Source organism: Sus scrofa, chromosome 7, assembly GCF_000003025.6.
Source record: "Sus scrofa isolate TJ Tabasco breed Duroc chromosome 7, Sscrofa11.1, whole genome shotgun sequence".
NCBI lineage: Eukaryota > Metazoa > Chordata > Mammalia > Artiodactyla > Suidae > Sus > Sus scrofa.
In genome coordinates this window covers 7,206,275-7,276,475 of record NC_010449.5, presented here as the reverse complement: position 1 = coordinate 7,276,475, position 70,201 = coordinate 7,206,275, and the positions used below count along the sequence as shown (strand labels likewise).

At 49.3% G+C, this 70,201-nt stretch overlaps 2 protein-coding genes across 5 annotated transcripts; one reads left to right on the top strand and one right to left on the bottom strand.

The window, feature by feature from the left end:
* Window positions 31,850–54,822, top strand: TFAP2A (transcription factor AP-2 alpha). 4 transcript variants are annotated; one of them, XM_013977415.2, is made up of 8 exons: window positions 31,851–32,095; window positions 41,270–41,327; window positions 41,467–41,704; window positions 44,859–44,910; window positions 46,945–47,176; window positions 49,078–49,196; window positions 51,151–51,292; window positions 53,018–54,822. In XM_013977415.2, exons 1-8 carry the CDS (start codon window positions 32,023–32,025, stop codon window positions 53,304–53,306), a joined length of 1,203 nt encoding a protein of 400 aa, XP_013832869.2. In that variant the 5' UTR covers window positions 31,851–32,022; the 3' UTR covers window positions 53,307–54,822. The 4 variants fall into 4 exon arrangements, with proteins under 4 accessions (XP_003482173.2, XP_013832869.2, XP_003482172.2 ...); XM_003482125.3 differs by having other exon boundaries at window positions 31,850–32,095; window positions 41,270–41,704; XM_003482124.3 differs by lacking the exon at window positions 31,851–32,095 and adding an exon at window positions 36,379–36,539 and having other exon boundaries at window positions 41,270–41,704.
* LOC106504315 lies at window positions 35,040–38,493 on the bottom strand. The gene is made up of 3 exons (XM_021100167.1): window positions 37,622–38,493; window positions 36,428–36,800; window positions 35,040–36,203 (listed from the first exon to the last, which is right to left on the bottom strand). Exons 2-3 carry the CDS (start codon window positions 36,518–36,520, stop codon window positions 35,598–35,600), a joined length of 699 nt encoding a protein of 232 aa, XP_020955826.1. The 5' UTR covers window positions 36,521–36,800; window positions 37,622–38,493; the 3' UTR covers window positions 35,040–35,597.

The window sequence follows — 70,201 nt, the reverse complement described above, 5'->3', positions numbered from 1 at the left end:
CCAAAGAATGAGGTCGGCCACCAGCCAGTGGGGGTGGCGAGGAATGGATGCTCCCCGGAGCCTCTGGAGGGACCATGCTGACACCTGGTTTTCGGCCCGGCGGTGTGATTTCAGACTTCTGGTCCCCACAACTTCAAAGAATGCATTGCTGTGTGAAGCCACCAAGTTTGGGTGGTACTTTGTTGAAGCAGCCTTAGCAGCTAATACAGTAAGTGAATACTGGGAAATGGAAATTCGGACTTGAATTGAATCTTTTTTTTTTTTTTTTGCCTTTCTAGGGCTGCACCCACGGCATATGGAGGTTCCCAGGCTAGGGGTTGAATCAGAACTGCAGCTGCCAGCCTATACCACAGCCACAACAACACCAGATCTGAGCTGAGTCTCCGACCTACACCACAGCTCACGGCTGGATCCTTAACCCACTGAGCGAGGCTAGGGATCGAACCTGCATCCTCATGGATCCTAGTTGGGTTCATTAACCACTGAGCCACAAAGGGAACTCCGGTATCCACTATTTAATTGAACAAATATATATTAAGTGTCTACTGCGTGTAATACACTACTTTCAAGGAGCCTGCCTTCTAGTGGGGAAGAGAGACAATGAACTAATAAACAATAAATAGGTAACACACTGGATATGGTAAACGCTGCAGGGAACAAACGCAAGGCAAGAAGAATTGACTGGTTCTAGTTTAGGCTTGGAATACATTTGCAAACACCTCGTAGCCTGCTTGTTATAAAACATTATATGATATTAATAACAGCTACTATCTGCTGAGCACTTTATTTCATGGCTTTCTCATGACAATGCTTAAAGTAGGTTAATTGTGCTACATTAATGAGAAATGAGAGGCAAAGAGTTTGATTAAGTTCATCTCAAACAACTGCTGGGGAGTTCCCATCGTGGCGCAGTGGTTAATGAATCCGACTAGGAACCATGAGGTTTCGGGTTCGGTCCCTGCCCTTGCTCAGTGGGTTAACGATCCGGCGTTGCCGTGAGCTGTGGTGTAGGTTGCAGACGCGGCTCGGATCCTGCGTTGCTGTGGCTCTGGCGTAGGCCGGTGGCTACAGCTCCAATTGGACCCCTAGCCTGGGAACCTCCATATGCCTCGGGAGCGGCCCAAAGAAATAGCAAAAAGACAAAAAAAACAAAATCAAACAACTGCCGGGCCAGGAATCAGACTCCAAGATTCATGTGTTTTTAGCTATTCTTCTGTTAAAGTAGAAATTTGCCCCCTTACCTAGTATGTGGAGTGGCTATAAGATCCCCCATGATGGAGTTCCCGTCGTGGCTCAGTGGTTAACGAATCCGACTAGGAACCATGAGCTTGTGGGTTCGATCCCTGGCCTTGCTCAGTGGGTTAAGGATCCGGCGTTGCCGTGAGCTGTGGTGTAGGTCGCAGACGTGGCTTGGAGCTGGCATTGCTGTGGCTCTGGCGTAGGCCAGTAGCTACAGCTCCGATTCATCCCCTAGCCTGGGAACCTCCATATGCCATGGGAGCGGCCCTAGAAAATGCAAAAAGACAAAAAAAAAAAAAAAACAAACAAACGATCCCCCATAATTTCCTTACATGATTCGTCTACATCACAAGCATAGGCTATGTCCAAGCTCACCCCAAACCTTTAACTGTGGAGCATTTTAATCATGGAGCTGCCCTTCTCTCTAAGACGGCTGCTTCTCTGAGTTTGCAATCTTTGAGTCAGCCTTTCCTGGTGCATTAAGGAGAATTTTGTGAATAAAAGACTTCCACGCTCAAGTAAATTCTAGAGATACTAGGTTATACAACCTAAGCCAGGTTATTTAGTGACTTGCTTCAGTGAAGACTTCTCTTTTAATACCTCATTACCAAAAAAAAAAAAAAAAAAAGTGTGTTCCCGTCATGGCGCAGTGGTTAACGAATCCGACTAGGAACCATGAGGTTGCGGGTTCGGTCCCTGCCCTTGCTCAGTGGGTTAACGATCCGGCGTTGCCGTGAGCTGTGGTGTAGGTTGCAGACGCGGCTCAGATCCCGCGTTGCTGTGGCTCTGGCATAGGCCGGTGGCTACAGCTCCGATTCAACCCCTAGCCTGGGAACCTCCATATGCCACGGGAGCGGCCCAAGAAATAGCAAAAAGACCAAAAAATAAATAAATAAATAAATAAAAAATAATACCTCATTAATTTACAAAAGGAGTTAATAAGAGGCAGAATTTCCAAAGTTTACCTGACAAGATAACTTTTCCCTGGTCCATCTCTCAGAGCTAGTGATCAGAAAACCACACTTTGAGAAACATTATTTTGGGGAAAGTCCATAGCTATAGACAGCTTATAACTTTCTAGACCACGTTTTAAGAAAAGAAGAATTTTTTTTTTTTTTTTTGGTCTTTTGTCTTTTTAGGGCTGCCCCTGCGGCATATGGAGGTTCCCAGGCTAGGGGTCCAATAGGAGCCGTAGCTGCCAGCCTACACCAGAGCCACAGCAATGCCAGATCCGAGCCGCGTCTGCAACCTACACCACAGCTCATGACAACACCAGATCCTGAACACACTGAGTGAGGCCAGGGATCGAACTTGCAACCTCATGATTCCTAGTTGGATTCGTTTCTGCTGTGCCACGATGGGAACTCCAGGAGAATGTTTTTGTAAAGAATTGTCTGTGAATGGGGCCTTGTCATTCACTTAAATATTTAAGGTTTAATCATGACTCTTTTTTTATCTCAAGAGATCTATATTTTTATTCTGTGAGGATTTGTAGTTGCAGATAATAGAACTCTAACTCAATCTTGCTTAAACAATAGTGGGAATTTAGTGACACTGGTAATTTAGAAATCTATAGGTAATCTACCTTCAAGTAAGATTTGATCCAGCAGTTCAAACAATGTAATCAGTGCTACAATTTCTCCACATTCCTTGCTCTGCCTTTTTATGACATTGGCTTCATCATCAGGCTAGCTCCATGTACACACCATCCCCTGCACTTCAGCCTCTCCCACTGTGGTAGCAAAACAGCTGCAGTAGCTCCGGACTTCTCATGTTCACTCTACTTCATCTCAAGCAGAAAAACAAACTATCCTCTATGTCTCTTACCATTTCTGGGAGACGGTCTTTCTCTCATTGGTCTAAATTGGGTCTCTTGCTCATTCCTAAGCCAATCACTGTGATGACAGGGATGGGATTTGCTGAGAGACCTCAGCCAATCAGAGCCCATCCCTGGAGCTGGGGGCAGGGCTTGATTCTACCCAAACTGCATGTCTGAGAAAGGGGAAGGATAAATTCCCCATCTCCATATATGGAACTCTTACTATCCCCTGCTAATCTTTGTCCCATATACTCTTTTAAACATGAATTTTATTTAGGAAACAGTATTTTACAATGAATAAATGCAAGTGCTTTCCTAAGTCCTTTGCGAATATTAATCCTTATAAAATCTTTTTCTATAAATGAGAAAATGAGCACAGAGTGGTTAGGTATCTTGCCCAAAGTCACACAGCTTGTAAGCAGCTGTCAGAAACAAGATTTGGATGCAGGTGTTCTAGCCCCAGAGTTTTTGCTCTTGACTTATTTTTATGATGGGTCCTCACTAATACATCCTTATTAGAGCTGGATGGTTATAAGCCAAATTTCCCATTAAATTATGAGCCTCTGGACGGCAGAGGGCACCTTGGTCAAATCTAAAATAGAGATGTGGCACAAAATTTGGCTTATTAATCACTTTCGAAGAAACTTAGCTCACATATATGGTTTTATTTATACATACAATGTGTACATATTATAAAACTATGCCCAAGAGTGCTCACGAAATGCCTGTTTGTGGAACCAGAGGAATTCTTATACCAAAGGGTTTTTCTTAAGCTGAGTGCCTGCTGTGCTCATAGCTTTAGGCAGTTCTGTGTCCCATCAGGTGGCTTCTCTATCACAGCCTCATCTCCTGGACAGATGCTTCCGGTCTACACAGACTCCTAAGAGAGGGTCCGACCTGAAAGCTTACCCAGTAAGGGGGCTCTGTGGCTCTCGAATCTTTGTACGACAGTTTGCTTGACTGGCCCAAATCCTTCTCAGCTCATCCAGCCTGACCACCCCAGCTTTTGATGGAAGAGTAGTCTGGATGACAAAGATTCATAGCAGAACACAGTGAACCTATAAAGCTGGTTTACAGTATGGTTTAAACAATGCCCAATAAACTGTTAAAATAAATTTATTGCACTCACTTGACATCATGTTGAAAATTAATAACATGTGTGTATAAATAGCATTCATCCATGAAGTATCTCCGTATTATCACAATTTGGAAAATTAATATATTCCTGTTTTAACCACAGGGCATGGATTATTCCTAAACAACAATGCACACAACTTGTCTTGGAGTTCCCGTTGTGGCTCAGCAGGTCAGGAACCCAGCTAGTAGCCAGGAGGATGCGGGTACGATCTCTGGCCTTGCTCAGTGGGTTAAAGGATCTGGCGTTGCCGCAAGCCACGGCCAAGGTCACAGATGCGGCTCAGATCTGGTGCTGCCATGGCTGTGGGGAAGGCTGGCGGCCATGGCTCCAATTCAACCCCTAGCCTGGGAACTTCTGTATGCCGCAGGTGCGGCTCTGAAAAAGTAAAAATTAAAAAAAAAAAGACAACTTGTCTTCTAACCTCGTTATTAGAAAGGATAAATTAGAAAAAAATGCACAGAGGTCTTGCTACACCTTGTAGGGTTAACCAAACAACACGCTATAAACTCAATTCATGAAGATAAAGGAAGTGGAACTCATGGCATAAGGAAAGATCAGTAGCCACTTAGACCAACCTCGCCCTCGGCAATGGGCATGGATGTGAATATGCCTGAGCAGGTTAGGCACACAGGTGACCAAATAAATGTCGCATTTTATGAAAGCTAGTTCCACGTCAGCAGTGTCTTTGCTGGGAGGGCAAAACGAAGGTGGTAGAACGGGGCGAGATAGTTTTCCTGGACCTGACTCTGGCCCGGGCATCTGGTCATGTGCCAAGAAAACAACTGTATAAGGCTTCAAGACTCTCTGAGAGAAAGAGGGAGAGAGGAAAACAGGAGCTTCTCGGGGATCACGTCCCCTGGGGACACCCAAGACCCAGCCGGAGTTCTGAAGTTAGTTCATTCCACAAAGAGAATTCAGAACGGATAGGTGGGTGCCTACAACTTCAGCAAAATGACCAGAAGTCCTTTTTAAAAAATGCATTAAGGAGTTCCCATCGTGGCTCAGTGGTTAGTGAATCTGACTGGGAACCACGAGGTTACGGGTTCGATCCCTGGCCTTGCTCAGTGAGCCGGGGATCCAGCGTTGCCGTGAGCTGTGGTGTAGGTTGCAGAAGCGGCTGGGATCCCCCGCATTGCTGTGGCTGTGGTGGAGGCCGGCGGCTGCAGCTCCGATTGGACCCCTGGCCTGGGAACCTCCATATGCTGTGGGAGCGGCCCTAGAAAAGGCAAAAAAAAGACCCCCCCAAAATGCATTAAAATATACACCAATTCCAAGTTCATGGTGGTGGAAATCAATGTTCCTAGAGGTCTTTCTCACAGTCAGGTGCACTTACAATTATAGGGAGCTTTACATCCCTAGAGAATAAAAACACGTCATGGGAAATTGGCTGAGTTGTATCCAAAGGTATTGGTTGGGCCTCTGACACGTTTGCCTGTGTCCGTAGCTGCATCTCGGTTGCAATAACCGCATGCACGCAGCTCTCAGGTCAACATATTGGTTTAAATAAAAATTCACTGGATGGGAAACAAAAATAGGATTGCCGTGAAAACCCATTGTATTAAGCATTTTACATAATTCTCATAAACAGATGCGGGGAAATAGATGTTTTTGTTTCAGTGGCAGTTCATTGAGTTCATGGCCATTTGTTTGGCTGAGTAAGTCTGAGTTTTGATGAAAATGCATTGCTTGGAAGAAATCAGCCAGGCTCTCCTCACAGAGCCCAGTTAGAATGTCCTTCTTCATATTATATTGCCATGCTATCTTTGCTCTTTTTTATGAATACATATTATTTTTCATGTTCTGTATTGCTTATAGTGGCAGCAAATTAAGAATTTTATTCGCTCCTTGAGTTTTTCTATTTGCTCCTTGAGTTTCTAATGTCGTGGATATATGCATTGAACAGTAAGGAATATAAATGTGACTAAAATTTGTATTAGAGTAGCTAGAAGTTATTTTTTAATCTCAAAATATTATTTTTTATGAACCACTTTTTATACAGAAAAATGCATGCTAGGAGTTCCTGCTGTGGTGCAGTGGGTTAAGAATCTGACTGCAGCAGCTTGGGTTGCTGCAGGGGCTCGGGTTCAATCCCTGGTGCGGTGGGTTAAAAGATCTGGCATTGTCACAGCTGTGGCATACACATCTGTGGCTCAGATTTTTTTTTTTTTTTTGTCTTTTTAGGGCCACACCCAAGGCATATGTAAGTTCCCAAGCTTAGAGCCGCAGCTGCTAGCCTACACCACAGCCATAGCAACTCCAGATCCGAGCTGTGTCTGCGACCTACCCCACAGCTCACAGCAACGCTGGATCCTCACCCCACTGAGTGAGGCCAGGGATTGAACCTGTGTCCTCATGGATGCTAGTCAGATTTGTCTCTGCTGAGCCGCATTGGGAACTCCCAGGGGCTCAGATTTAATTCCTAGCCTGGGAACTTCCATATGCCACAGGTTAAAAAAAAAAAAATCATTCTAAAAAATGTTGGACTAAATCTAGAACCAATTTTGACGTCATTAACACTGTGCCCTGAACAGAAATATTGGCAATATTTCCTCAAGGAGATATTATACTTGCAGTCCAACTGCACTGGAAAGCAGTGTATTGAATGAGAACAGAATTACCATTTGTATCGAATCAGTGCCCTGACATGATGGGACATCAGAGTGCACTTAAGTATATTGCTAATCCCTCTTGCCAACCAAAGATGTAAAGGCGAGGAGAGGAAACGAAGCCAGGGAGGGTTTTTTTATATCACACTGTGACAGTGTCCCAATACAGTGTGTCAGCGACTCCAGTGGGTGAAGAATGCTCAGCCAGGTGTCTGGTGTGAAACATTAGTCTCCCCTGCCCCCCCCCTTCCCCACTGTACAGCAAGAGGATCAAGTTATCCTTACATGTATACATTTTTCCCCCCACCCTTTGTTCTATTGCAATATGAGTATCTAGACATAGTTCTCAATGCTACTCAGCAGGATCTCCTTGTAAATCTATTCTAAGTTGTGTCTGATAACCCCAAGCTCCCGATCCCTCCCACTCCCTCCCTTTCCCCTCAGGCAGCCACAAGCCTATTTTCCAAGTCCATGATTTTCTTTTCTGAGGAGATGTTCATTTGTGCTGGATATTAGATTCCAGTTATAAGTGATATCATATGGTATTTGTCTTTGTCTTTCTGGCTCATTTCACTCAGTATGAGAGTCTCTAGTTCCATCCATGTTGCTGCAAATGGCATGATGTCATTCTTTTTTATGGCTGAGTAGTATTCCATTGTGTATATATACCACTTCTTCCTAATCCAATCATCTGTTGACGGACATTTGGGTTGTTTCCATGTCCTGGCTATTGTGAATAGTGCTGTAATGAACATGCGGGTGCATGCGTTTCTTTTGAGTTTTGTCCGGATATATGCCCTAGAGTGAGATTGCGGGGTCATATGGAAGTTCTCTGTATAGATTTCTAAGGTATCTCCAAACTGTTCTCCATAGTGGCTGTACCAGTTTACATTCCCACCAACAGTGCAGGAGGGTTCCCTTTTCTCCACAGCCCCTCCAGCACTTGTTATTTGTGGACTTATTAATGATGGCCATTCTGACTGGTGTGAGGTGGTATCTTGTGGTAGTTTTGATTTGCATTTCTCTTATAATCAGTGATGTTGAGCATTTTGAAACATTATTCTTGATTCATTGTGAGAATTTAAAGGGGGTGGGCACAGGCAGAGAATACAACCCACAGAAATACAGCTGTTAAATGTATTTGCTTAGTTCCTCAAACCTGGCTTGACAAGTGACTCCTTTTTTTTTTTTTTTTTTTTTTTTGTCTTTTTAGTGCTGCACCCACGGTATATGGAAGTTCCCAGGCTAGGGGTCAAATCGGAGCTGCAGCTGCTGGCCACAGCCACAGCCACAGCCACAGCAACACCAGATCTGAGCCATGTCAGCGACCTATACCACATCTCCTGGCAGCGCCGGATCCTTTATCCACTGCGTGAAGCCAGGGCTCGAACCTGGGTCTTCAAGGATACGAGTCAATTTCCTTACCAATGAGCCGCCACAGGAACTCCAAGACTTTTTTTTTGGCATGGCTTGTGGCATGTGGAAGTTCCCGGGCCAGGGATCAAAATCATCAAACTGAGCTGATGCAGTGACAACACCGGATCTTTAACCTGCTGTGCCGCAAGGGAACTCCTGACAAAAGACTCTGAACATTCCTCACCCAGAAATGAGCTAATTATGACTCTGGGGCTTTAGGAATATGGGTGTCATTTCCTTGGGCCAATGATAAAATCCAAGTCCAGATCAAAATTGGAGGCTCCATGGCCCCCCTGAACTCAAACCTGTGTTTCTACAGTTCTAGGCCCAGACACAGTGTCCCTCAGTGACCCAAGCTAGCTAAAGAAATAAGTCACTTCTTCTCTTCTCAAAATTTAACCCTGACCCATTTTGAGGAGATGCATTCTGAAGTTTATGGGGTGATGTATCATGGTTTCTACAATTTACTGAGGAAAACTGTGTACCTGTCCTCTCTCTCCCTCTCCCCCCCCATCATCTATCACCTACGCAGCTACCTTATCTCTCTGTCGATCCAGAGATAAGCCAAAGGGGTAAGATAATAACACTGGTAAATCCCGATGAGGGGTGTTTGGATGTTTGTGCATACTTTTCCCAGCTTTCTAATTATTTAAGTTTGCTTTTTGTAAGACGTTGGGGGCAAAATACAAGGCCTTGATTGGCTGTGGGGACAGAAAAGAAACAACTGAGTCTGTCCTGTTTCCTATTGTATCACAAGTGCCTGACATAAGGTCAGTGCAAATAAGTATTTTTTTGGGGGGGGGGGCGGGGGGCGCACCTGTGGCATATGGAGGTTCCCAGACTAGGGGTTGAGTCAGAGCTACAGCTGCCAGCCTATACCACAGCCACAGCAAGGCTAGATCCAGATCCAAGCCGCATCTTTGACTTACACCACAGTTCATGGCAACGCAGGATCTTTAACCCACTGAGCGAGGCCAGGGATCAAACCTGAGTCCTCACGGATACTAGCTGGGTTCGTTACCACTGAGCCACAATGGGAACTCCCTAATAAGTCATTTTTAAACTTGAAAAGTTCCTTTATTTGTCAAGAAGGAAGGGAGAGAGAGAGAGAGGAAAAAAAAGGAAAGAAGGAAAGAAAGAAAGGAAAGAAAGAAAGAAAGAAAGAAAGAAAGAAAGAAAGAAAGAAAAAAGGAAAGAAGGAAAGAAAGAAAGAAAGAAGGAAAGAAGGAAAGAAAGAGAAAGAAAGAAAGGAAGGAGAGAGGAGCTTATAATGGTGTAATTTGACTCCTGAATGTAAAATTTGACCCAGAAAATGGTTAAAATAAAGAAAATCTGGAGTTCCCGTCGTGGCGCAGTGGTTGGCGACTCCGACTAGAAACCATGAGGTTGCGGGTTCGGTCCCTGCCCTTGCTCAGTGGGTTAAGGATCCGGCGTTGCCGTGAGCTGTGGAGTAGGTTGCAGACGCGGCTCGGATCCCGCGTTGCTGTGGCTCTGGCGTAGGCCGGTGGCTACAGCTCCGATTGGACCCCTGGCCTGGGAGCCTCCATATGCCGAGGGAGCGGCCCAAAGAAATAGCAAAAAGGCAAAAAAAAAAAAAAAAAAAGAAAAGAAAATCTGAGACTTCTGGAAGGGGATCTCGTCTTGATTTTCGGAGTCACCCCAACCCATCGTCCATGGGGTCACCTCTCACTCTGGTAAAGAGGGTCCCCCCTGCCCCCCAAGACCCCCTATACAGTAGAATTGTACTCAGTCACTAAAGAAGCAAGGCCTAAGCTGTTGCAAAACCAAGAAAGACCACAGCCTTAAGCGTTCAAGATGCTGGGCAATTAAAGATCTTTAACCGCGTGACCGTCGTCACGTTGCTTACCTAGGAACCCGCACAAAATCATAAGCAGTCATGCATTTGGGGGAAGGTACTGCTTGCTCACTTGTTCTGGGGTAACAGACAGTTGTTCTTCCAGTTGATCCCCAGCAGTAAAGACTCTGGTGGTGAGACCACCGTGACACAGTGACCAAATGGTCGGGGCATACTTTTTAAACTTGCGCTCCCATGGCAATGGAGACCCCTTGGGAATGGAATGCAGTTCTGCTTCTCCCGGGCATGGCCACCTTTCCTCTTCTACGCCCCTTGACCCTTGGCCATAGGAGTTTCTCCTTGAAAGAGACTATCTTTCCATCTCAGGGCCTTAGGCAGCTGTCTCCCCGGTGCAGAGACGGGCCGGCTCTGTGATAACATGCTGGTTGCACTGTCCACAGCCCCGGCTCCCTTCCCCTCTCCGTGGCGACAGCTGCATGTGGCCTGTCTGCGCTCAGCCTCTCTGGTATTCCACAGCCTGCCATTTCAGCCCCGTGTGCACGGCCTTACCCTCAGATTTTAAGGTTTATCTCTAAACTGCGGAATGAGCGGTTTATCTCATGTTAAGGAATTTCAGGCATCCCCAAGCAGGTGGGGGGTCAGGGGCAGTGCAGGCAGGGCCCATAGATTGTCACTCACTCCTGTGATCTGGTCACCCACAGGGTCCCCTTGGTTGAAGACCTTCTTCTTATTGGGTGGATACAAGGGACAAACCCCTCAGGTTTCTCAAATTGTCCTCGTGGAGGAAAGAACATTTCGGCATTCTGATGTGCTCGGCGGATTCGAGCATTTTGTCCAAGATGCATGATGCCCATATTTAAATGTCTGTTTTTCATTTGTAAACATGTTGGTACAGGTGTCCGAGGGTAAGCACATAATAAAGGAAACGTTGCCGATGTTGAAGAATACGTATTTTGGTTTCTCCCCCTCAATTTTTCTTTTCTCTCTGTTCTCGCAAATGCGTCTCAAATCTTCTCTCTGCTGAGAAGCAGGTGCTGAAGCCACGCCGTCTTGTGAAGGGCGGGAGTCCGCTTGAAACCAGAACGCCGACACTCAGCGTCCCAGTGGGGTCATAATGAAAACACCACTCGTAGATCTGCAGGTCTTTTCTTCCACTAAAGGGATTTTCTCTTCTCCCTGCTTTATTCCCTCTAGGAACGTGTTGCTAAAAAAGCAACATCAGGTGTGGAATCTCAAAGTCAAATATTTGGTTTTGTTTTTTTGAAATACAATTGACGTGTACGTTTGTGTCCGTTTCAGGTGTCCAATGTGTTGGGTTGATATTTTATATATATATATATATAATTTTTGCTTTTTTAAAAGGGCTACAGGTGCAGCATATGGAAGTCCCCAGGCTAGGGGCCAAATCGGAGCTACAGCTGCTGGCCTACACCACAGCCACAGCAACTCAGGATCTGAGCCAAGTCTGTGATCTACACCACAGCTCAAAGCAATGCTGAATCATGAACCCACTGAGGGAGGCCAGGGATCAAATCCACATCCTCACAGATACTAGTTGGGTTTGTTTCCGCTCACCCACAACGGGAGCGCCTGATATTTAATACATAGAATATGATTACTAGAGTAGCGCAAGCTAATACCTTGTGCATTGATTTTTTTCTATAGAAAATACATGGACAGGAGTTCCCGTCGTGGCGCAGTGATTAACGAATTTGACTAGGAACCATGAGGTTACAGGTTCGATCCCTGGCCTTGCTCAGTGGGTTAAGGATCCGGCGTTGCCATGAGCTGTGGTGTAGGTCGCAGACATGACTCGGATCCTGAGTTGCTGTGGCTGCAGTGTAGGCCGGCAGCTGCAGCTCTGATTAGACCCCTAGCCTGGGAACCTCCATAAGCCGCCGGAGCGGCCCTAGAAAAGGCAAAAAGACAAAAAAAAAAGAAAGAAAAAAAGAAAAGAAAAAGACCAATTTCTTATTGGCCACACCCATGGCATATGGAAATTTCTGAGCCAGAGATTGAACCTGTGCCACAGCTATAACCACAGCCACAGCAGTGACAAAGTGGGATCCTTAAGCCGCTAAGCCACGAGGGAACTCCAAAAAGAACAAATGTATCATGTTAAAATCTTCACGTATTTCTTAGAATACTTTTAGTGAGACTAAATTGAGAAAAAGAAATCATCCAGTTTTACACTTACTAAAAAGAGAAAAACAAGCTTGGCAACATGTAAGAATTGACAGAGGGCGAAACAAAGGAACTTTGAACAAAATTCCAGTAGATGGCAGTATTGGCCAACTTTTTTCTTAAAAAGTTCTTTTTCAAGATTTAATTAAAATTTGTTAAGCAAGTTAAATATAGCTTAAAATTTTCTAAATACAAGTTGAACGTGTATACTCAGCCATAAAAAAGAATGAAATTCTATTTGCAACAACGTGGATGGACCCAGAGTGTATTACGCTTAGTGAAGTAAGTCACGGGAAGACAAATATTCCATGTGGAAAAAAACAAATAAATGCCTATAACGAAACAGAAACAGACTCACAGCTATAGAAAACAACCTTTTTCTACTAGGGGTCGCCAGTGGGGAGGAGGAAGGAGAGAGGGGTAAGGCAGGGGTGGAAAGTAAGAGATACAAATTGCTATGTAGAAAATAAGCAACAAGGATGTATATTGCACAGCACAGGGCAATACAGCCATTATTTTGTAATAACTATTTATTTATTTATTCAGGGCTGCACCTGCGGCATACGGGAGTTCCCAGGCTAGAGGTCGAACTGGAGCTATAGCTGCCGGCCTACACCACAGCTACAGCAACTCGGGATCTGAGCCACATCTATGATCTACACGGTAGCTCATGGTGATACCAGATCCTTAACCCACCGATCTAGGCCAGAGAATGAACCTGCATCCTCCTGGATACCAATCGGATTCTAAACCTACTGAACCACAAAAGGAACTCCTGTAATAACTTTTAAATGCAGTACAGCCTATTAAAATATTGACTCACTATGTAGTACACCTGAAACAAATATAATATTGTAAGTCGACTATACTTTAATTAAAAACAAAGTGGAACGTGGTTAAGCAGCAGCTCGGATTCAGTCCTGGCCCAGGGAAGTTCCATGTGCTCTGCATGCAGCCATTAAAAAAAAAAAAGAAAAAAGAAAAAAAAAGAATGTGTATTTTGTATATTATGCTCTAAATTGTAAAAATAAGAAAAATCAAGAGGTGAGTTCACAAACAATAATATAGTAATTATGGAATTAATTAACATTTCTGAGCTCTAGCAAGGGCTAAGGGATTTGTTGTGGACTGAACTGTGCCCCTGCCCCATTCATATGTTGAAGTGTTTACTCCCCAGTGCAGCCGCCTTTGGAGACAGGGGCTTTAGGGAGACAATTGAGGCTAAATGAGGCCATGACGAAGGGGGGGCTCACCTACTAGGGTTAGTGGTCCTGTAAGAGGAAGAGACGCCAGAGATATATCTTTTCTCCCCCCCCTCCACCCCTGCCACCGCCACCGCTGGGGAGAGGATGCTGCAAGAAGACAGGAATCTAAGCCAGGAAGAGGTCTCACCAGAAACCAACCCTGCTGGCACCTTGATCTTGGACTTCTAGCCTCCAGAACTGAGAGAAAGTTCATCTGTGTTATTTAAGCTGCCCAGTCTGGTGTCTGGTATGGCAGCCCGAGCTGACTCATAACAGGCTCTCCTAGCATTATCTCCAAGTTCTCACCACCCTGAGGTAGGAATTATTACACCTGTTTTACCCAGGAGAGCACTGAGGGTCAAAGGGAACCACCCCTTGCTCAACAGATCCAGGCTTTTCATGGGGTGGCTGCAACTGTAGGGCTCCCCAGTGGCAATGTCTTGGCACGTTCCGCTCGAGACAGTGACCTCTGTGAGGCTGCAGCCAAGGGTCAACTTTCTGTCTTCACTGAGCTCTGCCTCTCGGTGGTGTTGGCTCACTCTTCCGGAAATGCGGAAATCTGGCTTCTAGAGGCCATGCTCAATGGTTTTCCCCCGACTTCTTGGGCTGCTGCCTTCTCAGCTGTGCTTTGCTGGTTTCCCTGCCTCTCCTTGAGGCTGAACCCCGGAGGCCCCCCAGGGGCTCAAGTCTTGGGCCTCTTCCGCTGTTTATCGGCAAAAGCACACCCAGGTGATCTCAGCCAGGCTCGTGGTAATTGCTACAGCCTCCAAACTGGTTTTCCTGCCTCCACACTTGGGCCCTGACAGTGACACAGCAGCCAAAGCATCTTCGTCAAAATATGAGTCAGATCATGTCATTTGTGGACTCAGACACCTCCAATGGCCTTCCTCTACCTCAGAGGAAAAGCTAAAGCCTTCAACAGTGGCCCTCGATGTCCTTCACCATAAGAACCTCTAATCTACCCCCCACCCCCTACCATTTCGCAGTTTCTCTCTGGCCTGATCGGTTTGCCCTCTTTCCTTTGCTCAAGTACTCCCGCCATGTCAGCCGGTCCTGTTTCTGCCTCAGGCCCTTTGCACTTGCTGATTTCGCTGCCTGGAATATTTTCTTGAGCCCGGGGGGCTTCTGAGTCACCTTATCCTCCAGGGACATCCTTATCTAAGTTGTAAACCACAGCTCTCCCCGTACTTCCTAACTCCCTTTCTTATTTATATTTCCCTTTAGCCCTTACCACTACCTAATATGCTATGTATTTTACTTATTTATCTTTTTATAGTCCTTTCCTTCCTTTAGAATATAAGCGACACAAGGGGAGAAATTGTTATCCTTTATTTTCACCGTTCTAGCCCCCAGATCTAGAAGAGTGTGTGGCACATGGGGATACTCGATGAGTCTGGGCTGAATAATTGAAAGAAGGATAACGTGTTCCCTCGCCCAGAGATAATTACTAAGAACGAGAAAGGTTACTATGCAAAGAATTCTCAATAGCTGCCTACGTCTCACACAGAAAAAAACACGAAAAGTTAGATGTAAACCACTACATGAAGCATTAGATGAAACAAAAAATTATCCAACGTTGAGGATTCTGAAGCATTGCAGTGAGCTAAATAAAGAAAAACACATTTCCCGAAATACAAGAAAATAGGAGAGATTGTAAATGGGCTGTTTTTTGGGAAGGTCTTATGGTCTTCCTGGCCCAGGTATTTATGGCTAAAGTAAACTTTTTTTTTTTTTTTTTTTTTGTCTTTTTGCCTTTTCTGGGGCTGCTTCCCGTGGCTTATGGAGGTTCCCAGACTAGGGGTCAAATTGGAGCTGTAGCCGCCAGCCTACGCCAGAGCCACAGCAACTCAGGATCCGAGCCACATCTGCGACCTACAAGACAGCTCACGGCAACGCCGGATCCTTAACCCACTGAGCAAGGCCGGGGATTGAACCCGCAACCTCATGGTTCCTAGTCGGATTTGTTAACCACTGCGCCATGACGGGAACTCCTAAACATATTTTTTTTAATCTGACTTTTGTGTGTTTAAATACCCATATGCAATAGTCTCCTATGCTTAGAGGATTTTGTAAACAACAAATAGCATTGTAAGACTAATTTTTTTTAAAATGCAAGAGCAGATTTGCCTGTAAAGATCCATTCATAGGCTTGTATGAATCAGTTCCCTTAAGGAAATGTTATAATTGTCATGGTATCCCTCAATATTATTGGCATGTGTTTATAGAGCTCTCTTCAATGAAGTCAATACTGTGATTAAGTGGCCTATTATCTCCATGTCAGGCCGAAGTCATCGAGATTTTATAAGTTAGGGTATGGAGTGAAACACGAACAGATGAAAGTGTTTTGCTGAATAATGATGAGTCTTAAATGGACTGATTCTCTTATGCACCAAACTGTTTAATTACTTAAATTCCGTCTGAAGGTGGTGAAGCCCATGAGACGAAGTCTTCTAGTCTTGTGACTTGAGGTTCCTTGGCTGTATGTTTCATTTCTAGCACCACTGTTTCCAGGCTGTGTTGCTTTGGAACGCATCTAACAGATGTATGAATCTGACTCCAGGGGCTTTTAGAGCTGGAAGGGGCCTCAGGGGAGATCGGACTGACATGCTTGCTTTACAAGTCAGGAAATGGGGCCTGGAGACTTGAGCCAGCTTGCGGGAGGACAGACGCGTAGCTTGCGGCGAGGCTGACACGAGAACCCCATTCTTTCAATTCCAGTCTGGGTCTCTTTCCTTCATCCCAGGCTACTCAGCAAACCCATCAACATTCCAAAACACTGTAAATGGAGCCTTGCCTTACCTGTGACGGTAGCAATTTTTAGAAGGATACCTGCATGCCGTTGAAACAGATCATACGGTTTGGGGAAAGAACGGGCACAGCGCGGGACTCAGGATGGAAGTCTGAGAACCACTGTAGAAGTGACAAGATGCCAGGAATGCAAAGTGGCAGCAAATAGTCTTGGCACGTTGGTCTCCCCCTCCCCCCAACGGCACTGTGGCTCTGACGGGGATTATTTATGCCTTTCCCTGGGCACCTTGCTCCAAGGATACAGAGCCATGGCCCTTCCCATGTCCTTGTGATCATAGTTGGTAAAAAAAAAGTCGATAGGAGTTCCCAACGTGGTGCAGCGGAAACGAATCCAACTAGGAACCATGAGGTTTCAGGTTCAATCCCTGGCCTCGCTCAGTGGGTTAAGGATCCAGCGTTGTCATGAGCTATGGTGTAGGTCGCAGATGTGGCTCGGATCTGGCGTTGCTGTAGCTCTGGTGTAGGCTGGGCAGCAACAGCTCCAATTAGACCCCTAGCCTGGGAACCTCCATGTGCTGGGGGTGTGGCCCTAAAAAAACAAACAAATAACAAAAAGAAAGTCAATAAATTTCACTGGTTTCTTAGTACACAGAAAGGTGTCGAATAACAGAACTATTAGCATTTAGGCAAGGACACAGGAATATTTTCTGTCAGAAATCTGTTTCCTATTCCGTTAGCTATTCGGTCATCTAGTAATGAAGAAAATGTGTGGAAAGCCATCTAACTTATCTTGAAATGTTGCATTTGCTGCTTTGGGTGTTTGAATTTTTTTTTTTTTTGGTCTTTTTTTGCTATTTCTTTGGGCCGCTCCCGCGGCATATGGAGGTTCCCAGGTTAGGGGTCGAATCGGAGCTGTAGCCACCGGCCTACGCCAGAGCCACAGCAACGTGAGATCCGAGCCGCGTCTGCAACCTACACCACAGCTCACGGCAACGCCGGATCCTTAACCCACTGAGCAAGGGCAGGGATCGAACCAGCGACCTCATGGTTCCTAGTCGGATTCGTTAACCACTGCGCCACGGCGGGAACTCCAAATTTTTAAAGAATTTTTTTTTTTTTTTTTTAAAGGGCTACACCTGTGGCATATGGAAGTTCCTGGGCCAGGGACTGAATCTGAACTGCAGCTGCAACCTACACCACACAGTTGGGGCAATGCCAGATCCTTTAACCCACTGAGCCACAACAGGAACTCCTGGGTGTTTGAATTTTTAATGTCTCATATTGCAAGAGGTAGAGATCAAACTAAATATAGTGACTATTTATAATAACTAAATATAGTAAATATATATATATGCACATGTGAGGGTACACATACCTATAATTCACAAAGTGTGACACCTGTGATATGAACAAAAAAATAGAGTCAAGTTCCTCCGAGCAACTAAGGGTACAGTCTTGTATCAAGTTGTTTTATCAGGTATAACGTGCTAGAGTATTAATATTCTAGCACTGGGAGTTCCCATTGTGGCTCAGTGGGTTGAGAACCCAACTAGTATATATGAGCATGCAGGCTCGATCCCTAGCCTCGATCAGTGGGTTAAGGATCTGGTGTTGACATAAGCTTTGGTGTAGGTTGCAGATGCGGCTCAGATCCAATGTTGCTGTGGCTGTGGCATAGGCCAGCAGCTGCAGCACTATTTGACCCCTAGCCTAGGAACTTCCATATGTCTCAGGTGAGGCCCTAAAAAAAAAAAGAAAGAAAAAGAAAGAAATGGGAGTTCCCGTGGGGGCTCAGCTCTAACAAACCCAACTAGTATCCATGAGGATGTGAGTTCTATCCCTGGCCGTGCTCAGTGGGTTAGGGATCCAGCATTGCCAGTGAGCTGTGGTGTAGGCTGCAGACGTGGCTTAGATCCTGCATTGCTGTGGCTGTGGTGTAGGCCAGCAGCTCCAACTCTGATTTGCTCTCTAGCCTGGGAACTTCCACATGCTGTAGGTGCAGCCCTAAAAAGGCAAAAAAAGAAAGAAAGAAATATAGCACTAACATATGCTATTCAAAATGGGATTCATAAATCTGAGTATGACTTAGAATCCTATGTATTAAGTATGTAAGGGCTGCATTAATCTTTCGTATGTGCAAAGAATAAGACACAGAGGAAAAGAGTTAAAGGGTTTCACAGTACAAGTGGTGATGAGTACATTAATGACGAAAATGATACAAACGAAACATTAAAAAGAAAACCTCCAAAGCGTCTCGTCAAAGGAAATCAGATTTCAGTACTGTTTTGAGGTATTTTGATCCCTAAAGCTAAAAAATTGTTAAGAAACAATCAGAAACCCTTGATATGATGGTAAAATTGTAATGATTTATATGTTCAATGCAAGTGGTACTAAAGTTTATATCACTAATAATCACACAGAAGATGGTGGTAGTAAAAAATATTAATTGTACGGGAGTTCCCGCTGTGGCTCAGTGCTAATGACCCAACCAGGATCCATGAGTATGCGGGTTTGATCAGTGGGTCAAGGATCTGATTGCCGTGAGCTGTGGCGTAGGTCATCAGCTGTAGTTCCAACTGGACCCCTAGCCTGGGAACCTCCATTCGCAAAGGGTGGGGCCCTGAAAAGAAAAAAAGAAGAAAAAAATATTAAGTGTACATAAAAGGACCGTTTGGGAATTAAGTTTGTATGAATTGTAAGAAAAATCTCTTTTCTTTTTGGTTTAATTTTATTCTGGTCAAATAAGAAACTTTCCACTTGTAGTTTATCTCTGCCCCAGTCTTTGTTTCACATTTACAAATGGTTTAGTCTAAAGAGTAAAGTGAAAGAAATAACATTCTGAAATTTTATTCTCACACATTTCACACATTACTATGTAAATATATACACATCCATACCAAAACCCCACTTAAAAAATGTCCCTATAGAATACTAGCAAAACCCCATGGGACCCCATGGGTTCCAAGGACATAGTTTGATGAACCCAATTTAAATATGTGTGCCCATTTTTTCAGAACTATCAGTGTAGCAGTTGGGATGATTGGGGTCCAGCTACACTCTATGTCTTTTCTCTCATGCTCAAATAAGTTCTGAGGCAGAATGCTACAGATCAGTTAATCGGCAGCTTAAAAAAAAATTAGAGGAGTTCCCATCATGGTTAACAAATCCGACTAGGAACCATGAGGTTGTGGGTTCGATCCCTGGTCTTGCTCAGTGGGTTAAGGATCTGGCATTGCCACGAGCCATGGTGTAGGTTGCAGATGCAGCTGGGATCTGGTGTTGCTGTGGCTGGGGTATAAGCTGGCAGCTGTAGTTCCGATTCGACCCCTAGCCTGGGAACCTCCATATGCCACTAGTGTGGCCCTAAAAAAGACAAAAAGACTAAAAAAAAAAAAAATTTAGAGACATAGAATTCTGTCCTTCTTGCCATTCTGCTATACTTTGCCTGAAGGCGCTCCATGGTTACAAGGTGGCTGCAGCAGCTCCAGATATCACACCTCTTATCCCCCAGGGTAACAGCCAAAACTTAGAAGAGAAGATAAGGGCATAGCCTTATTTTCTGTTTTTTACTAAGAGTAAGAAAACCATCCCAGACACCCTACCCCCAATCATAATTTTCCTTATAGGACTGAAAATTGTGTCATGTGTTCATTTCAAACCAGTCATCAGGGAGAGAAGTAGACTGATCACACTGGCTTAAATAAGTGAATCTTAGCCCAGGCTACACATTATCGTCCCTTGGAGAGTTTTCAAAAACTATCAAATGCTAAGCCAATTAATGAGAATCTCTGGAGGTAGCCTGGGCATCAGTATGTTCTGAATCAGAAGATTCTGATGAATGGGTGTTAGAATGGCTACCATCAAAACGACAAGAAATAACACAGATTGGTGAGGATGTGGAGAAAAGGAAGCCCTTGCACACTGTTGGTGAGACTATACATTGGTGCAGCCATTATGGAAAACAGTCTGAAGGGCTCTCAAAAAATTAAAAATATGACCACCTTATCCAGCAATTCTATTTCTGGGTATTAAAAGAAATCTAAAATACGAACTTAAAAAGATACATGCACCTTCATGTCTACTGCAGCATTATTTATAATAGCCAAGATATGGAAATGACCTAAGTTCATGGGACATGTGGTTGGGTTGCCTGATAACTGAACAAAACTGGGGCTCTGTTTATCAGGGAAGTAAGCAGAGAATGCCTTCGCTAGGTTGACCATGGCTTTACAGAGAGGACTGACGCACTCGTCAGAGCTGTGGAAACACCTGTCGCTGATACATACCGTGAACATGGAAGATGATTTTCATTTTTGAAGCCACAGGCGGTCTCCTGCATAATCACTGGCCAGACAAGAAAATGAATTCCTTCTTGTCTCTTGGGCTCAGAGCTACCAGACATGGAGAAGCAGGTTTGTCAAGATGACAGAGGACCGAGGTAATGGATTTCGATGATGAGACAGAAAATCCATTCAGGAGTTTGGGGCACACGTCCAAAGTGACTACGTAGCCAGAAATGGGATAACTAGTTTTTCCTACTTCTGTTTTATTATCCTCAATGAGAATGGCCAAAACATTAGATTAGATGGGATGCGAGAGAAAAATCTGGCTCTCAGACTCTTTCCATGCTCCCAACCTGCCACCCATCTGCATATTAGAAGAGCAGAGCGGTTACGCAATGACAGGGATTACACCAGGGTTTGGGGCAAAAGAAAGACCTTGGCTCCCCCTCTCTTCTGCCCTGTCTTTGGCGCACGTTCTTACAATAATTAATTTCTGATTGTAGTTCTGTGTATCTAAACCGCATAGGAGGTGATGAATAAACAGGATTTTAGCTTTAAGACTCAGTTTTCTGAAGAGACACGTGGGGGCAGCAAATGTTTAGCAAAAAAAATTCACTTCGAACTTGGGCAGGCTACATATATTCACAAAATGTTTAGAAATGGGATCTTTGGTTTGTTTATTTGATGGTATTGCGATTGCTTCTGGTCCATATGCTACAGTGAGGTGCTGGGAATTGCAGAGAAACTGGTAGTCACCACGATTCAATTCTGCTTCTGAATGTGTCACTGTTAAGTGATTATGAAAAGCCCTGCTTATCACTAGGAAGTGTGTCTTCAGAGTGTTTATTAATATTGAGCCACAACCTCCTTATAGGAGTTAATGACATTGTGTGTCACACTGGCTAGAATACGTATAGAAATGGTGAAAATTTATGTTTTCTTTTCTTGGTTACCTATTTTTTTTGGCCTCACCCCTGGCATGTGGAAGTTCCCAGGTCAGGGACTGAACCCGAGCCACAGAAGTGCCAACACCAGATCCTTAACCTGCTGAGCCACCAGGCAACTCTCCTAATCTTTATTTCCCCACTCATTTAACATTTTCTCTCTTATTATTATTTTTTGGAGGGTTACAGCCATGGCGTGGGGAAGTTCCTGGGCCAGGGATAGAACCCATGCCACCGTAGTGACCAGAGCCACTGCAGTGACAATGCCAGATCTTAACCCACTGCACCACCAGGGAAATCCGATTTTCTTTCTTACTGTCAATTGCTTCTTGTCCCTCCCAGGAACTCCCAAATAGCGATTTCTGAGGAATTATTCCTGCTTGTCTACCATGGCTTGTTATTACAAGTGGAATTATTGTACTGGAATTTTGGGCCATAAATTATCTGGCCTGTGTCTAGATAATGTTCAAGAGACACTAAAAGGTAACTGCAGGTATATTCACACCAGAAGTGTACATTTTCTGGTTTTCTGGTGACTTCAGTGGAGGCTGAACTCATTCCTGGGAAAGAGTCATCCATGAAATGTCAACATGAGACCCAAGAGCCATTTCTCCAGCATCATCCAGAATCAAGGCTTTGGAGATAATTTCTATCAACATTGGTTGTTGCCCATTTGCAATTAAGAGCAGACACATAAGTCATATTTCATTCTAACCCCTTTAAAGCAGACTAGGTGCTTGGGTTTACAAAAATTTAGTCAAAAAGGTATTTTAGTTCCCTAGTGGCCTAGTGGGTCAAGGATCTGGTGTTGTCACTGCTGTGACTCGAGTCGCTGCTATGGTGTGGGTTTGATCCCTGGTCTGGGAATTTCTGCATGCCACAGATGTAGAAAAAAAAAAAAAAAGAAAGAGAGAGAGAGAGAGAATAAAAATACAGTTTCATGCCATTTGCAGCAAGACAGATAGACCTGGAGATGATCATACTAAGTGAAGTCAGATAAAGACAAATATTATGAAATCACCAATATGTGGAATCTAATTTAAAATGATACCAAAGAACCTATTCACAAAATAGAACCTGACTCAAAGTTTTAGAAACCAAACTTATGCTTACCAAAGGGGAAAGGGTGTGGGGAGGGACAAATTGGAAGGCTGGGGTTGGTGTATACCCACTACGACGGGAGTTCCCGTCGTGGCTCAGTGGTTAACGAATCCGACTAGGAACAATGAGGTTGCGGGTTCGATCCCCGGCCTTGCTCAGTGGGTTAAGGATCTGGTATTGCTATGGCTGGGGTGTAGCCTGGCAGCTACAGCCCCAATTAGACTCCTAAACAGGGAACTTCCATATGCCATGGGTGCCGCCCTAAAAAGACCAAGGGGAAAAAAAAAAAAAGATAACCAACCAACAAGGACCTACTGAATAGCACAGGAAAATTCACTCAATACTCTGCGGTGGCCTATATGGGAAAAGAATCTGAAAGAGAATGGATGCGTGTACATGTATCACTGATGTGTTTGCTCTCCACCTGACACTAACACAACCTTGCAAGTCAGCTACACTCCAATTAAAAAAATTTTTTTTTGGAAAAGGTATTTGAATCAGGGCTGTAATCCCGAGAACAGTTCAGGACACGGTATCAGGGACTAACTCAGTAGGGAGTAGGTGTGGTGAGGAGAAGGCCTCCAGCCTGGACACCTCATTCTGACCCATGTTAACAAGCTGAGTTGTCCTGGGCTCAGTATACACACCTGTACAGGGCTTAGAATACACACACTTGCGGTGAGAGGCATTGCAATGAGAGTCCTGAGGCTCTAAAATTCTGTGATTCTGGTTGTTTCTTCCTTAGGACATAATCATGGAAATATACTGAATCCCTCTTCTCTGGGAGATGTGAGCCTGGCTGCTCTTGATGATCATAAGTCAAGGATTGGGACACAAGGAACAGCCAAGGCCAGGAAATCCTATTGTTTAAAGTTTTGTCTCATGAGCTTCTCCTTCTAGCAGTAAAAGAAAAAAGGATGTTGAAAAGCTTGTTGATACTCAGAAGGTTTTTTAGGGTTTTTTTTTTTTTTTGGTATAAATATTTGAATGCAATAAGAATAGGTAAACTGGCTATGTATTTTTTACCTATTTTACTTAACATGAATTTTGTACAATGGTTGCTTGAATGCTCCCACAAGGTAAAGAGACAAATATGTATTTGAACAGTTTTTAGGTGCTTATCCTTTATTCAGTACACTTGAGAGGGTCATTCAAGCCGTAGTTTTAAATTTAAAAAAAATTAAGATAACTGGAAATTAAAAGCAGTCAATTGCTGGTATTACCTGTCTTTGTTCAACTAAGTATCTTGACACCTTCACCTCTGCAAGTTCCTGAGGCAAGTGACAACCAGTTTTTCAAAATGAGAAATAAAATGTTTAAACTGAAGAACACAGGTAACTTTGTGTTCTGTAACGTTGGTATTTTAACTAGTAATTCTTAAAGGGAAGAGTTAAGTCAGAAAGGAACTGTGTGTATAAATTGTCAGGTTCTGGTGTTTGTTTTCAATCACTTCCCATGGGGGAAAAAAAAACCTTCCTTTTCATTCTTCTCAGCACACTTCAGAGGAAAATTGTATAATTCTTATATTCACAACGTTGGGGCTGGAATGATCTAATTAGAAAGGCTGTTCATACAATTTATGTTGTAAGGTTCAAAAAGAATACACTTTGAGTTTGGAAACAGATGAAGTATGCCATGTCAATTAAAAAAAAAACCTTATGTATTTGATCTGGGCTTGCTAAATTGTCAACTTAAATTTCGAATGCAACTTGCAAAGTACAGAAAAACACAATGCCCTTTGAGAAATGCCTCTCCAAGATTCCAGAGCCATGTTTTGTTTTATTTTGAAAAAAAAAATTAATGACTTCAATAAAACCGTCACAGAATCTCACTAGACTCGAAAAGCAAGATATGAGCATCTTTGATTTCTGAATGTGTCATTGGAAATCCAGAGGAGGCTGGCCTGTTATTTTGAGATGCTTTATAAACAATCTTGCACAGCCTCAAAACACGCACAGCACAGGACTCTCATGCAGTGCTAGCCATTCAGCATCACGTGCAAAAGCGGTGAGGCTACAATATTAAGAAATTACGAGACATTTTAACATTGTTGCCTGACATTTTTTTTTTTTTTTTTTACTGGCCACAGACGTTTGCTCTTTTACCGTCTGCGGTCGCATGAAAAAGCAGTGGAATCTGTATCTGAGGGTCCCGTGGAGCGCATGCATCCCTTGGAGCTTCCCTTAGGAAGGCGGAAAATGCAAATTGAGTGGTTTCCACTTTTTCAGGAAGGCCTTACCTCCTACTTCTAAATTAAAGTGACAGATCCTTGAGAAAATCTCAGAGCACGCATTTCAGCCTGTTGCGCCATTAGGCAACAAAGACAAACTGAAAGTAAACGGAGCCTGGTCTGAGTCGATCCGCGCCCCGGGACCTCTCCGGGCAGCGGGCGATGGGGAGAACTTTACGGACCCGCACAGATGGAGCCGGGACCGAGCCCCCGCCGCCGCCCGGCTCTGCAAAGGCAGAAAGTTGGAGGCTTCCTTCCCAGACTTCCGGGAGACTAGCAGCAGCTCAGGAGACTCTCCGTCTCCACCCGCCGCCCAATACTGGAGGGGGATGAGCCCCATTAGCTCCCCGCCCCCGGCCCTCCTGGCTTGGCGCCACAGCGCCCTCCCGATCAAGGCCTGCGAGCAGCGGGGATCGTCCGCCCCGCGGGGCGCCCCTCCTCCCCGGGACCTGGGAGCGCACTTGGGCGGCCGCGCGGAGGGGCGGCGGCGTTGGGAGCTTGAGCGCGCGGCTCGCCAGCCGCCCCTGCGCGTCCCTTCGCGCCGCCACGCAGCGACACCCACCTGTTTGCCCAGATTCGGCCGTTTCCAAGGAAAGACGCTTGCATGTCGCCCGAAGGGTGACCAAGCCCCACCCGGGCACACACCCTCGTCTAGATTTCATGGCTCGAGGGACAGTGGTGGGTGAAGCCCCGAGGGCCGGGCGCTCTCGCTGGGGTGCGCGTCTGCAGCCAGTACTGCATCCCGCCGGCCGCGCGCCCCGGGAAGAGGCCTCGGAACCCCTCCCCAGCCTGCCCTGAGCCCTGTGCGTCCAACTACCGCGAACTTAACCTCGGGACGGCTGGGAGAGGTCCTAACTCCCTGGGATGGGTGCGCACCTGATCAGCAAACTTAACCGGACCAATGGTGGGGGGGGGGCGTTAGGAGGGAGCGGAGGGCGGAGATGCTCCTCCCCCGACGCAGGAAGAAGTCCGCGCCTGGAGGACTCGCGGTTTTCGGACTTGTGATTCAGAGGACCAGTCCCAAGCACGTGGCCTGAGTGAGACGGAGATGCCAAGCTGGGACTCGGAGAGAGAAAGGGTCGACGAGGGAAGAAAAGGAAGCCTAGAGCTCAGAGGTGGAGTAAAATTTACCTCCGGCCCCAAGAAGTACCCAGGCGCGGTGCTAGACACTCTTAAAAGCAGCCGGCGCCCCCTCCCCACAAGAGAGGCCGGGGGAACGCCCGAGGTTCATAGGCTCTTGTTCAGCGGTGATGGGTGGCGGCCTCAAGATTTTCCCAAGGCCGAAGATAAAGAATGGCTGCAGATTAGAAAGTCAGCCCCCAAAGTCTTCCTCGGATAGAGGCGCACATTTTCTTAGGCCAGTGGTTCTCAAATTTGAGCGTGCACTAGGCACCGCTGGGAGGGCTGGCTACTAAACTCCTGGCTGGTCCCCCCGACCCAGAGTTTTCAGTAGAGTTAAGGTGGTGCCTGGGAATTTGCATTTCTAGTAAGTTCCTAGGTGATGCTGATCCTACTGGTCCCTGGACCGCACGATGAGAACCACTGTCCTAAGTTATTGGTTCTCCAATTTGGCTGCACGTTGCAATCACCTGGAATAATTTAAAAACTATTTATGTCCGGATCCTACCCTGGGAAGTTCTGATTCAACTGATCTGGGTGCCACGTGGGCATCAGAAGTTTAAAAGTCTTTAGGTAATTCTAACAGACAGTGAAGTTTGAACGCCACTGCCCTAAGTTCTCTATTACTCCAGACAAACTTTGTCGGGGGAGTGGGGATGGGACCTTCTTCTATCTTGCTCTTGACGATTTTGCTGCCTTTAGAACCAGCTCCCACGTCTTTGAAAAGGAAAATCCTTCACCTTATGGATGTTTTGCCAGTGTCACCAACACGATGTTGAATGTCTGCTTTCACCAACCAACCATACAGGAATTAGGAAGGACGAAGCAATTACGCCCAAGACCTTAAAAAAAAAAAAAAAAAAAACTCACACAAATGATAATTTAACGTCGACAATCCTGCCTGCACTGTACGGAAGCCCCTTCAACCATCCAGGCCCAGGGGATCCCATTAGGAGCCAAAGTGATCTCTTAGTGTTAGTGGGTGCAGACTTTTCAGGCTGGACCTATGGAGAAGAGCCCCAAATCCAGGCTGGATCACTGGCACTGCATCCAAACGTGCCAAACACTGACCTCCTACCTTAATATTGGCTGCAAAGGAAATCTTGCTTGCCCTTGGCTCGAAGAGGGGGCTTGAGGGGGCGAAGTATCGGATGTCCAGGATCCGCTTGTGCAAACTCAAACTCTGGTTATGTTAAGTGATGAATTCCTAATACCAAGACTTGAAAAGCCTTCACCGCAGCTGTCTGAAGGGAAATGCTAGGCAGGGCTGAGGGTGGGAAAGCTTGTTGTCTTCACTCTTTGGAAAGGCGAGAGGAGAGACAGAGGGCCCGGGACCTCAGAGGACCCCCCCCGGGGGGGGGCACACCCCACTGTGAATGGGTTTGGCTGCCCGAAGGTTTCTCATCTCTTTCTAGACCATCCAGGAGATGCATGGAGGTGATAATCCAAGAGAGTGAGTTCTCGCAGGGATTATAATTTCTCAAGACTTCCACCTTCCCTGGTTATTTGGTGGGTCCTTAACTCTAATATCCTGCCGTATCCTTAACCTCCCCCACCCCCCATCGAGGAGCAAGTGCAGGGTGGGGGAGGGGGTTAAGAAGCCCCTTTCCATTCCTGAGGATTATTCTTTGGGCCTTGCAGTACCCCCGTGAGAGAGAGATACAAAGGGACTTCCAGGATTTCAAGAATCCACTCTTTTCCCTCTCTGTCCACCTGCGGGGCAGGGGGCGCTTCCAGAGTCTTTGAAGACACTAGAGGAGTAGACATTGGAGTGGAGGAGCTGCCGATGAGCAGATTCCAAAGAGCGAAGAGAGCGATTCTGCGCTTTGCCGGACCCAGTCCCAGCCTGGGTCTACTCTGTTTCCTCCGCCTGGAGGGACATGGTGTGTCAAGCAATTTTCCCTGTTGGGAGAGCTACACTTTCCTACCCCCCCCCCCCGCATCTCGCCTTTCCCCTCCCCTTGCGCGCCCGCGCGCGCGATCGCGCGCGCACACACACACACGAGTCTGCGTGCGCTTCTTCGCTAAGGTTTCCCTTCGGGGCAGATTACTTTATGACAGGGTGTGATAAGTGGTGATTTTGTTCCTCTTTTGATGGCAGGATTGCTTTGTAAACAGAAGCGCAAACTCGTTCCGATAGTGGTTCCGCACCAGTGCGCGGCGGCCGCCCTGGCACAGCAGGCGGCGGAGGCTGCGGCTGCACCTGTCGCCTGGGACCGGGAGGGCCCCGGGCCGCGCGTGGAGGGGGCGCGCCGAGCGCGGTCGCGATCCTCGGGCCTCCAGGGCATTCCTAGGTCTCGGCTTTTGGGCCTCGGGGCTTTGCTGCACACCCAGGCCTCTGTACCCATTGCTCCAAGGGCTCCCAGCTGAAAGCGCGTGCCTGGAGGTGCCGAGTGGGCGCACGTCAGGGTCCGCCCTCTGCCCTCTCCCCCGGCGCCTCTGGTAGGAGGGTTGGCTGCTTCTGTGGTTCCTGGTAACCTTATCTTTTGCCATAAGCCAACTGGAGAGTTGGGCGGACTTTCCTGAGCTGGAGGGAGGAATTGCTCAAAAGGTGAAGGCCTCGTCAGGTCCTGGTGCGGCAGGACGCTGCTCAGTTCGCCTGAGCCTTTTCCCTTGAGTGGCCCAGCCTTCTCCGTCCCCGCTCTGAGCCTGGGTGCCGGTTTACGCTGGGAAGGGCCCGGGAGTGACCCCGCACTGACTTAGGCTCTCTCAGGCCTGGTGGCATGGAAGGTGAGCCTCTGCAGGAGAAGAGGTTGGAGGCGCAGTGAACGGTCTGTCATTCTTTCCCAGTAATCCCACCTCGTCTAAGGGCAAGGCGAAGCTGGCGCCACCGCACGAGGGAATTTCTGACTTAACCCCGTTGCTTGGGTCTAGATTTCCAAATGCCCCAAGGAGCCTCCGACGGGGGCTCCCGGTGGGGTAGGGTGGTGGTGGGGGATTGGCACCTGATGGTGAATGAAAAGGTAGGAAGATTCCTAGAGATTCTGGGGTGGAGCGAATGCAGAGAAAAATTATCCTGGGTGCAACTTTGGGGGTGATAGAGCTGGGAGGGAGAGTTACAGAACGGATAGGAATAAATTCCACTCACTTTTCCCAGGACACCAGAACCCTCAGAGAGCCTGAGCTCAGCATTGCCTCAAGATGGGAGCTCCCCAAAATCTGACGCCAGTTCAGCCCTCTCCTTCCCGAAGCTCAGGGAGGGGCACAGAACTCTGAGGTTGTGCAGAAAGTCCCAGGACCCGACGGCAATGGAGCCTGCATTGTGTTGGCTGCTCAGAGAGGGGGAGGGGACTTCTTGTTGCTGTCCCTTCCCTAAGCGCCCCAGAGGCAGGGAGGGAGTGGGAAAGAGAGAGAGAGAGAGAGAGATGAGGTTTTCTGATTTGAAAGAGGCCCAGAAGCCACAGTTCTGGGGACAGCTTGGGTGCTGCAATGACGCCCAAGCACTGTTAGTGGCCATGGGCCTGCACAGCTGGCTCTCTAGGATGACTGGCTGGAGCCTGGGAGCTGGATGAAGCTGGCAAGTGTCCTTCCGCCTTGCCCCCCTCCCAACCCCCGCCAGGGCTCCCTCCCCCAGGCCGCAGAACCAGGCTGGTCGGGAGCTAGGGAGGGGATGGGGTAGGGAAAGGCCCTGAGGGGTGAAGCAGGTGCTTGGGGAGCAAGGGGGAATCGGCACACTTGGGGAGACGAGGGTTCCAAGAGGGAGTCGCAGAGGTGCCGCGGACCACAGTGTCCAACTGTGGGCGTGCCTAAGGAAGGAGCAGAGGAGTTGACACCAACTCGAATTGAACCAGTCTTGGGTGCTGTGAGGGTGGGGACTGGGGTGGGGTGGGACGTCCTTGACCAGGCTCCGCTGCTTTGCGCGCATTCTTCTGGTGAGTTCTCAAAAAGCAAATTACCCATTTCACAGATGAGTAAAGTGATGTTCAGACAAGTTCAGTAACTTGCCCCAGATCTTCAGCCGGTAAATATAAATGACTAAACTGAGTTTGGACCCCAAGAGGTTGTCCTCCAGGGCTTAATTCTAGCTCCCAGCTTCTCCCGGATTTCTCGAGTCACTCCCCCTTTCTCTCCCCTGCCCCCAGCCTGGGTCCCTGCCCCAAGGATCTGAGGGGACACACACCCACGGCCTGGGCTGCCTCTCTTCCAAATAGACCTGTGATTGGCTTCAGGCTTAAGCATGCTAGCAGCTTTGCCTCTCCTCCCACCACCTTACCCCCCAAGTACCCAAGTTGGGGGTGGCACTCTTCTCACCCCACCCTGGCCCTAGTGCCCGCCCACCAGTCCTTCCTGGGCTCGGCCTGGTCCAGCCAGCTGGGTCCCAGGTCCCTCTGTCTCTTCCAGCCATGGTGCGGTAGAAGCCAGGTCGGCCCCTGGGGCCTGCAATCTTGCTCTTTTTTTTTTGTTTGTTTTTTTAAAGAGAGCACAGCACCCCCCACCGGAATCGGACACAGCTGCAGGCTCGTTCTCTGCGTGTGTCCTGCACGTTGAAGAATTCAGTTTTCATCAAACTATTTCCACAGTCTGGAAAAAGCCGGAGAAGTTCTATATAGATGCTTCTGGGTTAAAAAAAAAAAAAAGTCATGATTTAAGTTATTCAAAATTCGCAAGGAAAAAAAAATCCCACGTATAAACAAAACCCCAACTTGTTGAGCAAGGTTCTAAGGCAGGTCCAAGAAAGTTTAAATCAACCAGAGACCCGGCACCGGGATGAAAGTCCCACAGCCCAGGGATGATTAATATGCCTGGGTGACATGAGGACTCCTCAGAAAGACACCATCACACCACCCTGGGGAATGCCAGGAGGAGCAAGGCCGTTTGGACCGGCCGCCTGGCGTAGAGGCACTTGCGCAGGCGGGATTAGATGGGGAAGGTTTAGTGTGGGGACAAGTCTTCACTCAGCACGGAGCTGACCTTTTGCACACATTTGCCTGACATGTCAGAGAATCTGACTTGAAACCGGTTCTTTGTTCCTCTCGCTGTCCCTACCACAGTGGCCCAGGAAAGTAACTGGGCTGTTCCAGGAGTCCCAGGCCCAAGTCCTGGACTAGTGGCTGCGGGCTTGGGGCCGCCACTACTTCGGGACCAGCACAATCGGAAGCTAAGCTCCTTATCCTCGCCTCCCTCCGGGTCAGGTGTGGTTCCTATGCAGGTGAGCTCGTCGGGAGCCCCAAATCTTGTGGCTTCTTTTAAAGCGCCCTTCTAATTAGCAGCAGCGGTGAAATCACTTGGGTGATTTTATCTGTCATGGGAAAGCAAACCCCAGCCCAAACCTCACTTGCCCATCCCAGAATCACCAGCGCCCCCATTCTCCCTTTAAAAAGTTTTAGCGGGAAAGATGAAGAGCCAGGAAACCCCAGAGGAGTGGGGGAGGGGCGGGGGATCGTGAAAGTGAGAAGAGAGGGTGGACTTTAAATCCAAGAGTAAGTGTATGAGTGTGCAAGTGTGTGCGCGCGTGTGTTCGACTCTCTGCAATGGAAGGAGACTAAATCTGAAAGCCAGAAATGAAACAGAATCGTGACCCTCTTCACCTACTGAGAAACACTTTGATCTGAGATCCGATGCTGAGGCAGCCCTGGAGGGTTGCGGATCCGCGAGGTCGAACCTCGTGGGCAGGTGGGGAGGCCCAGACGGGGATCTGGCCCCACCGCGTGCGTCCGGGTGCCCAGCACCCCTGGGGACTGGCCCAGGCTCCGGGCCTGGCCCTTCTTGCCACCCCCACCCCCACCTCGGGGTGGAGGCTCTCCCAGCCCCAGAGTTCCGAAAGGGAAGAGCGTGCAGATGCCCCATCGCCTGAGTGTGACACTAAGTCACAACTCGCGTCGCTCCCAGCACACTCTGGCAGGCAGTTTGCCTCGGTTCCCCGGCCAGGAACTGACCGGGAAAGCGGGTTGGGGCTGTTGGGAAAAGCTGGAGCTGATGGCGAGATTGCCGCGGCTATAAATCCATCACTTCCCAGGTCAGCCCTGCGAGGCGCTGGGACTAGGGCTGGCGGAGTGAATTCCTGGGCTAGCGCGCATGCGTCGGCAGGTAGCAACCCAGCTCTTTATGACCAGGTGAGATGTTGGTGAGCAGGTAAAAAAAGGAGGATTTGCCTAAGCGATTCCAGGGAGCGGGCCCAGCCGAGCCCTACAGCCCATGCCCGGCGGGGACCCGTCGCCAGGAGCGCCGAGCCGCGATGTCCATACTTGCCAAAATGGGGGACTGGCAGGTACGGGGGTTTGCCTTGGCTGGGGCTGAGGTGGGCGGGGGTGGCGCGGGGGAGGGGGCCGGGCGGGGGGAGGCGGAGAGGAAGAGCCGTGGCCCAGGGCGGCAGAGCCGTAGGTGAGGCGCGCCTGGCAGCGCCCAGGAGTGTTCCCAGGAGAGAAAGAGGACAGGAGACACGGGCGCAGGCGGCGGCCGCGGCGCTGGGGGCCACGCGCGCCGCCGGCGGCCCGGGCGCGGGGGAAAGGCCGGCGCCCGCTCCACAGGTGGCCCCGGGGGTCCCTGGCGGTTTGCGCTACAGCGGCTCCCCCCCACCCCCACCCCCAGCAGAAACTGGGGTGGATGACTAATTCAGACGGGGGCAGGGCGCAGGGCGGGGGTGCGGTGCGCCTGCAGGAAGGTTCCCGCTCGCGACGCCTCGGGTCTTGCCCTAGACCCCCGGGAGGCGAGCGAGATGGGGATGGGGTGCTGGTGCACCTGTCTCTTTTCGTGGCTCCAAGTCGGGGGGACCTACGGGGCGTGGAGGATGGAAAGGGGGCTGGCTGGACAGGTCGCGCGCCAGCGAGCGGGTTCTTTGGGGGACTACTCCAAAGAGTTTGCGCAAAGTTGAGCGTCTCCCTCGGTCTTCCCCAAGTCAGTCTTGGTCGCTCGCGCTGCGGCTGGGGGTGACTGGGTGGGGGCGGCGGGTGGTGAGCGATGAAGCCGAAGGCCTAGAATGCGCCGAAACCAACGCCTCCAAACTTGGCCCTGCTAGGCCGCCGTCACCACAGGGCCAACGAGGCTCCAGATCCTGCCCTCCCCGAACCCCGGACCCCGACCTGGGCCAAGGAAGCCTTTGTCCAGCGCTCTCCTTCAACCTTCCAGACCTTTCCCCTAGGGGAACCAGGGCGGCTCTGTCGCCGATTTCATAATGGGAACCGCGGGGCCCTCGTTTCGCCCTAGCCAAGCGGAGGCCTGGTCAGGGCGAGAAGCTTTGTGCCGAAAAGCCTGCGGGCGGATTCGAACCAAACGCTCCGAATCTCCCAAAGACAAGTTGAGGCCCTGCTCCTTCCGGTTCGAGTTCTTTCACTTGTTTCAGATTTCTGCCATTAGGAGTATAGTTGCGGGAAGTCCCATCTTTCACTACACTCTCTGGACTTGGGGAAAGGACGCCGTTTTGCCATATTTACGTCTTTCCTTGTAATTAATATGGATATGGAGATGTGTGTGTGTGAGAGCTCTTTTAGACCTATCTTAGTTAAACCTAAATAAATTCAACGTCTCCAAAGTTGGACTGTGTGGTTTAGGAGTTCACATCCCACACCAAACTCAAACGTTGGGAACACACAGCTTGCCCTCCCTCACCCTGTGAACCTCAGGGCCCTTCTGTAGTCTCTTCCCTGAGGGTACGATTGGGGGACCTCTTTGACGGAGGTCTTTCAGTTTTCTGCTCAAGCCCACAAGCTTTGCTGCAGAACTCCTGGGTGTGAGAAAACACCCAGAGCGCAGGCTTGGCCAGGGTCTGCACCTCCAATGGGCCCAAGTGAGGTTTGGAAGCAGGAAGATTACAGCCTGAAGGGGACAAGAGTGAACCCTGGGCCTGGTTCCCACCGGCTCACAGTTTGGCAAGTGCTGGGAAGCCTGGATCTTGGGTGCGGCCCGAGGATTTGGGGCCTGGCAGGGCCAGATCCTCCGGGCCTGGCCCGTTGGGCTCCTGGGGCCCACTGGGTGGTGACAATCAGAAAATAGTCATTCTGCCCCCTCGCTGTCTCTTAGCTTCTCTCCGTGTCTAACGCAAAGTCAGTTCTTCTCCTAATTTCCTCTCTACGCCCCCTCAATGGGCCTGGGTCCCTGTCCCCTGCCCCCAGGCCTGGCGCTGCAGGCCTGGGGTCCCAGGGAGGCAGGCGCATTGACATGCAATGAAGTGACTTGTCGTGGTAATGACGCTCGCACTACCGCGGCTCCACTGGCTCCAGGAGCTACCGGGGCGCTGGCCCGGGCGTTTCTTCAGCGCCCGGAACGCGGGCGGCGACGCAGAGCCCGCAGGCCCCTCATCTGCACCTCAACGGCGTCCTCGGCGGGAAAATGACAACAGTTTAACAGCCCCGGCGGGTGCGGAGCCGGAGGTCTGCGGGGCTAGGGTCGGCCAGGGCGTGGGGGGGGTGGGGGGGGATGAAGAAGACGCAGGCCCTTCAAGGCCTCCCCCAGCCCACAAATAGAAAGAAAGCGAAACTTAGAGCGTTCTCAGAAGCACACCGTGGCGACATCTGGGGTGTAGAAGGCCAGGCACCCAAGGCCTAGGGTTGGGCCTACAGATCACTCTCTGGGGCTGCGGTCGCGGCTGGGAGGTGTCAGTCCCCCAGGCGGCTCACCTCCCGACTTAAGGCGGCTGCGTTGGGCGGCGGCGGACAAGGGCCCGGCCGCAGGGTGCGCGGCGCTAGCGCTGGAAATTGACAATTTTGCGGGCAGAGTGCGGCCCCAAGCCTGGAGCTGGGTGCAGCCGAGGGGCTGCGCGGGTGCTCAGACCGGGAAAGGAAGTGCAGGGGAGCGCCCAGGGCGAAGGGAGGCAGTCCCTCCAAATCCCCATTCGAGCGCTCGTCTTCTTCCCAACATTTTTTTCTTTCTTTTTTTTGGGGGGGGGGCGCTCTGGCTTACTCTGCTGAGTTTGGGGGATTTGCTGCGGTCTTCTGAAGCGAGGATTGACCTTCCGCAGCTTGGGGGGGAGGGGTCCCCCTTCTCGCACCTTTCTTCCACCTGTTAGGGAACGCCCGAATCTGCATCATTTTCTACTCCCCGAGCCTGGACGCTCTGTAGAAACCTGGGAGGCCTGGAGATTGGCACGAAACAGGCCCAGGAGGAATCAGAGGTCCTCACTAGAGCAACTCCGAGGCGAGACCTACTGTAGCTGGGGAGTTTGTGGTATTTGAGAGAAAGAACGTTTTTTACGGAGGACAAATGAGGAAACTCAGGCAGAGAAATTAATTACTCTGTATTTCCACGGATCACATCACGTCTTTTTCTTTTCTTTTTAAAATTCTGCTTCGCGGAAGGAAAAGATATAAAGCCCCGACGGGGCGAGCAGACCCCTGGGTGGAGCGGGAGCGCCTAGACTGGCCGACCTGGAGAAGGGGGTGGCTCCCGGGCCTCCGGGTTCCGCGCCAGCCGGGCACTGCGCCGCGAGCGCGCCCGCGTTCGTAACAGCCCCAAATCATGAAGGAACTCTCCCTGCTTTAATTAAAAAGGGGAATCTTGGGAAAACTGGAGCAGATTAGCACTGCGAAGGGTTGGTTCCCAGCGATTTATTTTGATGCATGCATGACACGGCACACACATGCCGGTATTTCGGCTCAACTCCAGAAGCGACTGTGACTCTCCATAGGAGTTCTGTCTTCTTGTCCACATCGCACCCAGGAAACCCTTCGCCCAATACCACGTTGAATTAGCAGTCGGCCCTAGTTTCACACGAATGAGAGGAAAGTCATTTAACTCCTGGAGCTGTCAAGTAACCTCTTCAGGGTACACTTTTTATTTTACACGCGGCAATTAAAGGATCGCAAACCCCAGCCGAGAGACTGAAGCCGTTTGGCAAAATCTCCGACCTGGGGGGGAGGGAGATGGGGGGGGCTCAAAGCCAATAAAACTCCCAGGGTGCTGCGGCCGGAGGCGTCGGCTGCCGCGAGCGAAGGCGATCTCTTGTTGGGCAAAAATCCTGGAGTGACTTCGCCGGTCTTGGTTTGGTGGTTATTTTTCACTGCGAAAGCGATAATGATTTCTAATAAAACTGGACGGGGCCGAAAGGACAGAGCCGCTTGTGGAAGCAGGGATGGGGGGAGAGGTGCTGAAAGCCGGGCCCCCGGCACGGCCGCTGGGACCCTGCGCGGTGCCAGGCTTCCGCCGGAGCATCTCCCTCGAGGACGAGCCGGAGAGAGGAGAAGGGCGGCATGGGGCGGGGGTGCTGGGGCAGGGGCGCGCGGCGGAGCTCGGGGGAGATTTCGTGGGCTCCCAGGCAGGCGTGCGCTCCAGCAGCAAGTTCGCAGCTCGGAGAGGCCTTTATACCTGGGTCGGAGCGGCCGGCGGCAGATTGGGGAGCTGGCGAGCAATTGGACTATTGTTGATATGCTAATGAGGCGATTAGGCTGTTGGTAAAAGGAAAAGGGAAAAGTTTCTACCATTAGAGGGAGATCTCTGAGCGCACACGGGAGCTCTTTCCCTCCTCGCCTCCTCCTCCTCACCCTCCTCCTCCTCCTCTTCGCCCTCCTCCTCCTCCTCCTCCTCGCCCTCGCCCTCCTCCTCCTCCTCCTCCTCCTCGCCCTCCTCCTCCTCTTGCGCTCACCGCCCGCAGCCGGCACTTTGCGCTTACCCAGAGAGTAGCTCCACTTGGGTGCGAGGCGGAGAGGGGGCAAATCCATTCACGCCGATCCATGAAAATGCTTTGGAAACTGACGGATAACATCAAGTACGAGGACTGCGAGGTAAGCGCGGCGCTGGCTCAGTCATTCTCGCGGCCGCAGGCACCGAGCTCTACTTCCCGCTCCTCCTCCTCTCCTCGCAGCCAGCGGCAAATGCGGGTGGGACAAACTTTCGGCAGCGCAGCGCCCGCCTCTCCGACTCGCCCGAAAAACGCAGGGGAGAAGCTGGAGAGGGAGGATAAGGACGCTCCCTTCTTCCATGTCCCTCCTTCGAAGCCCCTGTTCCACTTTTCCCTCTTTTTGCCCGACCAATTTTGACGGTGCCTAAGAGTTGAGCCAAGAGAGACGAGCGTGGGTTTTTGAAGCATTTGCTGGCAGCTGGGCACGCGTCTGTGCACTCCGCGGGTCTCCCCAACGAGATTCTGAGGGCCCAAGTCACCAGGAAAAGAAAGGAAAGAGAAATCCCTCTTCCCTTTTTAAGTCTCTCCCTGATCTTTAATCTTCCTTCTTTTATTTATTCATTCTTTCCTTCCTTCCTACCGCCCCCTCCCCACCCAACTCTTGCTAAAAAGGCTCTTTTCTGTCTGGAGAAGGGGCTCTCACACTTGGCTCTGAGCTGGGTTGCACCTCGCAGAGTGCGGGTTCAATTTGGGAGCGCTCATCTCCCAAACTGCTGCGGGGCTCCTCCAGGTTCACTGTTTTTCTGGAAGTTCTAGGCAGCTTCCCCCTCTGAGGTACTTGGTTGGCGCATCTCTGGGGTGGGGGTGGGGGTGGGGGTGGGAGGCTGCCCCGCACGGAGCCTCTTGGCCGCTGGGTCCCTATGCGTCCGACCCTGCAGCCGCCGGGAACTGCGCTGCGTGACCGTGGGAATCCTGGCAGGGCTGCCCACGACCTCTGCTGCGCGGAGCCCGCCCGGCCGATAGAGCGCGCCGCCTTGGAGCCCATTAAGGAACCCACGGTCCCTGGAGCTCTGCTTCTTGGGGCGGCCGGGGAAGCCCCAGAACGGCCAGTCAGTCGGAGGGCGGGAGGCATTGGGATGGGGCCTGGCGGCCGCTGCCCCAACCGGTTGCCCTCACCACCTCCGCTAAAATGAGCGGATGAGTCACGGGAGGGGGGATGGGGAGGGGGCAGCGACCGGAGATTACCTAAGTAAATAATAGGTGGCAGCCTCGGCTTTTGCCATTTCTTTTTCTTTTCTCTTTTCTTTTTGGCATTTAGAGCTGGGAATGTCACAGCTCTGTGCGGGCGCAGCGGCGGGGGTCTTCACTTGAAATCAGAACCTGAACGATGTGTCAACCGTCCTTTTCCTTCTCTCCTTTTTGTAGACTATTTTAAATCTTTCCCCTTTCGCGGGCCCTCCCTTTTCGCCCTCCCTCCCCCACCCACCCCAGGGATGCGGCGAGGGGTGACATCCCAAGGGAACGGGTGCTTCTTTGGGGACTTGCGTCTTGCGCGATGCAGTGTGCAGAGACTCCATGGCAGACCAGTCGCTTTGTTTTCAGGGCTGGGGGGGCGTCCCTTGCGAGCCGATCGGGGTGAAACTGAGCCCCCAAGCCTCCTAGAGATGGTTGTCGCGTCCGGGCTCTGGCCCCTGGCTGGGGCATTCACTTTCTTGGAGGCCGAAACCCTGGGGCTCGGAGCGCAGAGCCCCGGGCAGGCGGGGTCCGAAGCTCCGCGTCGCGCGAGGCGCCTTTGGGACCCTGGTGGGAGGCGATGAACTTGCACCCCCAGAGAGGGACCCTGTGGGGGCGCGTGTGCGTGTGTATGAGTGAGATTAAAGAAAAAAAAAAAAAGAGAGCGAGCGAGAGAGGAAGGAGAGGAGGATAAACAGAGTGAAGGCTGTTTCAACAACTTTGCGGTGGGCGAGCGCCGGAGCAGGGATTTCGGGTTTCCGAGCCGGCTTGGGGTTGTCTAATTATGCCGGGCTCTGCAGGGACACGCAGGAGGCGAGGTGCCGCTTGTTCTGACACCCCGGCGGGCAGACTGGCAGCGGCGGCTGCGAGGGAGCGAGTCATGTCATCCGGGGCGGGGGGGGGGGCGTCGGGCGGGAGTGGCCCAGCCAGTCGGACGGGTTTGCTCCAGGAGCCGGGAGCCGGTGCCAGCGGCGCCCGGGCTGGGCCGCCTCGCGTCTCTGCGCGCCCCGGGCCGCGTCCCGGCTCCCCCGCCCCGAGCCCCTGCCCGGGAGAGCCAAGGGCGGGGCGGCCGCCGGCGCAGAGCGTCCGGCCCCTGGTGTCCGCGGGCAGCTGGAGCGGCGGCCCAGGCGCAGGCCGGTCCCCGGCGCGGCGCCCGGCCATGGAGGAGCGGCGCGGCGGCGGGCGGCCGGACCCCGAGCCCCAGGCCCGGCTGCGGAGCGGAGGAGCCCGCGGCCGGAGAGGGCCGGGAAGCAGCTCGGGCACCGAGAGCCCGATGAACGCCCGGACGCGGTCCCCGGCAGCTCCGGGCCGCGCCGCGCGGCCCCCGCGGCATCCCGAGGTCTGCCCCAGCCTTTTAGGTCTGATTGTCCTCGCTCGCTTCCTCTCCCCCTCCCCCTCCCCCGCGGCCTCCCCCCTCCGTGCGCTCGGGCTCGGCCCCCTCCCCCTCCTTCGCTCCCTCCCTCCCTCTTTCCCTCCCTTCCTCCTCCCGGGCTCTCCCTCCTTCCCTCCCTCCCCTCTCCCCACTCCGGGCTCCTCTCGCGCGCCCACACTTTCTTTCTCGCACACGCACGCAGACACATTTCTGCCTCTCTGCGCGCTCGCCCTCGGTCTCCCTCGCTCCCTCTTTCTCTTTCACTTTTGCCTGCCCTGCAACCTTTTAAAATGTTGCCCCTTCCCTGTGATTCGCCAGCCGCCGCGCCGCGGCCCCCCGCGCGCTCGCCCGCTCCCTCTCTCGCCCGCTTTTTGTCTCTCGCGCTCCCTCTCCCCACCTCCGATTTGCTACACTGAGGCTCCCGTCAATGGACTGCATTGAGAGCCGGCTCCGGCGCGAGTTGCCTCTCCGCTTCACGCTCGATTTCCAGGCATTCTTCCCTTATTAAGTATTCGTGTAATATTAATAGTCATGAATATCTGCTATTAGGAGGCTCCAGGAACGCTGCCCGGCGCGGTTATTAGAAGCTCAAGCGAAGCCGCCGCTAAGAAAAGAGGGGGAGACACGGATTAAGGAACACGCACACACACGCACACACACACACACACACACACGCACAGACACAGACACACACACACTTTTTGCTTTTTCCCTTTTTGGGGTTTTTCATTTTTTAAGGAACTTTGAATCCTACCCGATCACGGCAGGATAGAGACCGTGGGTTCGACCAGCTGAAGGCGCCGCTCCAATCGGTGGTTCAAGTTCGGATGGACCAGAGCGGGGCTCCAGCGCTCGGGGGAGCGGCGGCGCCGTGACCGGAGTCCTGGGTGGCGCGGGGCTCTCGGCGCCTTTTGTGTGGGGCGCGCTCGGGCGGCGGGGCAGCCGGGCTCTCCGGGCTTGCTTGTCGTTTTCCACCCTGACTCGTTACCCCAGACTCTTCGCAGATGTTAGTTCACAGTTTTTCAGCTATGGTGAGTCCCATCCCCACCCCCATCCCTGTTTCCTTAGGAATTCGACTCGAAACCTGGGGCTGCCGAGCGGCCCGAGACTTCGGGTTCCTCGCCCGGCTGTCCTTCGGGGCACCCCCTTTTCCGTTTGCATTCCCCTCTCTCCTCCTTTCTCTTCCTCTTTCCCCTTCTTGAAGCGAATGCGGTCCCCCCCACCCCACCCCCCGACCCCCGCTCGACCTCTCCCGGCGCGCAGACCTACCTCGCCGCTGCTTCCCGAGGCGTGTGTCTCTCGCCACGTTCATCCTGATTTCCTCGCCTCTTCACTTGTTCCCGAGCCGTTCTCAACATCTGATGCTTAATTCGGCTGCAGGAAAACGCTGCCCGGCGTGCCCCTTCCCCTCGGGGCCCGGGGCTGAACCTCCGAGGTTTCCCGTTCCCTGGAACCCACTCCGTTCGCTTGTTTTGCAAGCGAATTGCAATAGAGGAACACAAGTCAGGCGTTTCTTCTGCCCTTTGGGGCTGGGGTGGAAGGGGCGGGGGCCTCCGCCCCGGGGTGCACCTCTCTCTTTTAAACCCAATATAAGGCTGAATCTTTTCATTTGAAACCTGGTCTTGGCTTCCCCCTCTCCCCGTCCCTATCATAAATCGACCCTGTGCAGGAAAAAAAAAAAAAAAAAAAAGGCGCCTGAGGATTCGGAAAAGACAGCCCCCTATTCCGCGGTTAAAACCTTCTTTAGGCTGGTAATTTCAACGAGGGCTTCCCTTACAGCCCCTCTACGAAATATGTTTCTATTTAAATAATCATGAAATGGTAATGGTCTTTGAACGGGTTTGACTTTTTCCTCGAAATAAATGGAACAGGGTAAACAATAACGCAGTGGCAGGCAGGTTCAAATCCAGGGACAGAGAAGAGGCCGCTTCTGCAGTTTAATAGTTAGGAATTTTAATTTTGCTTAAGGGAGGTTTCACTCTGCAGCCTAACGAGCTGTGTTCCGGGAGGCCCCTTTCTGCTGTTTTTTCCCCCCTTGGAAAGAAACGCCTAAGGAGAGTCTCTAAAGCGCCCACCTTGGCACCATCTAATTCCCTGCGTTTGGGGAAGGGCCCGTTTCACTTCTGGAGAATTTTCTGCAAAGAACCACTCAGGGCTCCTTTCGTGCCGGCGGCCTGCGGACAGGAATGGGCGGTTTCCCACGCAGTCTGGCGGAGTGGATTTTGTGTGGCAGCTGTAACTCGACGCCTGATGTCTCCTTCTCTCCCCTTCTTGTCGCTCTCTTCCAGGACCGTCACGACGGCACCAGCAACGGGACGGCACGGTTGCCCCAGCTGGGCACTGTAGGTCAATCTCCCTACACGAGCGCCCCGCCGCTGTCCCACACCCCCAATGCCGACTTCCAGCCCCCCTACTTTCCCCCGCCCTACCAGCCTATCTACCCCCAGTCGCAAGATCCTTACTCCCACGTCAACGACCCCTACAGCCTGAACCCCCTGCACGCCCAGCCGCAGCCGCAGCACCCGGGCTGGCCCGGCCAGAGGCAGAGCCAGGAGTCTGGGCTCCTGCACACGCACCGGGGGCTACCCCACCAGCTGTCGGGCCTGGATCCTCGCAGGGACTACCGGCGGCACGAGGACCTCCTGCACGGCCCCCACGGGCTTGGCTCAGGACTCGGAGACCTCCCGATCCACTCCTTACCTCACGCCATCGAGGACGTCCCGGTAAGAGGCCGCGCGGGCAGGGCGGCGGCGGAGGAGGCGCAGCCCCTGCTCGCCCCCCTCCCCCAAGCTCCCCACCACGTCCAGCCGGAGGGGGCCTGGGCTTCCCCCTCCGTGGTGTTGGCTTTCTCAAAAAGCCTCGTTTTATTTTGGGGGGAGGGGGGTGGACCCTTGCAGGACCCTCCTAGACAACCGCATTAAACATTTGCACAAGTAGTTGAGAGAGAGAGAGTTCTGCCCCTAGAACAATGGTTCCTGGACCTCCTGCAAACAATGCCTGCGTTACCATTTATATAAATCAGACGGGTTTCTATAAATCACCGTATCTTGTCACCGGTGATACCTTCCCCTCTCCACGACGGTAAACCGTTTCAGTTGGGAGAGGATCCGAGTCCACCGCTGAGGCTGTCGTGGGGATTTCTGAAAAACGTGTTAGAGTCCACCAAAAGAACTCATTTAAATGCCCTAGCAATTTAAGGGAAAGTGTGAAGGATAGACGAAGAAAATGATTTTTTTACTGGATTTTGTGAACACCAGTGATATCTGAAAGTTATGTGTCCACCCTACCCTGATTAAAGAACACTAAGCAGCAAATCCGGGCAGGACATTAAATGCAGCCTTTTTCTCTTCCTAGGGGTGCTAAGTGCTGACCTCATAAATCATTAGCTAGGTTCCCAACGCCTATCAGAACCTGCTACACCCCATATTAAATTAAATGTTTTGAGACGATTGGGCAGTGCATTCTTTGAGTTCTAATTCAGTTATCAATAAATGCAGCTTTGAATGCTTTCTAAATCAGCGTGGTATTAGCGCATTTACTATTTACAATGCAAGCCAGGCTATTGATAATTTGAAAATACTTTCTGAAATTAAATTTAAACCAGCATCTCTGCTTCAATCCTACATATTTATGGTCGCCTCACAACCTTCCTGAAATGGAATTAGAACAAGTCAATAATTTTATTAAAGCTGTAAAGGCTCTGTTAATGCTGCTTTTCTTTGGAGAGGAAATGTATCTGGATGTGATTTTTGCTAAAATGCTATTTCAAATTACTGCATCAAATATTGCAGCAATATGTCCGTTGACAGTTTAATGATTCCTGCATTAGATTGCAAAGAAAATGGTCAGATGAACTTACCTGCTTGCTTGGTGAATTTAAAACATTATTTAAGTTACATAGGCAAATAGGATATTTATTACGTCTCTCATTTGGCCTAGTTAATCGCTGAAATTTGTTGGTTATGTTTAGCAGCCTAGCATGGAAAGCAAGAAAGTAGGCAGTTGATCCAACATGGGGTTTAGTAAGCATTGTGTGTGTGTGTGTGCGTGTGTGTGTGTGTGTGTGTGTGTTACAGGTTTTTAGACACTGATACAGGTACGAAATGCTGCATTTCATGGAAAGTAGAAAGAGAGGAGTAATAGTTGAGAAAAGAGCAATGAAGAAACAAACCTGGAAGTTGTGATCAATTTTAGGTCCCCTTCCCAAAGAGTCTCTGAATCCTTTTCTTAGTCTGCTCCTTGGAAATATTTGAATTACAAAATTACTTTGCAAGCTTTTGGAGCTACTGTGAATTAGAATTGCTCTGCTTTGCAAAAATTCCAAAGTGGCTGGTGTGAATTCTTAACACTTGTATAGTCATTCTTTGTGGTGAAATTGGCCTACAGGCGAAATTAACCAAAAGACCAAATAAAAACAAGGCAACCCAGTTGCTGCTCTTCCTCTTCCCTCCTCCACCTTTTAAGAAAAAAATTCCTTCAAAGGAATTTGGGTCAAGAAAAGGGTTGTTTTCAATTTTCCCATTGCTGCAACAGTTAACCTTTAATAAGAATGACTGCCAAATATTTAAGAAAATCAAATCGATGGTGAAAATTATTTAATCATTAATATCTCGGTGGGGTTTTAAACTTAACAGTCTTCCCTGTATGGACGAGGTCTAGAAATAACACAAATAAAAGTATTATGCCACACTACATTTACTTTATGGGTTTAGGGTACATGCATAAAGGGATCATATTTCCCCATATAGTTAAAACACAAGAACTGCAGCAGTAGTCATTTCTGAACATTTCTCAATTTAATTATACTTAAATCCAGAAGCACTTTAGGCAAGTTACAAATGAGAGCATTGAGTATAATAAAACCTGTAATAAAGCAACTTAGTACCATCCACCCGGAATCATTGCGATCAGGCACAATTAACAGGAGCATAAATCCAAGACAGAATGGAAAATGTTCGAATCAGTATTATTGTTGGACAAAGACTAGAGAAGGAAGTAATAGTTTTTTTTTAATGGTAATGCCTGTGTTTGGTAACGATTGCGAAATCTTCTATCTCAGCAGCCCTGGTGCTAATTTGTAAACACAGCCAGACATTATATTGCCTGTCAGTTTCTGCATTAGAAAACATGATTTCATTTTACTTTCTAATCACGTTTTGACTCCAGCACACACGTATATCCATCCATCTGTAAAAAGAAAAGAAAAGAAAAGAAAAAAGACATAAACCCACACTAACAAAGCTGCAACAGATCTGCTGCTGGACACAGGAAAACCTCCAACTTTTTTTTTTCTTTTTATCATTTTTTATATACCCATCCAATATCCAATTTAGACAGTAGCCCTTTCTTAATTTTCCCCCCATTTTCCCATAAGTGAAGGTGTGTATACACATTTGCTCTCTTTATCACACACCTAAGACGTTTCTACTGCTCCCCTGTTACTCCTGCCCCTGTCATTTCTATTGTGTTTCTCTCGGGCTTATGCTGCCCGAACACTGAAATCGCTGAAGTCCGAAGTCTCCGAGGCGCCACACTAAAGCTAGGTGTATTTTTAAAGGTTGAACTGACTGTGGGAAAGATTAGGTGCTCCAAAACTCGATGTAATTTCCAAAGAAAGTTTTATTCCCCACCCCCACCTCCTTCAAACATGGATTATTTGCTGGGGGAGGAGAAATTGGCCGTGGCTGCACAGTGAAACCCTCTTGAGCAGCAAAGCCCCAAATTCCATAAGCCAAGATGAGATGTTTATATATAAATGTCACTAGATGGGAGGGGGGATTTCGAGTCTACACCTTCCCCTCCCCCATCTTGCACGGAATATTCATTTCCTTTTGTTTTGATTATACACTTACATCCATGTGTATCCTTTTGTTGCAGCATGTAGAAGACCCGGGTATTAACATCCCAGATCAAACTGTAATTAAGAAAGGTAAGCCATTTCCTTCTGCATTCCAAGCATGTCCTTACAGGCACAGTGCTATTTAAAAGAACTTGCAGAGCTGTATTTATTTTTTTCAAGTTGGATTTCCTAGAGGCTCAGAATTAGCGAATGGATAGCCAAAGAACAGCAATGGCTAAATGATCGGCTTTCAGTGTGTTAGTAATGGCAACAGGCTAGCTTTGTTCTGATTCCATGACTTGGCCATTTAATTTAGTTTAATGATATCTGGATAAACATATGAAATGTGTAATAGTTGAATTGATTTGGAAGTGGCCTTTCAATTTCGAAATGGTTTTAACAGTTTAGTTAATCCATTGTGTGAGTGGCCATGAGGGTTAAGAAGTGTATAATGCTAAAACAGTGCAAGTAATTTAATATTAATATAGGCACAGATGCTAAGGCACAGCACTTCTTACCAGAGGGGGGGGAAAAAAAACTCTTTCATGTTCTTAAATTTAATTTCTTATTAGCTGTTTAAGGGTTTTTAAACTTTGTGAATTAGGTTAAGAAAAACTTGGCTTTTGGTTAAAATTAGCTTCTTGAAGATGTCAGGTTTATTAGCATAATTGTCTGGAGTGGAAATTGTTTTTAAAAAGTGTCAAGTGATTTGGATGGGTTTGTAATTTGTATTGTGTTTAGTAAGTAGAAATAAAGTTTCCTGGACTAAATGCTATTCACAGCAGCTTTTTTTTTTTTTTTTTTTTTTTTTTTTTGTTATGGTGGCAATGTTACATTTCAGGCTTCTAGGCACCACCAGAGAATGATGCTATATAAAACTGTTCTCATTTCTAACCCCAATCAGTGTATTGTTAGCTAAAGTTTCATTTTTGCATCTGTGAAGTCTTTGTCACGTCAAATTAGATGTGCAAGGGATAAATCTTAAGAGATGCTCTTTCCAAGTCGACATGATAATTGGCTCTTTTATTAGTAATCTCTCAAGAGTTCGTTTAACTCCTATTGTCTCTATTAGCCTCCCCAGAGCTATTAATGTCACAAGTGATCTATCCAAAACCTAGAGGCCCCCCACCTCCCTATACGTCTAAAATACCCCCATTAAAGAGGCAGGAGTACTGCGATGAGAATGTATGCATATTATTATGTATGTCTCCATGCGGAATTTTAAAATATAAGGCGTATACTCAAACGATTATGAATGCATCTGAATTATATTGGTGTTAGAAATGTAATGTGTTTTGGTACACTTTCTGTTGGCCTTGAATTTTTTTTCTAAGTATGGTGGATCCAAAGTGAAGAGCTCCTGATTTTAATTAACAAGAATATATCCTCCTCCTCCCCTCCTCCTCTAAAAGAAGATGCTTAAGCGCAGGACAGTTAACTATTTGCTCATCCTAAGAACACACTTCTAGTAGGGTGTAGGCCTGTTTATTTCTTTCTCCCAGTTCAAAAAAGGGGCTTGGAATAGATTTCCAAAAGCCGAGCCTTTTTCACAGCGAAACACAGGAAAGGGCCCATTTATCAAAAGGATGGATATGTGTGGTGTGTGACAACAGGCTTGGTGTCTTGACAGAAATGCTCATTCACAGGCTGCTTCCGCCACCTGATTTTAATTATAGGTCTTTGAAGCCAATTTCTCCCCAGCACAAACCCCTCGCCCCACTAAAACTCCCACGCGTACAGAGCTTGCTCCCCTGCACCTTAAGCCCGTGCTCCAGCACCCCGTCCGGGGCTCTCGGATGCTGAGAGCCGAGAGGGTCACGATTTCACCACCATCTCTAGGCAGCGCCCTTGCGGTGAAAAGGAAAGGGTCCAGACGGAAGCACGGGCCTGGCTGGCGGGGCAGGGACGCCTCCCGGCCGCCAGTGAGACGCGCCGAGGGGCACAGGCTGCATCCCCGGGGATGGAGCAGGGAATGGGGCAGGAGGTGGGGAAAGAGCCACGCGATTTTCAGGGCTGGGAGAAGAGCGGGGTTGAGGCGCAAGTTTGGACGCCGGCCCTGCCCGGGGAGAGGGCTCGGGAGGGACCCTCGAAGCCCACACGCGGCCTCCCCGTCTGTCTCCGCAGGCCCCGTGTCCCTGTCCAAGTCCAACAGCAACGCCGTCTCCGCCATCCCCATCAACAAGGACAACCTCTTCGGCGGCGTCGTGAACCCCAACGAAGTCTTCTGTTCAGTTCCGGGTCGTCTCTCGCTCCTCAGCTCCACCTCGAAGTACAAGGTCACGGTGGCGGAAGTACAGCGGCGCCTCTCACCGCCCGAGTGTCTCAACGCTTCACTGCTGGGCGGAGTGCTGCGGAGGTGAGGCCCGGCGCGGCCCTGCCCGCCCCGCCCCGCGGCCGGGGGAAGCACCGCGCCTGCGCCGCGCCGGCGACGCCAGCGGGCCTCGCGCCAGGGCCCTCCCTTCGCGGGAAAAGAAAGGGGCGGGGAGAAAAGCGTAGAAGCGGGTGGGTGGGAGTTGGGGGCGGGGCGAGGCGGCGCGCGCCTGCGCTCTTCGCCGCCTTCCCGCGCGCTCCGTCGCTCGGAGGGCGGGCCCGGGCCGGCCGGCGCCGCGCGCGCACCGGGCCCTCCACCGCCTCCCGCCCCTCCCCGCGCGCAAGCGCAGCTCGCTCCGCCGCGGGCTCAGTCCCGGCCGCTGCAGCCGCGGGGCGCCGTGCACCCGCCTTTTCCCTCCCCGCGCACACCTTGCAAGCCCTGGAAAACTTCCCCTCGGGCAGCTCACTTTGCCTTACCTCCGTGTCTGGTCTCCGAGGCGCCCGCGGGCCCTCGAGTAGGGTTTTCAGTAGAAGGCAATGGTGTTCTCTAGAGTCTGGCGCCACGCCCCCCCCCCCATCGCTGCCCTCTCCCCCCCCAGGCCAGAGGCAGACCCTCGTGCCAGAAATGCTAGCGCTACCGCTTCCCGTGTACTGCGGCCCCGTGTGTGCCAGGCAGCGTGCAAGGCACGCTTCGGTGCGTTATGTGTGGTCGCTACCGACGACTGCGTGTTGCATACGTGGCCAGGGATTCTCGGCTCCCCCGCGCGAGATCGGAATGATTCATTTCGTAGATAAAATTTCACAAGGGTCGGCGAAGTGAAGCACCTTCCCCGCGGGCAAGTCCCCCGCCCGGTGGGCTTCCACCCAACGTTGTGTGTGGCAGGTCATGTGTTGTACTTTCCCAGGAATATTTTCTTCAGTTCTTTTTGATTTTTCCTAAGAAAGTAGACCAGAAACTTCATTCTTTTGACCTCTATTCCTCTATCTATTTATAGACCTAGAGTTCCTCGGCGATGGGTATATCCCATACAAAGGCTACAAAATCGTTTTTTGGAAGATTTTAACATCAGCGCTTCCACTCTTTCCTTCCTCTTTCACGAGCATCTGCTGTCCCTTTTTAATCTTTCACTGACACAGATCTGAATCCCGCCCTCTGCCTTTTCCTCCCCTTCCCCCATCCCCAATATTGGAGACTGTTTACCTAGGGGAGTATAATCTAATCCACACAATTAAAGAGCACTTGAGTAGGGAATAAAATCTGAAATTAATTAATTTGCTGTTTTATTTAAACAATTTATCTTAACCACTTTCTGATTATGGGAGTCTATTTAGACATCTATTTAGAGCCACCTCCATTGTCTCTGAAATCAGTGAAATTTTTAAAGGCTGGTGTCAACTTTTGACCTTACTGGTTAGGCTGGTGACATGGCATGTAAACAGTTGGTGAAATGAATTTCCTATTGGGGCTAAAGCCAGAGCAAGAAACGTGAGAGTGATGGTGGGAGTGATGGTTACTTTGGTTACTCTGAGCAGCCAAACAGCAGATCTTGCAAAGACCATTTAAAGACCCCATTGGGATCTGTGTGATTGTCACAACAGGGAAAATGTACAGTAGTCTGTTGAACTCAAAAATGCCTCATGCCCTAGAGATGAGAGCTGTGTTTGTCTGTGGTTCTTCTTTAGAGAGTTGGAAAGTCAAGCCTTCCAACTTGCCACAGTAGTTGCAGTAGTAACTGAACACAGGAGCTGCTTTACAGTTTAACAAGCGTTTATCTCCTATGATCTTTCTGTACCACTCATTCCTAGGTGTCCCTCCCTTACATATCTTGGGGCCAGGATGCTTAATTTTTAAAAGCGCATTTTAGGAAGGTGTCGAGATGACTACAGTGTGATACAGAGCAACCAACTGTGTTCTAAATCCCTTTCTCGCATATATTTGTGAAACAGGGCGAAGTCTAAAAATGGAGGAAGATCTTTAAGAGAAAAACTGGACAAAATAGGATTAAATCTGCCAGCAGGGAGACGTAAAGCTGCCAACGTCACCCTGCTCACATCACTAGTGGAGGGTAAGCGAGTCCACTTGCTAACAAGGAGGGATGTTTCTTCTGGGGAAATGGATGCTACTTAGTGACCAGATGTTTGGTTGTGTTTTGTATCAACTGGGCAGTTTCATTTTTTTTTTCCCCCCAGAAAAATATCGCTGGAAGTGAACAGGATTCTTGCCTGGCAAAAAAACTCTTTGCATTTATTCCTGTCCACCTTTCCTCTTCCCTTCTGCCACATAATTACACCTCCCTAGCCCGATTCTGACCCAAACAATGTGAAAATTTAAGAACTGCGTAGTCTTCAAGTTCCTGTCTCCTTTATCGAGCTCAGCAGTAAATCACTTAAGCTATTCTGACATCTGCCTTTGAGAAATGCGTGACCATTACTTCCTGAATTAATTTGGGAATCTTTGACCTGCATCCTGATTTAAGACCGTCCTGAAAGCTCAGGGTTCTATGCCCTTTTAGTTTTTTGCTTTCCAAACATATGCCCCCTTATCTCTTACTTAATTGTGCCTCTCTCCTGGAGAGGAAGAAAAGTGAGCAATTGTAGACTCTGAGTGAGTTATTTGGATAGGAAAAGAAAAAAGAAATAGAAGCAGTGCAGAAAGTTTCTCAAGTCAGCTTTCACACACACACACACACACACACACACACACACACACACCCCTTCTAAACCCCTCAAAACAAAGCTAACGCCCTGGTCTAGACACACCAGAGTCCAGTCACAATCCATCACAGTCCTCCTTCCTCCCAGATCCCTGGTAAGTTTGTCAGATACTAAACTGGCTTAAGTTTGGGTGTGTTGACATGAGTATATACTTCTCTTGCATTTTCCTCTGTGTTCTCTTGGAAATGTCTAATGCCAAGAGGGGGAAAAAAAAGGCACTTACATTGTGGAGCAGATTTCAAAACTACCATTTATATTTAAGACACCTTGGCTTCTTTACATCCAGTATCTGAGGAGATGTAGGCTAATTGAATTCAAGTTCTAGCTTTGAGAATCAGTTTTTAAATGTTTAAAAACTTACCGTTGAGGAGAAATCCCATGAACCATTTGTTCAGGGTGTCAAAGATGCTACTAATAGAATCGTGAAGTAATAAGCAACTGTTCAGGCCTGGAAACTCATCGACCGTAGCCCAGTGTTAAAACTCATACCGGTACCTTCAAAACCTATACCCTTCAGACCCCAGAAGAATTACATGCAGAGAATCTGGCAGTAGTGGCTTTGGGTGTCGTTTGAAAGTGCGTTTGGGTTTGGGGGTTGAGTCCTGGAGCAGGGAGGCAGTTTCTGGAGAACTGTTATTGTTTGTGATCCGCTCCATTTTATGGAAACAAGCTCAGCGGAGAGGCCTTTGATGCTCTAATTGGCGCATGCGTTCTTCCGGAGCTGGAGCTAATGGCAGGAAGCCCTGCAGTAAAAACCAACTGGTTCAGGAAATTAAAACCAAAGATTCGAAAATCAACAACACAGACAGACTCAGTGGAGTGACCCTCAAATCCTCTTGGTTAATCGGTTTGGATGAACAGATAATTATATGCGATAAAGTTAAAATGTAAACCCTTAGCTGTTCCCTTGCAGAAAAGCTCAAGGAGTAATTATGAATATCATTTATGAATGTGTTGATCGGTGTGAGGTTTGGAATACCAGAAACCTTTTAAAAGAGAGGGTGGGAAAAATGTCATTGGGGTGGCGGATGAGCCTGGAGGGGAACGGGTGGGATTTACGTTTTCAAATCATTTTGGCCATCTGGGATCCGTGGCCATCTCCCCCCACCCCCCACCCCCCTGCACCCCTAAGAAATGCATCCACCAGATCGTACAGAGAAGGAAAGAAAATACCTGAAGTGAGAAAACAAGTCGTTTGGGTTTCCTACAACATCTGGGTTAAGAAAATAAGAGAGTTGGGAGGAAGTTTGGATCTCAACTCGGCTCAGCCTCCCGCCCTCCCTCCTCTCTCTCACCTCTTGCCAGGAGAAGCCGTCCACCTCGCCAGGGACTTTGGGTACGTGTGCGAAACCGAATTTCCTGCCAAAGCAGTAGCTGAGTTTCTCAACCGACAACATTCCGATCCCAATGAGCAAGTGACAAGAAAAAACATGCTCCTGGCTACAAAGTAAGACATTTACCTCTTCGGGGTCTGTGTGTCTCACTGTCAAGAGAAAACAAAACTCAGAATCGTTTCTGCTCTCCCTTTGGGCCTCTCTTCCTTTTGTGTAAATCAGCTTGGTTGGTGGCAATATGAAAGTGACGACACAATCTTACAAACCGTAATGGGTCTCCGAGGGGAGAGACAAGGAAGATTGTGAGTGTGTGTTTCCTCCTTCCCTCTCTCTTCTGCCCACCTTCTCATTAAAAAAATCATAATACTAATGTGTGGGATAGAGTGTGGATTTGATGGAAACTGAGGGTGGATTTGTGACCATGTTATTTCAGAAAGACCAGAATAGAATTCTTAAAGGAGTGACAGGCTTGTCTGTATCAGTGTTTGTTTCTTATCAATACGTCCTCCAAGAACAAGGATTAATATAAGCAGTGGCTTGCAAAATGTTCAGGCCGGAAGCTGTCCTAGTTTCCATCCTAATCCTTTCTCGCATGTCTTGCCTTCCTTTCTGGCCTTCCTCAAAAGTCCTGTATACACACCCACACCCACCCGTTCCCCACAAGTTCTAGCCTACAGGCGAGATGTCAGATAGGTTTCAAAATGGCCCAAGTTCTATTCCCACCGGGTGACTGGGCTGAATAGGCTTCTCCAGGTGGTGTGTGAAAAGAAAATGACTGTTTTGATATGTTTTCTGGAAATTCAAAGTCTTGTTTGGAAGCCCTTAATTATCAAAGTCCACGTCACAGGAGGGCATGGAACCAGGGGGCAGAGGCTGAGGCCTCGGGGGTGGGGTCTTTTCTGGCCCCGGGACATCAGCTGGCCTTGGAGGAGGCAGCCTGCCTGTGCTCCCACCCATCCTCCCCCCCCTACCCAGCATCTCCCCACCCCCAGCCCCACCCCAGGGCCTCTGCTGCCTCAGGAAGGCCCCAGCTAGTCCTGGCTTCCCAGATTCAGAGCTTCCGCTGTGCAGGCCCCATCACCTGTATTCCAACTTCTCTTCTCTTAGCTTCTAAGGACACCCACAGTCACCGTATCCCTAGACATTTTTTTCTTTTCTTGGGGAGGGGGGGGTTGGACAAGAGGTGAAATGGCAGATTGAAATGTCTGTCTGTTTCTTCTTCCCTAAACTACTCTGAATTATCCCCATGTAACAGGGGCTTTTTTGGGTGCCTTTTATTTTTAAAGGCAAAATTCTCCCAAGACAGGTTTGGCCTTTCTTGTCCACCCATCTGCCCTGATTTGAGGGGGAATGACTGGAGAGGGAGAGGCCATCCCCCAGACTGCTGCTGAGAGATCTCTCTAGAAGATCAGGGGAGGGGGTCTCTGTAGTATTTGGAGCAGGACCTCCGATGAGCACCTGCCCTTGGTATGGAAGGGATGCTTGTGTTCCTGACTCCTTGTCCCTGTCACTCACCTTTGCTTCTCTCCCATAACATGCGAAATGTTTTCCTGCATCCAGGATGTTTGGTGTGAGAGAGAAAACAGGGGGGTAGAAGTGTGGTGTAGCTGAGAGGGGAGAAGGAGACACACAGGAAGGGGGGGGCGTTTGTGGAAGGGTTTAAACTCCCCCCCCTTTTCTCCCCCCCTCCCCTGCCTGCCCGCCGGTGTCAGGTCAGGTGTCCCCTTGATGCAGGCAGAGGTACCTGCAGGGAGATGCAGGGAGAAAGGTTTTCTCTCTGCTGCTGGCGCTGCCCTCAGGGGAGCCTCATTTCTCTCTCTGCTCCACTTGTGCTGCAGACAGATATGCAAAGAGTTCACCGACCTGCTGGCTCAGGACCGATCTCCCCTGGGGAACTCGCGGCCCAACCCCATCCTGGAGCCCGGCATCCAGAGCTGCTTGACCCACTTCAACCTCATCTCCCACGGCTTCGGCAGCCCGGCGGTGTGCGCCGCGGTCACGGCCCTGCAGAACTATCTCACCGAGGCCCTGAAGGCCATGGACAAAATGTACCTCAGCAACAACCCCAACAGCCACACGGACAACAGCGCCAAAAGCAGTGACAAAGAGGAGAAGCACAGAAAGTGAAGCTCTCCTCCAGCCCTGCCCCCGGACCCGCGCCTCGCCGTCCCCCCCCCCCGCCGCCGCCCCCCCCATCTCCATCGCCATCTCCCCCACCGGTGCCCCCCCCCCCATCGACCGCCGCCGGCAGGTGAGCTCCGGGATCAGCAACCCCCCCACTGCTGCTACTGCTGCTGCTGCTGCCGCCGCCGCTGCCGCCACGCCTTCGGTTCGGAGGCTCGGGGTCCTGGGGACAGCGCTCCCCGGCGAGAGGGGCGACCCTGCCGCCCAGGCCCCTGCCTCGACTTCCCCGATCCGCACCACCTCGCCTCTGCCCTTGCGTGGAGCCTCAGAGCACAGAACAGGCCGTGAAGCGGGCAGAGAAAAGTTCTGTCCGAGTGTGTGAACCCTTTTTTTTTTTTTTTTTTTTTTAACACCGCAAATCAACAGCAATGACAACCACAAAATTCAAACTTTTTTTTTTTTTTTTTTAGAAAAAAGAACGTAAAAATTAAAAAAAAAAATGATATGCGCTTCATGGGATGGAATCACCACCTTCCTTTACATACCGTTCAGATTGTAGCCATACTTAAAAAAAAAAAAAAAAAAAAAAGAAACAGAGAAAAGAAAAAGAAAGCAAAGGCAAAAAGGATCATGACATTTTTATCAGTATTGTGAATAAACTTGAACGCAGATACAGGAAGTTCCATGTCTTGTCTTCAGTTACAGAAGTTTTCCCTCTTCAAGGTAAAGCGACCAACTTGAACTTTCTCTGGCAACACGATTCACAGTTATATAAGGGAATCAGTGTTCACGTCTCTGTATATATTTATTTATGTGTAATTTAATGGGAATTGTAAATATGGTGAGTCTGTTTTAAACCTTTTTTTTTTTTTTTTTAATTTATCTGGTAATCTCGTTTACCTCTTGTTTAGTGGGTTTTGACTCTCTCCCCTGGTACTTACTTAGGAATCCAAGGTTTGGGGGATTTTTTTTTTTTTTTTCTTCTTCTTTCCCCTCTGGGATTCATGAATTTAGCCCTGTTGTAGCATGTTCAAGATGACAATGAAACAGCTGAACACAATTTAAAAAGGAAAATAAAAAATTTATATATAATTAGTAATACATTTAGCTTTTCATTGAACTGAACGAAAAAGTCCTATGGAACCCTGGAGAGATTTTTAACCTGAGTGGTTGGATAACTGTTCTCTGTATTGTGGGGAGAAAAAAAAAAAAACAAAGTTTATTTTATTCCACTGTCCTCCCTTAAAGGCAGCATTTGAGCAATAAATGAGCATTGTCTTTAAACCAAGGGTTAGGGATTTCTTCTTCTTCTTCTTCTCCTTCTTCTCCTCCTCTCTCTCTCTTTTTGTTCAAAGAACTTCAAACATGTGGGACCACCTGGTCTTCTGTATTTTCACTGGTCATTTTGGAAAAGCAGTTCTAGCTGTATTGTATTGAGTTGTACTGGCAGTAGTTTTCATGCCTGTCAATGTATCATAGTCCTTTGTTGCCCAGATAAATAAATATTTGATACGCTTTATGTCGATTTTTTTTTATTCAGTGGCTGTCTTTACCCAGGCGTATTTTTGTTCTTGGCAGTATTTTTTATTCAGTATGGTTACAGTAATTGAGTTTAACTCTCCCTTGGCAATTGCTCCTTGCAATAAGCAGCTGAACCCATTGTTTCCCTCAAGTATAATAAAAACTTACTTTCAACTTGGAGTTCAGAGCAGGGTATCATTTAGATATTCCATTGAGTCTGTATTCAGACAAATGACACAATAAAAACCCAGTGTATTCTTTTGGATAAAAGATTGTACTGCTAAGGGAACGGCATACTATCTTTTCCGTACTAGAGCCATTAATTTTATTATTAAAAATAAAGTTTTATTTATGTTGGGCCTTTTAGGTTTTCATTTGTGTTTTGAAAACCAAAATATAAAACCTTCAGAACCGAACCTTAAGGATGACCAAGGAGAAGGGACAGCAGAACGGAAGACCCTCCCCTCCCCTCCCCCTCCTGCCATAACTACTTTGGAACCTGTCTCCGAGGATAACTGAAATTTAAATGGTTAGTTCATTAACACAAAGGAAATACCCACTTCGAAATTCACTTACTGGCTCTGGCGCCGCGGCTAAGACATGCAAATGAACTACAACTAGCTCTAGTTTTCTGGGAAGGGTGGCAGAAATGTAGGCGGAGGGAGAGGGGGGGAATTGCCTCCCATTTATTTTAATATTTCATTTAGAGATGAATTCATTACTGCGCTGTTCTTAGAAGCTCTCGAGGTAGCAGAGGGGAGTGGGAAATTATGCTGATTCCCAGAATCTTTTCTGCCCGCCCCCTTCGTGCTGATCCACCCCTTTCTGTCACAAGGGGCTCCTCCGAGGACCTCTTAGAAATACAGAACCTTCTCGGAGGTGGGGGGGACAGGACGGGGGAGGGCCGTGGATCGGCAGACCTGTCCCAGTGCTTGGCTCTCCCGGAAGGGAGCACTTCCTGTACATAAAAATGGCCAACTCAGAGCCTTTGTAAACTGATTTGGAAAGTCTTTGCTTTGGACGTGAGCAAGATTTTCTCTCAATGGTTTGTACGAAGGAAATGGAGGTGGCTTACCTGGCAGGCTGATGGGAAAGGCCATAGGGAAGTATCTAGGTCTCTACCTATGGTGGGAGATTCAACATCTGCTCTTCCTGTTTGACATTCTGAAGGACTAAACGAGCAAAGCATTAGGCAGTGTCCATTTTGCAGCCTTTGCTTTCTAATCTGCTTATGGAAGGCAGTGTAAAATCAATCTCGACAGACGAACGAGAGGTGGTGGACTCTAAATTCTATTTTCCAAAGCCAGAGAATTCATAACAATGGTGGGTTTAAAAAAAAAAACACACACACATTCAAATGGAAAGTGTATCCTCAGAACGCAATGCGGCAATTGTTTTTTAAAGCGGTTATTTATTATTTCCTAGAGAGACTGGTTAACTGTAACGTAGATGTAACAAAATAATGAGGCGAATGAACCCTAACTGTACATACTCTTGACAGAAATGAAATGCACACAGCATCGTAGCAGGTGAAGTGAAGCATTGTCTATCAAGGCTGTTTTTCTTGGCTGCATCTCAGATTGTGTGGGGGATCCTAACCTCAGGCACAATAGCATTCATAAACAGCCATACATTGCTGCTCTTTCTCCAACGACACATAAATACTCATTTTAAAACGAAAACAATCTTATTAAATACCATTCATTCATATCTGGATTTACAGATGCTTGTTATGTTGGAAAACCTGAACCCCATATAATCCTTGCATCCTGAGAAAGACAGAAGGGAAATAGTGGGTTAGAACATTACAAGGTCATAATAAACAATGGTTTCCAAAAGCACAGAATTAGTTGTTTTGACTCTGCTCTTGGACATTTTGGAGATCACGACATTGTCACTTTCTTTTTATTTTCTTTGAAAAAAAACATTTGAAGAAGCTGTGCCTATGTTTAACGGGTGGGGGGATTAGAGGGGTTACAATATGCAAAATGACTTTTAGGGCGATCTGGATTTTGACTCCCTCTGTTGTCTTCACCAATGTGTATTTTCTAACACACATGGTGTCACTTGACAGGTCAGGTGCTGATATACTAACAACAGAGATTCCCTTTGGCTTAACTCAAGTTAGGATACATAGTTGAATTATAAGGATGCTTGCTAGGCTGCACTGATGACCACACCCAGCTTTTATGGACACACAAAGCTCCTTCCAGTTTGGTAGTCATCGTTTACCCCTTCCATTCTCCAACACCCTTTAAAAAAAAAAAATCACAACCCAATCCATTCCTCCCCAAAATCGAATATTAATATAATTTGAGTTCTTGATGGAAGTACCATCAAGACTGCAATGCCCTGCAGCTGAAATAATATTTAAAATAGAGGGGATTTGACATTTGAGAAGTCAGTGGCTTGAAATACCCAGTTGTACTTAGCTAATTCAGTCCTTAACCTCTGGTTTCAAATAAATCAATTACAGTCGATTCCACTTCAGTTCAGAAGTGCACAGGGTTTTAGTTAATTGAATACACTTTATTCACTTGCTAGGAATATTCATTTATCAAAATTCCAAATTTAGTGTACATTTCTTTACATCTCAGGTTATGTTGGATGGCACAATCAGATCAAATTGTCCTGATTTCCCCCAATCCTGTTTAAAAATCTAAATTTCACCACTCTTTACAAAACAACATCGCCCCATTCCTTTCTCCATCAAAAGTAAATTCATAATTCCAGGTCAGGCAGGAGAGCTGTTTTCTTCCCCGACAAAGGAAGAAAAAATTTCTTATGTGGTCATCAGCCTTGTGTTAACTTTAAATAGGTTAAGAACAGAGCTGGATTAATTAAGTTTTTTAAAAAGTATTGACCTGAAATTTGAAAAAAAAAAAATTACGCATGGTTTCCATTAGAGCTTAACTTTGCTGCAGCTGACAGGTATGACAGCATTTTGTGGCCTTAAAGCCGCAGGCCCCTTTTCTTAACCCTCTCGTTTCCTCTGCTTCCCCCCCTCTGGCTTTTGGAGAAGTGCTTGAATAAATAGCGAATTGTTAACTGAAAGCACTGTGGTTAAATGTGCCCAAATGAAGTTGTGCTTTAAACAGATATTGATGTATGCAGTGTTTTATATTTATTGTTTGTAGCATCCTGCTGGCAGCAGTTTACTGTTTGGAAAGGAAAGGGGTTAATTAGCGTCATTATCAATCACTAATGCTTGCCTAACGTGTCCAAAGAATAATCAAGTTAGAGGACGGCATGAAGCCAACAGCTGCTTCATCCCAGTTACAGATCTCCTCCTAAGCCCCTCCGTCGTGGGGTCGGGGGGAGGTGAAGTGAAGGGAAGAACCCTCATTGCTTGGGTAAAAGGGCCATAAAAATCGGGTCAACTCACTAGAGATCCAAGAGGTGGAAAGTACAGCATAAATACCCAGCGTTTTCATTCTCTGGGTTACAGGTGCAGAGATGGCAGCGGTCCTGAAGCAAGAGTACAGACATTTTTTCTTTAGTTTGTATGATGATCCAACTTGGGCATGTGAAGAAACACATCCATGTTTCTCTATCGCCTAGTGCTCAGTGGTAAAAAGAACTCTCAAATGCAAGGAGAGAAGAAGACCACTGTCAAACCCAAGTCAACTGCTAACATCACCCACCCAACCACCCAAGTCAGAAGAATGAAAGCACGGAACACACCAGGTAACAGTAGTTCTCACACCTCTGCACCACCTCTTAGGATGCTTGAGAAGAAATCACCCACATGCACCACTGTCAAACCCAAGTCAACTGCTAACATCACCCACCCAACCACCCAAGTCAGAAGAATGAAAGCACGGAACACACCAGGTAACAGTAGTTCTCACACCTCTGCATCACCTCTTAGGATGCTTGGGGATATTTTTCCTTGTGAATGTCAATGAACAAGCCTTTTTCATATTAAACTGGGTCGCTGCACAGCTTCCCATTGTTGTTACCACTGTGATAATGTCCTCTCGGTGACACACCATGGGAGAGAAACTGAAAAGGTTTGACCCTGGCATGAGAGGCTCCTAGAAGCCTGTCTTTAAAAACATTATTTGCCAAGTTAACCATGAGTTAAGAACTAAAGACTCCATTAATGACCAGAGTTTACTCAACTGCTTTTTTTGAAGGTTGGGATGACTTAGTCTTATACAAACAGAGAGCATTTTATGATTGAAGAAGACTATGCTTTCTTTGTACGAAAGCAGTTGTCCAAATTCATCTTGGCCCCTGTGGACATAGGTGAGAAACCGTCTCAATAAAATCATGAACAGAAGTCTTTTCCCAAAGAAGCGACTGGTGTTTCTTATGGAGGACAGCAAGGTGGCTATGAAGATGGGGAGAGAAGAAGGACTTTGGGATGGGGAATTGTGTGAGTCAGGTGTCTGTGAAGGTCCTGTGTTTAAAATCTTCTGCTCTGTAGGATCATGACTGAGAAAAGGAAATGAAGAAATAAAAGAGATTTTAGGCTGAACCTGGGAGCCCTAGAACTAAATTTTAAGTGTTATTCATGTGCAAAATGGTGTTTTTTCACTTTTGATGCCAACTTTACTTTCACAGAGAGATTTATTTGCTAACAAAAGAGCATCACTTAGCATATTGCTGGAGAAATCTCTGTTATGCAAGAAGCAAGCTCAAGGGAGAAGACTTTTCTGCAGTAGATCCTTATAGATGCTTAGATTTCTCCTCCTCTCCATCCTTCCTTCCCTCTCACTCCCCTTCCTTGTCTCTTTATAACTCAAGACTAAGTTTAGTTTCTTTGGGGAGCTTGGTAGGATTAGTTTGATTTCCATAGTAACGTCCACTTAGAAGTGGGACTTGTTTCAACAGTGGGGTGGGGATTTTTCCTCCAAGTGGCCTAATGCTATGCCATGATTTTTTGCACCTGATTTTTCTATGGAAGAAAAGATTATACTGGCTAAATTCCAATAACTATCCCAAACACAAGCCCTCGTGCTGAAGATGGAGTCTAGTGGTCCAGCCCTCTGTGCCATCATGGCCCGCTGTTGGGCATCCATCACGGTTTTCCACCGTTGCAAATGGAAAAGCACCAAGCCCTGGAGTTCCTCTCTCTTGGGTTGTTCTTACTCACCTCGCCTTTAAAATCCAGTCTATCTTGGGGAAACGTGTGCGTGTGTGTGTGTGTGTGTTTGCCTGTATGTATGTATATGTGTGTGTGTGTGTGTGCTTATATTTATATCTGAGGGGTTTGCTCCAACTAAATTTAACTATTATAGCTTAAAAGAATTTTTTTCCTGAGGCACTGAGTTAATGCTAGGATCAAATTTCCTTTTGCCTCCTTAGCTCCCAAATCCTATTTCAGGATCCACCCCCCACCTTGTCTTTTTTGGAGTCCCCAGGTCTGGGCTGCTCCTTTGTCCACAGCATGGAGCCGGCCCCCCAGCGCCTGACCTCTGCTCCGGACGCCTGGACCCCGCCCTGGGGGAGACAGCGAGATCTGTACCCCCTCGGCGCCGACCCGGGAGTCTTCCCAGCTCAATTCCCTGAAATTACGCCATCGCGCTCCCCTTTGGTTCAGTAGCAACTTAATTTTGATGGTCTGGCGTAGGAGGTGGGAGATGAAGGGAAGGATGAGGGCCAGGAGGTTCAAGGCCAGCCTGGGGTAGGACAGAGCTGGGGATGCAGGAGGCCAGGAGGGGTGGGCCCCTGGGCGGCTGCCACCACTGGCGCTCCAACGGGCTAGACCCCATTAAGCCGCACTAAAACTCTGAGAAAGAGGTTTGAGACTTGCCTGCTCCCCTTTGCGCGTTCACCCCGCGCAGGGACTGAGAGCTGGGAGGCTCCAGGTCAGAGTTTTCAGGGCCTCTTTCACGGGAATGGAGCTGTAATGAATGACGGAGGCGGGATCTGGGAAACTTTCTTGCCCCACGACTCCCAAGGCGGCGCCAAGTTTCGGCCTCCCTGGCCCGGGTCTCTAAGCAGATAGAGCTGGGGCTTCGACCCAGCCCCCGCATCCTTTCTCTTCACTCTCAGCCCCTTTCACCAACTATCTCCCTCCCTCCCGAGGAGGCTGCCCTTCACCGAGACCCCAGGCAGGGCCTGGACCCGTGCGGTCCGCCCAGCGCATCCTGCCCACGCAGGACATTGACCATTAGCCACCTGAATCTTTACTGACTCCTGAAGACCTTGTTTTATCGCCACCATTCGGTTGACCTTCCAATACCCGCTTGAGCGAACATCCCAGAACCGAGTACCTTAGCAGTGGGAGGGCTCTGCAGGGCCCATTATGCGACCCCCTCCCCCTCTGGGTCACCACACCCAACACGGATGTCCCCTTAGGATGACCCGAGAGGAAAGCCTTGGGTGGGGAGCCTGGCCAACCCCAGGCCCATGTGCCCCTCTGGGTTTCCCTCTCCCTCCCTCCCTGCCTCCCTCCTCCCCGCCCCCTCCTCCCATCACTCCCCCCCCCCTCCCATCACTCCCCCCTCCTCCCATCACTCCCCCCCCTTTCTTTGTAAAAATGCGCTCTGACTTTTGGGGCGGGGGCGGGGAGACGGGCTGGGCTGGGCTGGGAAGGGGGGCTTCGCAGATAGTTGATATTCCGGGTCCAGCCGCTCTCCGCGCTCCCATTCTCTAAGCTCAGCCGGGGGGAAGTGTCGCCCCGGGCCAAACATATGCTTCTTTCCAGCGCGCTAATCCACCTTCAGCGTGGAGGCATAATTGCTCGAGTGTCCATGGATTCGCGGCGCTTTGTCCCTCGCTGGCTCCCATCAGCCCTGGCACACGCCATTTCAATCAAATCTTTTCAGAAAACTGTCTCCTTTTATCAAGTCCCAGCCCCTGCGAACGACCGGAGCTTTTAACCAAACACCCTCGGTGTTCCGGCCGCCTCCCTCGGCCCTGGCAGAGCGGGGAGCTGAGATTATTGCAACAACTTTTCTTTGAGTTCGGCCTCTGAGTAGGCAGAGAGAGAAAGAGGAGAGAGAGAGAGAGAGAGAGAGAGAGAGAGAGAGAGAGAGAGAGAGGGAGAGAAGCAGGCATAGAGAACAACAAAAAAGCAACATCAGCATCCTAGACCCAAACAGGTCTTTTTGTAAAGCCCTTGGTGTCAGGTGTATTGGAAAGGAAAGGGCAGAGGTCACCCTCAAAGTGAAAACATGTTTCATCTCAGCTTTTTTTTTTTTTCTTTGAAATTACAGAAATCAAGTGCCTTTGTGGAGTATTTGGGCAGTCCAGTGGTTTAAAAGAGAGAGGCAGAAACAAGCCTAGGAAAATGGGCAGAGATAAGGAAGGACCACCTCTGAAGGATGTTGATGGGAGTGTCTTTCTCAACGAGCTCTGACCAAATCCCCCCAGTGCTGAGTCTCATGTATGATCCCTCTTTTTCTTTTGTTGCAGGTGCTAAGCATAAATGAAAGTTGAATCTGAAGACCTCTGCCTTATGACAGCACTCTCTTGGTTAATATGGGAGTCTTACACACACCTGATTTCATATTTTGACTCGATTCCCAGCTTCTTCGGGAGAAAAGGCTTTCATTGATTCAGAGAAAGAGATAGAGAGAACAACAGACTGAAAGAGATGAACTCTGGAAGAGACCTGAGATCTTAAAAATATTTTCGATGCTGTAGAAAAAAGTAAGGAAGCCAAATGCAAAAGCCAAAGCAGGAGGTTTGATTCTGTGTAGCAATTATTATGCAAATACACACAAACAGAAGAGAATGTAGTTCTATTATAGAAACACAGCTTTGCTGCTTGTTTATAAAATGAGAACGTCAGAGTAATGAACGGTTTTCTTCAAATCCCAAAGCACTCCACATTGAGACTGATTTCAGGGACTGAGGTGGCTTTCCTTCTGCAGCAATTTATTTTCTGAAGATTGAGGCGGGAAAGGCAAGGTGAATGGGCATGACCACTTGTTCTAGAGTCTTAGAACACAGCAGGCCTTTAAGGTATGAAACTCCATAGGGCTTTTTGGTGACTCCCTTACTCCTCACCTTGTCCAAGCTAAGGAAAGCACTTAAAAGTGCTAAGTGCCTCCCTGGTCACCCAGACCCTGCAATGCCAACCCCAGCAGCCTTGGTCCCCTTCCAGAGTCAGATGACATCCTTGAAGTGCCCTGTATTAAACAAGTGGATGAGCCAAGTTTTCTGCAAGCGCCAAGTCCAGGTGTTGAAGCCAGACCCTCCTGACCACGGTTTTAAGAGCTGATTGGAAACCTAATGCCTGAAGTTCTTTAAAATGTTCAGGCTATGAGATGGGAAAGGGTAGGACTTTGGGGGTTGGGGGTGGGGGAGGCTGTCCGGACTCATTCTGGAAACCAGAAGGCGAGACACATTTTTTTTGTTTCACTAAGTAGCTTTATATAGCTTGAGAATTTGAAACTACTTTGTCATGATTATGAAACACGAGAGAATGGTTTAAAATCTTTCAAAATTGAAACTGGGAGGATCATCAGACGGAAAAGAAGGAGAGTGATTTTTAAGTTTTTATTCACTTCCTTATATTACGATCTTTTATAGACCAAAAGAAAGAAACAGTAACGCCAGGACCGCCTCCAACCTTTTCATCTGCGCGGTAATGTGGGGGTCAGGAGGGGAATTCAGAGGGAAACAGGAATTTGGGGAAGGAGAAGGAAGTTACATGCTCAAGACCAGGCTGGCGAGGACTGTGAGAATCCCCTTATGGGGGAGACCATGCTCAGTAAACAAAGTTGGTTCATCTTCTCTCAATTTCTCGCCACACCCTCCAGAGCCAGTTGAATGAAAGGACCCCAGTTCTTGGGTTCCAAGGAAGGAATTTGTTTTCTGGACTCTCAGGGATCCTGGAAGTGTTGAGCTTTCACCTCAAGGATATTTCTCCAAGGCACAAGGATCTTGAGGATTCTCATTTCGTTTGGAGCTTGGGAACTGGATGGGTTTCTCCTCTCGCATCCTGAGACCAAAGAAGGTGGTACCTTCAAACTAGAGGGATGAAGAAGACCCATTCGGAGGCGATGATGAATTCCAGGGGCTTCTGACCATCATCCCTGAGACTCTGTGCCCAAAAAACTTTGAGGAACAAGAGAATAGAGGAAAATTCTGGTGAGGTAAATCTAAAATTAAACCAGTCCTCACTAAGGAGACCATTCTTGGAGAGATGTTTCTTTGTTTAAACACTCAAACAGCACCTGCAGCCCTGCTCTCGAACTCCATCACAAGCCAAGAAGCATCTTGCTGGATTGGTTCAGGAAAGCCAGCGAGATACAGGCAGGGATTCCTGGACTGGCACTGTCCCTCAGGCTCTAGAAAAGCCACACACTCCTCAGTGACATGGCTTAGGGGAGGGGGACCCACCTGCTTGTTTCTGAAGGGGCCTTTTGTTACTAACTCAGTCAGGAGCTCTGAGGGGAAGGCTGGAGCAAGGGAGGTGCCTTGTGAGCTGGGAAAAGTCCTTGCTATACCCTCTGGTCCTTGGAAATCAGTGGCACATCAGGAGAACCGTGTCACTGGTCTGGGACTGGATGAAGCTAGAGGTCCTTGGGAAAACTATCTCAAAGGATGGCAGTAGGGAGAATGGGCTTCTGTGGAAAGGAACCTGGAAGGAAGCAAGAAGAAGGTTCCTTCAAGAGGGAATCAAGAGTTCAGAGAATCCTCTTGAATTTTGCTCCCCTTCCACCCTCCCCTCCCCCAATATTTTGGCTGAACCTAGTGTTTCTTTGTATTTCCCTCTTTTGCTGAGAAAACCTTAAGAACCTTCTACTAGGCTTAGATTTAACCACAACCCTGACTGAATCTGGCTTATGAAAACCAGACTTCTCTGAGACGGGTCTTCTGGCAGCAATTAGTCTGACTTTTCTTTAACAAAATTCTTTGTAATGCCATTCAGAAAACGGATCGGTAGGAGTTCGTGGCAGGGAGTGTGTGGGTGGGTGGCTAGGGGAGGGGGGCAGCCGAGGTGGGGAATGGTGTTACAGAAGGCCAATTTGTCTGATTTGGTGGAAAAAGAATCCCAATGTTAGCACATTAACTGGGGGAGCTGTGAAATATTTAATTAGTGCACTGGTTGGGATCCTATTAAGATCGGCTCTATTTCTGAGGACTGCCCTGAAAATCTACTTGTTCCTTTCTTCTGAGCAGAGGAGAGAACAGTATTGGCCATCTAGCCTTGGTTCTGAATTATTTCGCAGTTTACCAAAGCAGTTTATCTTTAAAAGCAGGACTGCCTGGGACAGAAGAAACAAGAGATCTAAGTAGTGGATATTCGAATGTAGAAGATTCTATGGGTGAATATAAGAAGAAAGTATGAGAACATGAAAGAGCAAGGAAACAATAGCCTGTCACCATCGAAGCAGCGACTTCTCTGTTCCTGATCATGGGGCAGTAACACAGTCCTAGAAAAGTCCGGTCGGCTGCCTCTCCTACGTGTATTTAAACATCCCACCCCACCCCACCCCACCACCCACCCACCCACCCAAACAAGAGACTTATTCATTGAGTCTGCAAAGCCACCTCTCTTCTCCTAGTTATGCAAATACTAAATTGAATCAACCGACTAAGAGTGTTCACCCCATTGCTGAAATATGATAGATTAAAAAAAAGTTGGATATTCCAAGAAAATTGATCCCAACCGTCATTTTCAGTATGAATGTCTGTGTGTCGATGGTGGAGACACAAATTCATCTTGTTGAAGTGGTGGCTGCCCTTCTGAGAAGCAGCCTACAGTTTTTGATCCGCAACCCCCCCACTCCCTCCTGGGGAGATAAGAATTCGAGCCATTTGAGATGCAAGGCAGAAAACTCCGGGGTAGCCAGTCCCGGGGTGGGGGTGGGGTGGACGGGGTGGGGAAGGGGTCCTCCCTGGTCTTCCTCTCCTCAAGGGTTGCCCGCCGTTGATAGGACCCGAGGTCCGAAGGGCCACTTTTCTAGCGAGTCCATTCCAGAAGGGAAAGCCGTCAGCAACTGCCTCCGGTCCTGCCCGGAGGAAGGAAAGATTGTGCCCTAGACTAGCCCCCTGAGAGCAAACCCAGGATCCCTGTCCCCTTCGGACCTGGGGCGCAGGGACTTCCTTTAGGCTGTCAAGAGGACTGGGTCGTGTCCCCGAAAACCAGGGGACCCCCTGGGCGTTGCTGTTCCAGGCCTCCAGAGTCGATGGCTTCTCTAACTTATGAACAGCCAAGCCTCAGTTTCCCTAATGCGCGGACCCAGCTGGGAAGTTTCCTAGGGGGCCGGGGACACTTGTTCTTTGGGGAATCGAAGTGGGGGCCGGCTGGAGGAAGGGGGTCAGCCTCTCTCCCGTAGTCCCAGGCGATGTTCCTGCCGCGGAGCGCGGGGCAGGGCCTCAGGAACCCAACCCCAGCCCAGAACAATAAGGGCAAGACGCGGCCGCTGGTTCTCCGCCACCATCTCCATCTTAAGCATCGTTAAAAAAAAAAAAAAAAATCCAATCTTGCTGCACACCCAATACATCATTTCAATAAGAATGACTTCACTTTAATAAAGATTTAATACGTTAAATCTGTCCTTGTCGCTGATGGATGCTTCTTTGTCTTGAAAACGATTTGGGTTTCCCCGATGAAGAATTCTGGAGGAAAGGCTGGAATTCAGAGTCGGGCTGGTTATTATTGTTTGCTAACACTTCCCAAGGAGGAGAGACCCCGCGTGCGCACTGACACACGCAAGCGCTCGCACCCTCGGAGGCCCGCTGGCTTTTTCTCCTCGGGCTCTCCAACGTGGAAACCCGGAAAGCTTCCCCGAACGGCCCGGGACGTGGGGGGAAGGGGAGCCGCGAGGGGAGGGGGCGCGCGGGCCGGGCGGGGTGGGATGCGCAGCAGCCGAGCGTCTGTCGGAGAATCATTTGCCCTGAATCACAAATTTTCACGGCTTAAAAAGAAAAGGTAAAGCGACTGTCTGGCTCAATTAATAAACATGGTAATTTCACACCCGGAGAAGGACATAATTTCATCCGAGCGCTATCGGCGCCATCACAAAGGGTCAGGGCGCAGCTGCGGCGAACCCGGGTCATTACGGAGTCGCCGAGCGGCTCCCGCGCCCCGGCCCAGCGCGCGCCTCGAGGCGAAGGATGGCTGCGGGCGAGGCCGGGGCGGCCCCCGATAAAGGACTTACCCACCGTGCGGGAAATGGAGCCGCTTTCAGACCAGGAGTAATCAGCTCGCAGACGTAGCGCCCGCCACGGCCAGCCCCCGCCCCCCCCTTTACTTTTCAAAAATAAAAGATAAAACCAGCAAACACCCGCTCTCCATCATCTCTGCCTTATTCTCTTCTCCTGCCCACCCCCCCCTTTTAAAACAAAACCAGATCCCCACCACTGCAATCTAGAGACACCCATATACATATTTTTAGGGGTTGTCTTTGATTCGTTGTCAACAGAATCCTATTGTATCTGTACATTTCAGGACAGTTGCAGTTGACAAATTTCTGGTGTCAAGATTTGGGGCCAGGAGCTGGGAGACAAGATACTAGCTTCAATCTCATAATCTCTTAATCACATTACACTTTAAGTGAGCATGTGTAATTTCACCCTTCAATGATTTATTTAAGCATTTGGAGCACAATTACTTGTCTCATATACAAATACTGACTGGAGCATTGTCTGCTAGAAAGAAACCCTGAGATTTAGGAAAAAGAACATATCTTTTCCGTTCCCTGACCTGTCCCACGTCGGAATCAAAATTCATCGGTTAAGCGAGACCTGCAAGGCCGCTCTCCTCAAAGGAAGGGGCCCCGGAGGCAAATCCACCCAAACCACAAGGGGGGGGGCGCCGCTCCCCCCTTCTCTGGGTTTAGATTTTTAAGCAGATCTTCAAAGCTAAAATAAATGCCCATTAAATAGCCGCATGCAAATAGGATGGAGCCGGGCAGCTAAACACACAAAGCCCATCTCACATAAAACAAAAGCATGATTGATGGCAACCCGGATGCTCGTGTGTTTGGAAAAAAAATTATACTTGTCCAGTCTCCCAGGTGTCTAAATTATTGAAGAGCGATGTGCATATTTCAACGGGAGAAGGTGGCCGAGGTTAGGGACCGGTGGTCTGCGCCGGGAATGCCACCGTGCGGGATATTTGAGTCTGGGGAGACTCCAGGGCAGAGAGTATCAACACATTCTTCTCTGGGCGGCCCAAGAGGCAGCGCCAACTTGGCAGCTCTCCGGCAAAAATGGTTAGAGAAAATGGATCGTTCTCCTCGACCAGGGACCCCACTTTCCGGCCTGGGGCAGCAGATCCTTCAGCAAGGCCCACGGCGGCGCTCAGCGTGCCAGGCCTCAGAGGGCGGAGGGCAGGGCCGGGCCCGCTCGGTTGGCAATGCCCAGTCTAGCCTTGAACTTCTGCCGGCGAAGTAGTCCGGGTACAGCCGACCCACTAGGTCTGACTCTGCGGGCGGAGCCCAGGGAGGGGCACAAGGCGCCTTCTTTGTTCTGGCACTTTCCGAGCCTCCTAGTGAGGCACCTCTGGGGATGAGAGAGGGGTCGCCCCGTCGGGTGGGGGGACCAGACTGTGCTTTGAGTGGAAGGCATGGTTGGGGGAGCTAGGGTTGGGACCCAGTGGCCACTGGTGGTGGTGGTGGTGGTGGTTGGGTTACCAAAGCAGGGCGTGGTAAAATAAGTGACCAATGGAGAGAACTTTCCAGAATCTCACCTAAAGAGGGAATCATTTGAAAATTAGCAAGCATCTCTGTTTATGTCCTTGCTCTTTGTCTGCCTTTTTTCTTTGCCTTCCTGCCTCCCTCTCTCTCTCCCTCTTTATAAATATGACAAAGAGGAAAAAAAAAAAAAAAACCCTCACAATTCTTGTTCACAGAGAGAGAGAGAGAGAGAGAGAGAGAGAGAGAGAGAGAGAGAGAGATCTGCCACTTGGGTATCGGCCTTCGCGGCCTCTCGTGGGCGAGGGACCTCCTCCCAGGCGCCCACTTCCTTATGGGGCTGCGGGAGGGGGAGCCGCGTGGGCCCAGTGTCCTGTGCGTGGGGAGAAGCCAGGATTTCCCACGCATCCAATCCTAACCCCAAACTTGAATCCATCTTGCTGCTCGAGTCAGGCTCGGAGGATTCATAATAGCGACGACAAAGAGTAATTACATATTAGAAAACAAAACAATAATTACACCGCCAAGTCGACACACCAGTCAGCGAAGCACAGTCGCCTGGGTTGGAAACAGCCAAGCCCACGGCGCCCGCAGCTGACTCAGCAAATTGGAAAAGCTCCGGGACCCGGTCCACACTGGCCCAAGCGAACGACCTCCCCCGGGGGCCGTTCGCCGGACGCGCTTCTGTCCCTGCGCCGGTCACCTGCTGTCGGGTCTTAGAGGCCTCCTTACTAAGCTCTGATTTGGGAGATGTCTGGCAGCAAAACATGCCCCGCGTACCAAAGAACTGGTTTCTTGGGGAGCCGAATGCTCTTTTTGAATCACCGTGGACACACAGATTCTTGAGTTTGAACATTTTTACACGGAGAGTAGAGAGAGGCGGTCCTCATGTGTTAATTTCCCCCAGCACCTGTCACCTGGCTCCTAGGTGACCTCACGGAGCCCTCAGGCCGCGGCGTCTTCGGGTTTCCGCCTTCTTTCCCCAAGCGGCCAGGCCGCCCGGCCCCTTTTACATCTTCTGCGGGGCCCGGAGGCGGGTTCTTGGGCCCAGCTTGGGACAGAGCCTGTTCCTAAGCAAAGCCCACCGCAATCGAGGCCAAATTCCCCGGTTTCCCGGGCCCAGCGGTGGTGGTGGTGGGGCGGGGGGCGTCTCCTGCGGTCAAGGACCCTCCATCTCCACCCCCCCCCCCACAATAGCCCGCCCTCTTCAGTGGCTCCAGCGCGTCCGCTGGCCTGTCTCGGGGGGCCCAGGCCCGGAGGGTGGATGCGGGATTTGAGGCGCGACTGGGGCGTGGAGGCGGCTCCCGCTGCGGGACGCAGATCTGCCCGACTTCCCGGAGCCCGCGGCGCCCCGAGGCCAGCTCCGCCTGCAGTCCTGGGCGGTGCGGCGGGGGGTCGGGGAAACAAACGCCGGAGGCCGTGGCTAGAAGATGCAACCTAGTTGGAAACACCGGGAAGGGCTTTAAAAAGACAGGGCCGGAGCCCCTCTCTCGGTCTCTCCTCCCACTTTCCCAGGCCTGGGTTCCCCGGGTCGGAGCTGTGTTCTGAGGCGAGGGGGCTTGGGTCGGGGGGCGTCAGTGCACTCTTGCCCAGGGGGGCATCGAAGGACGAGAGCCGAGACGGGGACTGCCCTCCCCAGGCGCCGGGATGCGGGGCCCCTCGGCCCGGGAGAAAGCCCAGAGCAGCCTCTTTGACCCCAGGCATGAGCATCGTTCAGCCTCGGGGACCAGCCGCACTCTCCCCTTTGCAGGGCGACACCATCTGGCTCCTCTATAGCGCAGGCGACAGAGGAGTCAGACCTGGCCAGGGAGGGACAAGGCCACAGCGACC

What these genes read in the sequence shown, in the direction of transcription:
- TFAP2A (XM_003482124.3), top strand. Translation starts at nt 36,489, where the DNA reads ATGAAAATGCTTTGGAAACTGACGGATAACATCAAGTACGAGGACTGC. An exon ending in ACGCCATCGAGGACGTCCCG is followed by an intron (nt 41,705 to 44,858) that starts GTAAGAGGCCGC and finishes CTTTTGTTGCAG; the next exon opens with CATGTAGAAGACCCGGGTAT. An exon ending in GCTCACATCACTAGTGGAGG is followed by an intron (nt 49,197 to 51,150) that starts GTAAGCGAGTCC and finishes ACCTCTTGCCAG; the next exon opens with GAGAAGCCGTCCACCTCGCC.
- LOC106504315 (XM_021100167.1), bottom strand. Translation starts at nt 36,520, where the DNA reads ATGTTATCCGTCAGTTTCCAAAGCATTTTCATGGATCGGCGTGAATGG. An exon ending in CAAGTGGAGCTACTCTCTGG is followed by an intron (nt 36,204 to 36,427) that starts GTAAGCGCAAAG and finishes TTTTACCAACAG; the next exon opens with CCTAATCGCCTCATTAGCAT.